Source organism: Botryllus schlosseri, chromosome 3 (genome assembly GCF_051294905.1).
Source record: "Botryllus schlosseri isolate E-star chromosome 3, Bs_hap1, whole genome shotgun sequence".
NCBI lineage: Eukaryota > Metazoa > Chordata > Ascidiacea > Stolidobranchia > Styelidae > Botryllus > Botryllus schlosseri.
In genome coordinates, this window is record NC_137238.1 from 26,416,098 (window position 1) to 26,480,368 (window position 64,271).

The 64,271-nt window shown below is 40.9% G+C and overlaps 3 protein-coding genes across 4 annotated transcripts; 2 read left to right on the forward strand and 1 right to left on the reverse strand.

Moving 5' to 3' along the window:
* The first annotated feature begins 2,560 nt into the window (after nucleotides 1-2,560).
* Nucleotides 2,561-13,881, forward strand: LOC145436248 (uncharacterized). The gene is made up of 2 exons (XM_080313611.1): nucleotides 2,561-3,450; nucleotides 13,406-13,881. Exons 1-2 carry the CDS (start codon nucleotides 3,086-3,088, stop codon nucleotides 13,602-13,604), a joined length of 564 nt encoding a protein of 187 aa, XP_080169737.1. The 5' UTR covers nucleotides 2,561-3,085; the 3' UTR covers nucleotides 13,605-13,881.
* On the forward strand, nucleotides 11,708-12,663 carry LOC145436251 (uncharacterized). Its single transcript, XM_080313615.1, has one exon. The coding sequence runs from the start codon at nucleotides 11,854-11,856 to the stop codon at nucleotides 12,229-12,231; it is 378 nt and encodes a 125-aa protein (XP_080169741.1). The 5' UTR covers nucleotides 11,708-11,853; the 3' UTR covers nucleotides 12,232-12,663.
* An 8,956-nt stretch (nucleotides 13,882-22,837) lies between the features above and the next one.
* On the reverse strand, nucleotides 22,838-44,623 carry LOC145436237 (alpha-(1,6)-fucosyltransferase-like). 2 transcript variants are annotated; one of them, XM_080313598.1, is made up of 9 exons: nucleotides 41,438-44,623; nucleotides 37,829-37,878; nucleotides 33,330-33,507; nucleotides 31,372-31,480; nucleotides 30,808-30,910; nucleotides 29,751-29,973; nucleotides 27,963-28,139; nucleotides 26,953-27,121; nucleotides 22,838-23,375 (listed from the first exon to the last, which is right to left on the reverse strand). In XM_080313598.1, the coding sequence occupies exons 1-9, from the start codon at nucleotides 41,569-41,571 to the stop codon at nucleotides 23,058-23,060; spliced, it is 1,461 nt and encodes a 486-aa protein (XP_080169724.1). In that variant the 5' UTR covers nucleotides 41,572-44,623; the 3' UTR covers nucleotides 22,838-23,057. The 2 variants fall into 2 exon arrangements, with proteins under 2 accessions (XP_080169724.1, XP_080169723.1); XM_080313597.1 differs by having other exon boundaries at nucleotides 30,808-31,048; nucleotides 41,438-44,622.
* Nucleotides 44,624-64,271: the final 19,648 nt, after the last annotated feature.

The window sequence follows — 64,271 nt, forward strand, 5'->3', positions numbered from 1 at the left end:
GATAATGATTTAGGATTAATTCAGAACCTATTGAGTGACGAAATACATGATGAACAAAGAACAGCTGCTTCAGAAAAACTTTAAATACATGACTTGATGGCTTATTGTGAAGGCAACCGTTGTAGCCTGTATGCCTTGTTTTCATCGAGGGAAAGCACAAAAACACGAGAAGAAATATTGCAAAGGCGCTTATGCAAGTGGCGAACGAACTTCTAGTTTCAGAGGGGATGTTCCATGATTGAATACAAATACAAAACTTGATATTGACAGTACTGTGTCTGATCTTATTTTGTCGTGGTAGCGTATATAATTGAAGTCTTAGAAGCTGTACGGGCTGGATGAATCAGCCATTTATGTTTAGCACTTGTCACATTCTTGCAGCATAATGAATCATACCCGCGAGTGCTGTCTAAGTCCTCAATGATGCCCCGGAAACAGGTCTAAAGGCAAGCATAGACTATGCTGGTAGGACCAGCAAAAAGACTGTTCGCTTGCATTATTTAGCATGTCCATAATGAATCTCAGATCATTACCGGCTGCATCACGACTAATTCTTGAATCAAACCAGACATGGACATTAAAAAGAATGTATTGAAGCGGAGCGGTGGTTACATTTCTTTAGAGTCCCAATGGAAGCTACCTGGTCGCCCACATAATATCTTCTAAGCATACAGGATTGTGTCCAGAATCCATCTCACATGGTGTGCTGCACCAGTTTGGCGATAACTAATATACTTTACCTGTACTGCACCCGGAAAAGCAGGACCACTTGGCGTAATCTCAATCATATCAGATAGATATTTATGGGATCTATATGTTCACAAGCATTCGCTGTTTCACCCCTGTCATGCCTGCAAGAGGGTATTGTTGTTCTGAACCTATCGTTATTCAATGACCAAGTGTCTCATTTTATTATTTAATCACCAACGTACAATGCGCTTACAGAATCATCATTGCCTAGCGTACTTCCTGAACTAGTAGAAGCACATAATCAGCAAGCCGCCGTGGTCGTGATCATTGAAGCATATCTGATTATCCAATCAAGAGACGTGATTTCGTGATTACTAGTCTTCTCGCCGTTCTATGGTCGCTAACACGCCCACTCTATGGCAGCTACTTTCAAACGCATTTAGACAAATGTTAACGACTTTCCTGTAAGCCTATTGCAGGTTCATTGACGTTTTTTTATCAGTAATCTACAGAATGAGACATGGATACGCATCTTTTTTGAGATTTTCCAAATTTTGGACAACTCTACTACCTATATGCTCAGCATATAACTTTCGACGGCATTACTACATTGAGTTACCAATACGTTACAATTTGCGGGTATGTAATGGCCAGTACGTATAAATTAATGTATATCAATACAGTGTTTTATATCATATAATCCAATATTGCTCAATCGACTCCATCCTCCGACACACCTGGGACCGAATACCATTCAACGGAATATGTGGTGATCTACCTAATACGAGATATCTCGCGTACGTTTGTTTTGTTTGTTTTATTTTGTGACGCCTTTCCTATGATTCAACACCTGTCACTGTGGTGGTTCAAAAACAGGCATTATGAATCTATCAACAATGCACTAAGTTGTTACGTTCCTCCCACCATGACTGAGTAGTTGCAGTAAATGACGTGTTGTCAAGTCAATCGATATTCGAATGTGACTCGAGTCAAGTCAAGTCATTCGAAATTGGAGGTGACTCCAGTCAAGTCGAGTCGACTCAAGTCAAGTCACGGGTCAAGTCACAATTCAAGTCAAATTGAATTTTCGAAGTAAGAGGCATGGTTACGTCATTGCATTTTGCTAGCTGTCCGAAATAGAGATTGAGTGGTCATTGATTTTGAACCGTCGAACGAATATATAGTCAAATGTACACGTAATAAGGCGCTGTATCGCTCACATATACGTAGAACTGCTCATCTATGTCAGTGTTTGCATAGCCTCAGTTTATAGTTACCAGCCAAAATAGAGAATAGAGAAAAGAATTGATGAGATGTAATACATTACCCATTTACAAATTGATATGATACCATTCGAGCCTGTGGTAGAGGACTATATAAGCTATATTCGAGTTGAATTTCAATAAAAAATAGGTTTGGTTAAGGTAAGAATACAGAAGGGAAATATACATTTTGCTATTAAATTACTATAGCCTATTATACTAGTTTACAACAACGTAAGCTGTAAGCTTCGATCACTTCGTTTGCGGTCAATTTATTTGTGCGAGAACAATGGAGGGGCAGTAAAACGCACGATCATTAAAATATTGTTCGCTCTCACGGGTAACATCAGCGTTTAGCGAACAATCCAAACAAATGCGCGATACACTGATTTTTATCGACACCGATTACTTGATGACTTGAAATTGACTCATGGATTTTGCTCCGAGTCACGAGTCAATCCAGATTTCTGATACGCCGAGTCAAGTCAAGTCAAGTCATTTTAGCAAAGTGACCCGAATCAAGTCAAGTTATACGAAAAAGGTGAGTCGAGTCCTCCCAACACTGGCTTAACCTCAGATTCGTGACGAGTACCTCCGAAGCCTCTTATGGCTGAACGCTTAGCCTACTGGTTACCTCCCGGTTCTGGTGACTAGCAGTAGTTATGGTTGGTTAAGGTAATAAAAAGTTAGTGTGAATAGCACTAATGGTTTCAAGCTGTGAACATGTCAGGGCGTAGCCAGCTAATAAAACAATTACTAGCTCAACCTATATGTTTCCGGGTGACTAGCTCTATTGGGTATGAGCTCATGGTCTGTGAACTACAGTAGGTGCAATTGAAGCTTGAACGAACCCACTCTATAGATGAATACTCACGTATCGGTTTTATTCATATAGTGAGCAACTGATCGGTGAGCACAGTACTTTCATTTCTCCATTCGCGATCGACACCTTAAATTTCGTCTCAGTAAACACGATCAGATCAGGCGTTTGCTGCTCTACGTGCTGAGAGGCGAGTATTAAATAAAGCTCCAGTTTTAACGCAATCAGTAGACGCTGCTGTCTGGTGATATACAGTTCACGAGAGAAGTGTTGCAAAATTTACCAAAATAGTTATATATCTAAAGTGACAAGCATGCAGAAAAGAATTATGCGACCTTCGGAGATACGATTTTGTCAAGACTCCATCTCTTCCACGTTCACCAAAGGGGACCATGTCAACTCGGTCGCAAACGAATTGTGTACGGGACATCTCGATGAGGATAACTTTACAACAATGGAATTGTTTCTGAATAACCGCGACGGACGGTATTACACACGTAACAACCGAATGCTATACGTTTTCCGGGTGGCTCAGTTCAGAGAAAGATTGGACAAAATTCACGTTAACGTGGATAACGAAAGGGAGAGCGACCGTGGGAAATTCACAACAAAGAATGATGGCATTACCGTGGACGTGCGAGGCGGAGCCAGAGTACTGGATCATTTCGATTTCGAAAGGTGGGATCATTAGATGGAAGACAATGCATCTGGAAATACACGATTTGACGCACACTTTTTTACCACGCTATATGTGGCTTTCATACTTGGATATTATCAGAAGCGACCATATAAAAGACAGTGTATTTTTACGTCAGTAATCTGTGGTGATTTGTGTACGTATTTATCAATTATATTATATAGGCTTGTAAAATATCGACATCTTAATGGATTCATTGTTATATCACCGGCTTGGTGACTATACTGCAAACATATTTCATGATACTTTTCATCTATTATTTTGAACAAATTCTATTATACAAACCAGTGGTTCTCAACCGCCGGTCCGCCAGGTATATATTACAATTTTATACCTTAAATTCAGGATGCAATGTAAAATGCTTGTCCATTGATCAAATAAACACTAGGGCTGGAAACATGTTCGATTTGACTTAAAGTTCAAGACGTGTCATTTGACGACATGCGAGCGACAAGTACAGAACAGGTACGAGCCGACTTATCGCTAAACAGCGCAGTTCGCGCGAACATTCGTCTTCGATTCATTCATTTTGTGCAGGACCATAACCGGGGCACCCAAAACCGCCCATTTGGAGAAGGGCTGAGCTTGAAAGGAACCCGAAATTATTTTGCAAATGAACATCAGGGTTATAACCAAGTCATAAGGTTCCGAGTCACAAGTCAATCTCACTTTTTTAGTTTTGACTCGAATCAAGTCGGGTGATTTTCAATTCACCACCGAGTCATAGTGTTTTGACTCGAGTCCGAGTCCAAGTCATTGTGTGGACTTTTCAGTTTCGAGTTAATGTCATGTGAAACCCACTTTTCACAACTCTACTCGATGATATCGAATGCTTCTCATTCATAATATCCTCATTTTCCTCACTTTTAACAGTTTCAGGTAGCATTTTCAAGTACCGGTATTGATAGACGAAATAATATCAGCGTGATAACTTTACTATTCTTCGAAATTGCAATGAAAGGCCTGTCTTGATAGACCAAGTCTCGAGTCATATTACTTGATTCTAGTCATGCGCAATGACTCGAGTACAAGTCAAGTCAATACACAAATTGACTCGAGTCATTACAACCATGATGAACATAAATCATAGCGTATTTTTTGAAACTTTTTCCAGCATTTTTCAATTTCTTTTCGCTCTTTGCGCGATTTAGTGTCACTAAATGTCTTGCATATTAGATACCCTTCTCCGACAAATACGCATGATTTATAGAAATAGGCATTAGGGCGTCAGCCATTACCGCGCCATGACGTACCAACGCATAATATTAAAGATTAGGCTAACATGGGACTCCGAAAGGCGTGCCAAAAATACGACAGCGAGAAAACCGATTCAGTCATTAATGATGGAAAATTTTCGCTATTGGTTCGATTAAGCTACTTAAACTCTTTGCTTACACTGAAAAGAATGAATGTGCTCACAGGTACAGGGGAAAACATCCGCCCAACTGTGGCTTTATCGACCTGTGGGGCCAAGATCAACGCTTTTGTGGGTGGGCTGAAGAAGTGCTTTTTCGGCACGGATTGCCGGTATGGTTTCTGTAAGGTGTTTTCCTGCGTCACACATTGTATTCGTAGTTGCCAGAGTAGCCTATGCGTCCGATGGCAGTGGGCAATGAGCAAGTAGCACGACACGGTTCTTGGTTCGACTCCGAAACGCTTCTTGTATCAATATTGTCAAAGAGAAAAATAATATTCGAGTTGGCGTGGTCGGATAAGCCCACGGCCTTCGGCACGAAACACTGTAAACGACTCTCGGCGGTAGCACGTCTGGATAAGGCAATTTTACATCGACTCAGCAGACTGACTACCATAAAATCACATGGATTCCATCGTGAAGATAATTAATTACGATCAAAACACTCTATATTTCACTCTCTAGCATCATATAATTGCAGAAAACGGCTGCATGCTTTACAGTTTGGCTTAATTTCAATTTTGAAAAGACACCGGTCCGCCAGTCAATTTTTTGAAATTTTACCGGTCCGCGGGGTGAAAAAGGTTGAGAACCACTAAACGCAAGGAAAAGGACTCTCTATACCAAACCTGGGCTAAGTGTGGTCCGCGGAGCTATTCTGTGCGGCCCGCGAGAGGATGCTTGGAATTCAAAACATGATACCTGTTTTTTGAATGTGTGTTAGTTTAGTTCAAGCCTTCTTTTTTGCCATTGTCAAATTACGCATTATATGATCTGTGTTTCAAATTGTTACGTGATACGTTTCCGATTACCTAGTTCGTAAAACAAGTCAATCAGTGCTCTTGATTACTATATGACTCATCATATCAATCACCCATAGGATGAACCGGCATGTTAAAAAAGGAAGCCGAAAGCTGAATTTCGAAGAATCAAAGAAGGTTTAGAGCACTAAATATTTGTATACTGGACTCAGAAGTAGACCTTTTAGGTTGTGTCGAACATGTCGCCGAGATTTAGGATTTTAATTAAAGTAGGTCTTATGACAAAAACACGAAGACTGAAACTCAGTCAAGGGAACGCGGATTTCAGTAAAACTGTAAGCTTCGCTCAGCATTATGGCTATTTAAGCTACACACTGCTCGAAAGACAGCGACCAAGACAATAAGCTTTCCCAAATACATTTCAATGCAGTGGTTCTCGAACCGACGTAAAAGCATCTGAAGGGGGCGCAAAACCGAGGTCAAGTGATTTTTACCCCGCAGCTCATAGTTATTGCTCTGTGTATTGTCCGACTTTGATATTTCAGAATTCTCTCATAAACAGCCATCACCTTCCCTGCCATCAAACTATCCGTTGGGATTGCTAGCATTCTGGTTGCTCTTTTTAATATTTTGTGACATCATGATGAGGGGGGCCCGAAATGTTTCACTATCATAAAGGGAGGCGTGCCTAAACAAGTTTGAGAGCCACTGCTGTAGTGTCTTAATACTGGAACGTGGGTACGGGTTTGAAAAGGGCTGAAGATGTATCATGTTTACGCGTCAGTTTTGCATTACCTAACATCAACACATTCACCGAGCAGCATTTATTAGCAATGTAATTTAGATATAAAATTAAACTACGCTGCAGAATATAGCTAAAGATTTTCACTCGGCCCGCGGAGAAAAATAATTGCCCACCCCTGCTCGATACCCATGTATAGGGCTGCATTCAAAACAAAAATCAATTTAAAACGAAAATCAATTTGAAACAAACATATTTAAAACAAGGCTCTAATTTGAAACATGTTTTTTTAAGACATGACGTCACGAATATTCAATTGTGACGGCATACTGGATTGACATTGACAATTGAAAATATATGGTAAATATAGCTCCTTTGACGAAATATATCTGTACTATTAATGTTGAACCGACTATTTTGAGGGTTCCAACCATCCCATATCGATATATGTCGGCTATATCGGGTGGTAATTGTCCGTAGGCTCATACAACATGTTTTTTCGAAAGTATTTACACCATTATGGTATAATTTTACAACTAAAAAAACACATTTTTTTTATATTGAAGGTCATGAGGCCTTCGTTTAAAATACTGTTTCAAACATGTTTTAAACAAAGTGTTTTAAAATACCGTTTGTTTTAGATGCAACCCTACCATGTAATTGAAAGCTTGCAACACACCACGACTACACGTATATATTCCTTGTGATATTCGCTTATGACAGTATCTGAAATGTGGAAACCATGACCTTCTATTTATAGTTACATTTGATTTTGAACCGACGTAGCGTGCGCTGAGACAAACATTGCACATAATTTGGTTTCTAACAACTCCGCAGGTGTCGATTGGCGTATTTTCGACTACACAAATGCAAATAAATAGGGCTATATTGTATAATAGATATGGAACAGAATGGGTTGAGAGGTTGACACTGATCCAGTCGTCAAACGTTATCAACCAACATTGTAGCCGCTGGAATCACATTTAAAGACCGAGTTCTATTGGATTAACATGGTGCATTGTTATGGGTTTCATAATATACTGCAAAATCTAGCTTTTGTAATGAATCCTATTTACGACTCTCACTGTGTAGTGTGTACACTCTAGCCCAGGGGTTGTCAGCCATTTCTTGGCCGTGGCCCATTTTCCGGTTAGTAAATGCGCTGTGGCCCATCTCTTATCCTAGAGTCATAATCCCGTTCAATGCGTGTTAATCGACGGCGCTGATATGCCTATTTCTTTAAAATATGCGCATTTTACTCTTAATATACCGATGATGATATATGTCAAGCCTGGGCAAAGTGCGGCCCGCGGGCCAAATGCGGCCCGCGAAGCCATTCTGTGCGGCCCGTGAAAGGTTGCTCAGAATTCAGAACAATAAACCTGCATTTTGAATGTTTATGCGTGGACTAAAACCATAGGATGTATCAACTGAATGGGAAATTCGTTTATTTTGAAGCATGTTCAATTGTTCATTAATATACCACGAGTACCCTGCCTATACGTAGGCCTACCTCGCATGCGTATCCAGATTCAAAATAAAGGCAATGTGGAAAACTATGAGTAGCAATCGAATTCACAAGAAATCACTATTCCATAAAGTTTCGGTCAAACCTTCTTTGTTGTTGATATTGTCACATTGCGCATTATATGGTAGGCTACGCATCCAAATTGTTACTCGAGGCGTTTCCAAATCCCTAATTCGAGAAAAAAGTCAATCAGTGCTCGCTACTACTATATGACTCATCATATCTATCACCCATAAAGGATGAACGAACATGTCAAAAAGAGAAAGCCGAAAGCTGAAATTCAAATATGGTTTAGAATAGCACTAAATAGTTGTATACTGGAGTTAGGGATAAGCCCGTCCTTTTTAGTTTTTGCCGAGTATAGTGCCGAGATTAAGGATTTAATTATGACAAAAACACGAAACACTTGGTCAAGGGAGGGTGAATTTCAGAAAAACTGCAAACTTCGCTCAACATCAAGGGTATTTGAGCTGCACTGCACACTGGTCGGAATGCAGCAACCAAGACAAGCATTGTGCTATCCCATATACATTTCAGTGCAGTGGTTCTCGAACTGGGGGGCGTGAATGAATCTCAAGGTAGGCGTGAAGTTGAAGTTGAATGAAATATTTTTGGCGCTCCGCGTGATTTAACCCAAGCTTATACTTTATTGCTCTGTGTATTGTCCGCCAAGGTATTTCCTAGTTCTCATTTGGCCCGCGAAGGAAAATAATTGCCCACCCCTGATATATGTACTTTGACATAGTACATTCTGCTGGGACGTCATAATGAGTGATACTAGAATAGTCGACTCGAGTCGAAGCGTAAGCCGTGATTCAGAATCGAATCACTCAGGTACTCAATGTTGCCCAGCCTACCCGCGAGTCTATTTTGTACGGCCCGCGTCGGCATTTTGGATTTTCAAGTATTCGAAATTATTTAACCGCCACATATATCTATATATAAGATTTGATAACTTGAAATTCAATCCAAAACTGTCCAAAACCATAAACTACTCGCCGAACTTCAATATTGCAACACTTTCAAAGGCTACTGTGCAGTGGCAGACCAGTTATTATGTTACATTACCTGTGCATGATTGATAAAAAAAATGACCCGTTGATGATTTGTGACTGAAGATTGTGATTTCGACGTATCCGCGATCTTCCGTAGAATAGCTTGTGCTCGGACTGACCATGGGGTATATAAGATGAAAACGACTTGAGTCGGTTCAACGTTAAAATTAGAGAAAGACTTGTGCCTTGGAACGCCGTGGGTTGGTAAAGACACGAAGTCAACGAACTATAAAACTGTCACGATGAATACTAATATATAGAAGGTCATAGCCGGCGTTGCGTAGCGAAGCGGATTTCGTTATCTAAGCAAGTCGGTATGGCAACAATAGGCAATATGTTACCTTGATATATAGTTAGTTTCATCTTTTTTCTTCATTTTGCATCATGGGAAGCGAGTGGCGCAGTTGATTAAGCACTGCAGTCACGACAGCAATGCACCGTTGGTTCGAATCCCAGTTCTGACCAACTTCTACGTGTCGGAGGTTTCTCTGGGCTCCTCATCGCCGACCTCACTACTGCGGTAGTGCATTGAAAAGCCCAGAATGAAAGTGATCCGTGCTACAAGTTGGCAGCAATGACCACGATGGGAGCGAGAGAGGATGAAGAATGACTGCAGGAGAAATTGAAGGCCGTTCCGAAGATTGCAAAAAAGCAAAGACCCCTAAACATTATGAAAATTCGTGTCGTGGAGCACAAGGCCTAAAAAGGCGATCAGCTCCACTGTGTTGTGCACATTAATACATACATACATACATCTAGGCTAGGGTTAACATATTTGTGTGGAGCAAATTCCGGACACTCTTTATCGCCCACTAGCGGATTTTAAAATGAGGTGTAACTCATTGACCGTCAATATGACGTCACACTAGCGAAGCATTGCCCATCGACTGTATACACTATACAGGAATGGACTGGAACATATAGGTCATGAATTGGGCCATCTGTAATGTGAGCTCTGGTGATTGCTACTTGCTAGGGTCTGCAATAGATTCCTCCACGGGCGGGATGAAATCACCTGGCGGGCCGTGTCTGGCTCTCAGGATTGTGTTTGACAGCCCTGCTATACTGATAGGTCGGTGGGCTATCTGTATATGTGTTTTAATCAGGTTCGAAACAAACTTTTTTCTCCCCCCTTCCGCCCAAAATGGCACTGATCTTGGGCCCACCCTAGGGTGGTCGATGTAACTTGTTGGGCACTTACTATAGGCATTTGGCTGTTAAATTTTATGCATGAATTCTGTCAATATTATCGACTCTTCCATATAATAGGCTATTATAAAATGCACCAGCGTCCAGCAGGTTGCACATCCGGTCATTTCCAACCTTTATGGTCGCGACCTCTTTTCCCACTTGAAAATGTTTCGTGGCAAAGGTCAAAACTTGATAAGCTGATTACCAAAAAAAATTCAGCTTGCCCAAACTAACTCACGGCCTAGGAAGCTGATTACGTCCAACATAATCGCGATCCCCAGAAAAAGGCGAACGACCCCAAGATTTGGAACCACTTCTGTGATTGAAGCATCCAATCGGCCTTTACCAACTCTAGGAATGTTCCGTTAGCTTATAATTGCGATTACAATCTGACTTATTTCAGTAAATGATGGTTATTTATATTACTTTTGATTGCATTTTTGAAGAGGGTGATGCCTGGTGTCCATACTAATATCATTATACGTTGCGTTAACTCGCGCGCGACGCGAAGAACAATTTTAAATAGCATAAATCTGCTTGAAAATAATATTGTTTGTGTTGATTTACGAGAACCTATTGAGCCTGCTTCAAGCCTTCAAAATTCCGGACATTTAAGCATATTTTTGAAATTCCGCCCGGACGCAGATTTTTCAGTGAAATTCCGGACATGTCCGGGAAAGTCCGGACGTATGGCAACCCTAATCTAGGCTACATCTTGGAACCGTAGCGATATTATTATCGTCAATTAAATTTGGCGATTAACAAAGTAGTACGTTCGACAGCTGTAACAACAGTGGATAGTTCGGCGATTGGACAATTCTTCACTATGATACAATAATTTCATGTTGTTAATTATCTACTATCCGCTATAGCTTCATAATTGTGACGCGACAGCTTTCGCGATGTCATGATGCATTTGTCCCCCTGCATTGTGTCTGTACATCAATATTTCGACAAGTTATGCCAAGTAAAACAACAATTTTATTCAAATATTTAAAAATGTGATTTTTTCGTGTTAGGCGTGAATATTACGATATAGTACATCACATTATCACGATATGTGTGGAATACCTGCATTCTACGAGGTCCCATAAGATAAGGAGGCATAATTGAAAATACATCGAATACTCCTGTTTTTGATGCTGCGGCCCTAGGCGTCATTAAAAACCAGGAAATTGGCCCGCGAGCTAATTTGAGTTTGTGACCGATGATTTATAGACCTTTCATATTCTACTTCCACTTGAATTAATTTTGGCATATTGTGAAATGTGCTATAATTCTATTTGACATTGAGTAGAAGTTCACGGTATTACTTCTGCCTTAAGGTGAGTAGCAACGCCGACTACTTCGATTGCCTCGTCGTAGCAATGACCGTCAGCAAAATCTATGTGGCGGAAATGTCGCTATTTCCCCGAGGGAGCATCACAAATATGTTACCGACAAAATACGATTATTTTCAGGCACCAGTATAGTCTGCGCGTCTTTCGTGAGTACCGCTTCGGTTATTCCCCGATTTAAATGAATGTATAAAGAGCTGCGCTTTTGCGAATACCATCATACCAAATGTGCGCTGATGCTGTAACTAACATTCACGGGAGTGAGAGCGTATTCTGTTCAAAAATCGACGTTTGATAGCGGAGTCGGTGCTTACGAATTTATCGGAAATTCCAACGAGAATATCGTACATAAAAACATGCAGAAAATGACTTTGCAACCGTCGGAGATACGATTTTCTCAAGACTCCATCTCTTCCACGTTCACCAAAGGCGACCATGTCAACACGGTCGCAAACGAAGTGTGTACGGGACATCTCGACGAGGATGACTTCGCAACAATGGAGGTGTTTATCAATGAAGACGACGGACATTATTACACACGTAACAACCGAATGCTGTATGTGTTCCGGGTGGCTGAGTACAGAGAATGTTTAGACAAAATCCACGTTAAGGTGGATCAAATGAGTAGGAGTGATCGTAGGAAATTCACAACAAAGAATGATGGCATCACCGTGGACGTGCGAGGCGGAGCCAAAGTGTTGGATCATTTCAATGTCGAAATGTGGGATCAATAGATGAATGACAAATCATCTGAACATTGACAATTTCATACACGCTTCTATAATAGACATTCCCCGTCGTTATAATAACATATATATATATAGGACTAAAATTCATAATAGTTGAAAACGTTTATTCATTCGTGCTATCGGCAACGTGATTTGAAATTAGTGCTGTGACATTCGACAGTACCATATACCCGGCGCTTTAAAAAGCTAATCAACTGAATAACAATAACACCTGATATGTTCGTGTTTGCTCAGATATCGATTGCGCAGTCGACCGAGAAAGGTGCGCCTGAGCGATAACACTGCGCTCCGCTGATCACTGTAGGAATAAAGCCGACACGTCACTTTCTATTAATAAAGTGCGACTATGCGACCTTTAATTGCACCAGATTCAGCTCACAAGATATCACGCTACCCGATTAAATGGCTAAACACTGATTGTCACATCTTTACTAACAGATAAGGTCAGTTACGAAGTACTTCTACTATTTCCAGGTACTTAAATAGGATTTGCTTACCCGCACTTATGTATTTAAGTTAAGATATGCTTTTAGAATAATTCTACTTCTAGCTAAGGGTTTGTCAATTAAAACCTCCTAGTTTTTGCCGCGCAATGCAGAGTGAAGGTATTGAGTTTAGAATAGTGATTTTAAAGCTTTATAAAACTGCGAAACACTTACACTAATCTAAAAGCCTTCGCGGAACACACACATTCGCTAAGTAATGAACCTAAAATCCACCACAATACACATCTAAAATATTACGACATTTGAACGGTGCATAAATGAACTCTCCATCATAACCATTGAAAAAGAACAAATCTATTCAAATATAATTTTAACACCACCTAAAAGCATTATAATAAAGATTAATTGAAAAACAGTGTGGCTTCTAGTGTTCCCTGTCAGATGCCTGTCAACAAATGCGAGGCTTCACCTTGGAAAGTGTCATCGTAGTGTTTCTATTTAGCTGCAACCTATCGTAGCCTAGGTGAGCGTAACATCACAAATCATAAATGTGCGAGTTGAGTGTGTGTCCTGACCTAAAGAGAACTCCCGAGACTGTTTCATGGAACACCGATTAAGAACTAGTGATTTAATTGAAGTTGCAGTCTTTCTGCATAGAGTTTCCGCTGTATAAGTCCTGCTATAAGAATCAAAACGTGTATATATATTTAAAGTTCAAGCATGAGGATAAAGAGTATGCGACCGTCGAAAATACGATTTTGTCAAGACTCCATCTCTTCCACGTTCACAGAAGACGACCATGTCTACTCGGTCGCAAACGAAGTGTGTATACTGGACATCTCGACAAAGAAGACTTCACAACAATGGAGGTGTTTCTCAATAAAGACGACGGACAAATTACTACGCAAGTAACAACCGAATACTGTATGTCATCCGGGTGGCCGAGTACAGAGAGTGTTTGGACGAAAGCTTCAAACAGTACACGATGACCAAAAATATACATTCCTTGTGATACATATATTCGCTAGTTACAGTATCTGAAACGAGGAGACCATGGACTTCTATTTAAAGTTTCATTTGATTTGTATCAAGGAAGCGTGGTGAGACAACAATGCAGATAATTAGGTTCATAGCAACATCGCAAGTGTCGATTAGCGTATTTTTGACAGTACAACTGCACATGAATGGAGTTATATTGTATATTAGATGTTGACTGGGAATGGTTCAGAGGTTGATACGCAGTCATTTGTTAAACGTTATCAAGCAACATTGCAGCCGCAGGTATCACATTTAAAGAGCGAGTGCTATTGAATTCGTATGGTGCATAAAAATCAGCGTTTTTATCAATTATTTTGTTGTGTTCTAAGCGCAATCAATAAAACCTCAATGCGTAGTTAGTATTCACGGAATCCGTGAATGGTTGAAAACCATCGCTCAACACCTTTCTTTTTCTTCTCCCGCTTGTAATAATTTTTTCGTTCTTGAAATTGTCTACTACTTTTTACTTAGTAGATGTTTACGGTATTACGGTTCGGTTGGGGGGGGGGCTGACGAAGTGCTGTAACGGCCCAGGGTATTGATAAATAATTTACGGATAGATGTGCAACAAGTGACTTACGATTGAATACGTCGAGATGCGTACTTCTTAGTCGGCAAAAAGCAGCATAATTAGTAGTCCTATAGCTCGCGATCCAAGCGTCCGAATAATTTGATATGTCGGCGTTAATCGAAAGCAAGTGTCGCACTGATTCCAAAAATACGAATTGAAATCTAGCCAGGGCATTAAAACTACTCCAAAATAGACAGAAAAGGTTGATTGTTCTGAACAACGGGAGTGCGGCAACACAATAGCCAATTGCGTCAAGTGAATGATCGGAACAATGACAATTTTCATATTTTGGTGACTATTTTGGGTTCCTTTCATTGCCTTGGTATTCGCGCGGCCCCGGCCGTACTCTGAAATTCTAAATTTGGCCCTGCCACCGAAAAAGGTTGGGAACCACTGCCTATGATCCTATTATTGTACATTGGTGCTCGATAATAAAGTATTCAATGAAAAACAAGGACACGATGTAACATTTGGTAATCAGTTGACTGATGCGGTCCGCGGGCGATTTGAAGGCTTGAATCCGGCCCTCGGCGCAATTTGTGTTTGACATACCTGGTTTGATAGTATGCAGCACTGCAGTGCCGGAGTAACAGTCAACGGGCGTTTCGGTGCCAGCCATCTAAGACAGAAGTCATCAATTTTAGGCTAACAGGCGACTCCGCGAGATGCATGAAGGATTGGCGGTGATAAAACATTGACCAATATTAACCGATGCGTATTCGAAGGAACCTTTCATATTGATATGTCCAGGCGCCGAAATTAAGCCTGGATTAGTATTCTCATTGCAATTTCAGCCTCGCGGCACAAACCCCAACGGAATGGGAAAATATTGCAATTCGTGAAAAAATACGAATTTGGAATCGCGACAATGTTTACCGAAGGTGACAATCTAACAACATGCTTAATCACAGTAATTCATAACAACCTATATTCATACTTTATGAAGTCTTAACCAGGTAGCATGGGTGCCTAAATAATCCAAGACACCTCTTCAATCAGCGCTAACAGTGAACCTCAGCAGTGAGCACGTATATATATTACAAACAACGGCCGATATTATTGACGAAATTCCTTCATTAGCTTTAATATATTTTCGCGCTTCGTGTGAGAAGTCTATAAACGCACAATGCGTTTTCAATGCTATATTATAAGTAGGACAACTTTTATTTTACCTAAAAAAAGCATTTTTTTCTCCATTTTTTGACCTTAGAAAACCTAATTTTGACCAGATTCTGACCTCATGTATGTAGATTAGGTGTTTTCCCACATGATGTTGGAATGTACTACTTATCTTCGTTTCTGGTTGGAACTGTCTGTCCTTACGAAGTAGTTTGGCCTAAAAGATTTTTTTTTTTGGCGTAAAAACTGACAAATATTTACGTGATTTTTTTTAGCGGACTCTGGACCTATCAAGAATTCCAGTAGTTACATCACGCATTATGGTAGAAATAATTAGAATTTGTTGTAGTACAACGAAAGATACTTTCCTAAATTATCGGGTTAAAAGTGTCTGTCCTTACTAGGTAGCTTGCCAGGAATGGAGAAAGCACGTTCAACAGCAGTAATTGTTGGTTGGCAACACTGAAGTTGTGCGTACACTGCTCGCGAGAAACCGTGTTGCTTCATTCTGACAATCTTGTCTACATCACGTTTTTTATCATGCGCTTCTTGATATAAGAATCAATGCCCACGCAGACTCGCTTCAGATAGGATATTGCAGTGCGTGGAGCATAACACCATGTCAACCTAATTGTTTCGTTTGGCCGTTTACGATTCACAATGTGCAGACAACGGGCCTAGTACAACGGCAGGCCTATAATGTAGGCTACAAGCGGTAAAATGTCGGATGATAAGTTCGCCGACAGTGCAAATATCTACGATACAAACGAAATGCAGGTTGTAAAGAAATGTTGATTTTGTAAACAATTTTGATGATTTTTTTACCTAACGCTACAATTTTGACAAGATTTTGACTTATTTATATATGTCAAAAACAGTGATTAGCGGAAAGTGCTTTTCGACACTCCGAATTTCTCCGACGACTTTAGTGTCTGAGGAAAACTCCCTCCGACTCCGAAGAGCTTAATCCCAGACTCCAAGATACTGCGATGAATCTCGACAAGTATCCGAAACAGTGGCAAGCATGGTACATGGTACACATGGTACATGTGATAATATGGTTGGCCTCATTGCATTGTTTACTCTCCAGTCCCCAATTGCAGTGCAGATGGCTGATTTTTATGCACTTGGCAATCATTTCTGCATGTTACCCGTCATATTACAACTTTTCAAGGTGTCAACTGTCTGTGTTTTGGTTTGTAATCATAATCAATAGTGTATTCTGGTCAGGGCTATCCAAAGACATCGGAGACAAAAGTTACAATACTCCGAAATTCTCCGAAAAAATATCTGTAGTGAACTCCGACTCCGCTCCGACTGTCACAAAATCGGCAAAACTCCGCTCCGAATCCACTCCGACTCCGCTTCGATGCTCATCACTGGTCAAAAATCGTTCTAATTATTAGCGATTTGGGTGTGTAGTAAGCCGATATAAACATATAAGTGTTGCGGGTACATACTGCTAGTAATTCTCCCAAACTCATGAAATATTTCATCCCTTCATTATTGCGACTAACCGACTTAGGATAGCCAGGGGTACGGCAGAAAATTATGAGTAGCCTGATCGTGAAGTTTAGAATAGAAAAAGGTTACCACTTTGGCCCGGCGCCCAGTCCTGATCAATACGGCCTTCTTGCCATCTGTTTACTAGTTGACGAACAAAATCAGCTTCGCCACGCTGAAATAGCCCGCGCAATCATTAGTGAGCCACATGATGCCATTTGGCCAAAAGGTTGTAGAAAAAAGTCCTGGACGCTTAAATGTATAGGAAGTCTGCTTATTTAGCATTTTGGCCTTTGCTTTCCTATGTTCTCGGGTAGCGTACTCTTGATTTGCATTTTACCCGTTCCTTCTTTCTAATAACAATTTATAACGATGTCTTCATGATCATGAATACAACGCAGAGTAGGTCTACATGTGCGTAATGAATCATTAGTACGCAATCAAATCATAATATTATCGAATTATCACGCTGGCTAGTAACTTTTCTTTAAAAAAGCATAACATATAGTACAATAAGACTGTAATCTCTCTATGCGAAAATATTCATACAAAACTACAACATAAGATACTTATCAACCGCCCATATCGGTTTAATACTTATCCGGGCAAGTTTTGCTGCACTAAAATTGTGAGAAAGTTACACTCAATTTTAACAAAGGTTGCAGTAAAAAGTGGCATTTGTAACTTTTCAGAATGATTAGGGTATGAGATACTCCATAGGTCCCGTCTCGCCTGGGCGTCCATCATATGGGAAATTACCACAATTTAAACGACAGTGAATCGATCATGCGATCTATTGAGATACAGTTCGGGCACTGTCGTACTTAGCTGGCGTTGTTAAACTTCTACGGTTGGGTCATAGATAACATAGAGATGCAGCTAATCCATATGATAGTTCTTTGTTGACCAAATCGAAGAGAGTATGCAAATGTGAGTTGTTTTCCTTTAAAAAAAGTTAAGTATAGAAGCTGAAGCAGTCTTAAAGCATATCCAGCACTTGAATAACTATAGTGGAAGTATAGGCTAACCGTATTTGAGCACTCGGCTAAAATAGAAGTACTGGAATAATGACCATCTCTGGCCTTGTACGAAACCGCTTTTATACATATAATTTACATACTTCAACTTTTCTATAGAATGTTGAAGCGAATCTCACATTCCTACTTGATTAGCATTAGTGACGTCACATTGCATTTTATTATAATGACTTCGTTTATAATCACTTTCATGTTAGCTGAATCAGTTCGTGAAATATTCGCAAACCCACTCTGTCGGTATTCGGCTGCGAAGATCCCAGGATTTATCCAGCTATAACTAGGAAACAGAATATTCATTAGCTCAATGTATGTATCGCTATTGAGCTTGAACTGATTTTAGTGCATTAGTTGTGAATCGGTTCATTCCCACAATGAGCAGCAGCGCACATTTTCAGATTGGTTCACCGTTCTCTATCGGCTGTGTAAATGTTGTCAGAGCATGCACGGTCACATCAAGCTTTAATGTTGCTCAATGTGTGATTGGCGTTTGAAGACCCAGCTTTAACGCATTCAGTTGAGATGATCTTTGCTGTTAGATAGTTCGCCTAATAAGTGCTGCCAAATTTTCCAAATTAGTTACATGGATCTATAGTGAAATGATGTACCCGTCGGAGATACGATTTGGTCAAGACTCCATCGTTTCCACGTTTACTGAAGGCGACCATGTCAACTCAGTAGCGAACGAATCGTGTACAGGACATCACGGCGAATGTGACTTTACAACAATTTAAGTGTTTCTGAGTAAGGATGACGGACATTTTTACACCCGTAACAACCGAATGTTGCATGTCTTCCGAGTGGCTGAGTACAGAGAGTGTTTAAAGAAAATGCACGTTTACGTCGGTAAAGAAAGGGAGAGCGACCGACCGTGGGAAATTCACAACAAACAAAGGTGGCATCACCGTGTACGTGAGAGGCTGGGCAAGAGTGCTGGATCATTTCGATTTCGAAAATTGGGATCAGTAGACGGAGGGCAATTCCAATGAATATTAACAATCTTACAAATAATTGTATATTGAACATTCCACCATTCATGTCGGTACAATATCGTGACAAAAGAAAAAAATTCGTAATTGGTCGAATCGTTTACAGTTATTTGTGCTATTCCAGTGGTTCTTAACCTTTACTAATCCATGGAACACTTACAGTAATCTTCGATCCTTCGCGGAAGTTTTTTGCAGTTTTATATGGACAAAACTCTACAGCAATCCGCATATAACTACATCTAACACACTATAACATAGTGCGCTGGAGCGCACAATGAATTGCGCGTAGGCAGAGTATTAGAATAACAAACCATTAAAATTTGATTACCACACAAAACGAAAACATAATTAATATTTACTGGAAATCTGCTGTTCTCTTTCAGCTACCAGTTCAGCAGGGTTATCACCTTGGCAAGTGTCAACGTATTGTTCGGTCGAAACGCAAGCGTGATACCAATTGCTTAATTACAAATGAGCGAGAGATTGATATTGGCTTTTCAGAAAGATTGGGCTCTGATTTTGAATCCCGACCTACTCTGCGTACACCATCGCACACGACGCACCATCACAACAGTCACAGTTCGACTATATCTGACTTGCAAAACAATGATGAAGTCGGGCGTATCGTGACAAATGTATGAGTCGTGTGTTTCCAACCATGGAATCCATGGTACTGGCTTAGGACACTCCTAGTGTTCTATAGAACGCCAGTTGAAAATCATTGCAATAAATATTGGAGATAGAATCGGTGTTTCAAAAAGACTGGATTGCGATATTTTCAACCCAAACCCCTGTGTCTGAAACTATGGCATTCACAATTTGGCTAATGATGCCGCCTAATTGTCGGCAACCAATCACGGTGTGTCATCAATCGGGCAAGGTTTTGTTGCAATAAAATCGTGAGAACGTTGAACTTAATTTTAACAAAAGTTGCAGTAAAAATTGCACTTATGCACTCGAACGGTTACGTTGTATAATCCAACAGTTTTCATACCACACTAGTTCTGCGCTCCTAAATGTTGACTGTTAAATTACAATTAGGCTGAAATTGAAAGTTCAAAATACTAGTTGGAGTGTGAATGATTAGCGGGCTGCAGGCTGGACAGTGGACATCCCTGTCAGACTTTCATCTTAAGAGATATCTAGGTCAACGTTTCTCACTTATACAATAACAGATACACTTTTATAACGATAGTTTAACTGAGTTTAACTGACTAAGCCAGTGGTTCCCAACCTTTTTCCTCTCGCGGACCCCTTGGCTGAAATTTGAGCCAAAATTACCCCTTAGGAGAAATCTGCCCGATGATTAAAAAAGGTCATTTTTAGCGCGGAAACAACTGTTGACTGAACACTAAGACGGGCGGTACCGATTGTTTGTTTCTAACAAGGCTGCATCAACACTTTGTAGACTTCCAAACAACACTATTTGCCGTTGGATAGTCATATATACGTCAATTCTTCTACTGGCCGTCATGCTGGGTAACATTAGCTCCTCCCAACAGAGATGACAACTTTAGTGACAAACAATATTAGTTGATTTTGTTAACTTTACTAGGCTGCTCGCTGATTCTTTTACCAGCAAGCTACTTCGCATGCTTAAATGAGCAATTATTCGCAGTTAATATTTGACATAACTTTTAGGATTTTGGAAACGCAGGGGTTTCCGATCTCCCTGTATACGTCTCTGTCTTGTCCATATAAGGCAAGGGTGGGCAATTATTTTTCTCCGCGGGCCAAATGAGAAACAGAAATTACGTTGGCGGGCCGAATCAAAAGGTTTAGCTATATTCTACAGCGCTGTAATTTTATTTCTAAATTGAAAGCTGTGATCTACATTGTTTATAAATGCTGTTCAGTGGATGCGTTCATATTAGATAATGAGAAAATGACGGTCAAGTAACAACAAACAATATTCTATTTATTTTCCGTCATAATTCGAAACAATGTTACACATGACATAGGCCTACATTTTGAATTCTTTTCAATCTACGTTTTTATATCACGACATTAAAAGGTATTTGGGATACCACAATGCTTATAGTCTTGATCACTGCCTTCCGCACAGTTGCGACTACGTGAAATAGACATATATATACATATATAGGTTAGGCCAACATGAGGCGGGTACTCTTGATCAAGTTTCCCCCGCCGCCGAGCTTTTTGGGGGCACACTTCACAGAGACGCATGTTCGCCAAAACGTCATTGTCAACGTATTGGTGTGTCGTGACGCGGTAACGGCCGACGCCGAAATGATAATCTTTATAAATTACGCGTTTGTTCTGGGAGAGGGTACCCATATTAATACCAATACATTCAGTCACGATAAATCGCGCGAAGCGCGAAGAAAATTTGACCAGAGTTTTAGAAATATCCGAAAGATACTCTATAATTTATGTTAATTTCCGAAATAATTTTGGGCCTACTTTGAGCTCGGGCCCACTCCAATTGGGGGGTTTGCAGTGCGGCAGTTACGGTCCTGTGTTTAGTGCTCCATGCCATCTTTGAATTTTAGCTTTCGGCTTTGACATGCCCGTTCATCCTTTATGGATCATGATGTCTCATAGTAAAAATTAGCACTGATGGATTTGTTTTACGAAATAAGTATTTGGAAACGCAGCCTATCACGAAAAAATTTGAAGCACAGACCGTGTAATGCGCAATATGACAATGGCAACAAAGAAGGTTTGAACTAGACTATATGGAAAGAGTGACTTTAATTGCTACGGCATACTTTGCCACGTTGGCATTATTTTGAATCTGGATTACGCATGCAACCCTGCGAAGGTCGTAGGCTGCGTAATCGCGGCGTATTAATGAACACTGAACACTGTGAACAGGCTTCAAAGTAAACAAGTTTCCGTTCCGGTTCGGTTTATACAGCCTATGGTTTTATTCCACGCAGCAATATCCAAAAGTAGGTTTATGTTAAATTCCAAGCAACGGACACGCGGGCCGCACAGAATATCTCCACGGGCCGCATTTGGCCCGCAGGCCGCACTTTGCCCAGGTCTGATATAAGGACTTGTTTCAGCGACCACAAGAATAATGATTACGGCCGCTATCGAAATTTACAAAGAAGTTGCAGCAATATTGATAACTATTATGCAGAGTAAGCAAAGAAAATTATACTTGATCGAAGATTCATATCATATCATCAGACGCTATAGTTTCCCTGCCCCTGTCGTATACCGTGCTAACAGAACAGCAACAACAGATGTGGTGAAATGACAAAGCCACAACACCAGATCGCCCGATGTATCAATTCCACTGCGACCACTGCCCCGAAAACTTCAATAACTTGTTTAGTTCGGTATCGAAAGTTCATAAGTACGACACACGGCGTCCACGTCGTTCAACTACCATATGGTAGACAAAAAAGATCATCGCTCTATCAAATATGCCGGACCTGATTTCTAGAACATTATCCCAACAGCTATCCGACGGTCATCGAGCATGTCCACATTCAGCCGAAATACGAACAATTTCCACTGAATGAATACTAGTTAGCTCTCTAGTTTACCGTACCACGACCTGGCATATCGATCTCGCCTTCCGACTCACACCACTTTTTGACACCTGTCCTTTATATTATCTTCTTGCTTTTCATTCGGTGTGTATGTCTCCTTTTTTGCATGGCATACGCCAGCTGGGTGTCTGATTTTGAAGACCACTCCAAGTAGTTTCGACACCGTCCTATTTTTTATTGTATCACAGGCTTGTGGCGTATTGACATGATCAAAAATTTAACCATAAATTGAATTGAATTGAATGTACAATTAATGTATGTATAATTATTAATATGCATAATTACCGGAAACAAATATACGGAATTCCATAATGATCTCAGTGCTAGGATGAACTACTTGGATGAGATTATATCATTTGGAAAATTTCCGATCAACCTAGTTTATTTGGCGACGACATTCATTGTTAGGTCTATAAAAATACAGATTTACTGTTTGTTACCGAAATATGACACATCGGAAAATGAACCGACATATTCATCTCTCAAAGTCATAAGATCAAACTTTTGATCGCAAAGTAGCAGCAAAACCATCGCTCAAACGCAACTTTTCACATGCCCGATGAACTGAAGGATTACATTTAGCGTTAGATATCCTCGAACACGAGAGATTCGAGAGGTTTCACGATGACCTTTGCTTTGTGTGGAGGGAAAAAACCTTTTTCGTCTGTTCGTTCATTGGTTGCGAAAAGACTTCCATCGAAGGCCTTGTATGTTATCCCACGTAGACCAGCTAACTCATCTCCCACCTCCATATCAATCTCTTCTTTGTTGCGTTTCTTGTGAGCCTGAATCACCACATATCGCGGATGACTAGAAAAGCGATAATAGTGATCGAGGCTCATCAATCTGTCGGATGCCATGACGTAGCGCGTCATCAATAGCTCGTATGTAGCACGGCAAATCTGAAACAGGTTAGTACAGTGATTCTTCAGCCTTTCAAAATACCTATGAAATATTTTTTGACTGAACAATCCGCCTAAAACCACGAAACTGCAGAATATCCATGGATCCGCGGATTATCTACGAAACACTCTAATAACTCTGTGTCTACTTGTTGGAATTGAGTGAAATTTGTTTTACATCGTCTTTGAAGACAACCCAGCAAATTATTGAGTGCACAATTAACATGGTAGTATTCATATCGAAATATCCTTCCTTTTCGCACGTACACTATACTGATGACAAGCACACACTCTTTCGCTACTAATGAACGGTAGTCAGACACGAAATGTAGGGAGTATCGTCAAATAGCATATGCCTCGATGCACTCAGTCGAGTATTCACGGACTAGGAATATACTTGCACTCATTTCTTAAAGATTGTTTCGACCCAGGCGGCCGAGCTACATACGCGAAATATTTTGGAAACCGAGTTTGGTTATATATGTGCAATAATTTTACAAGTACTGTTGTCACTTAGAAAACCAGACGATGTATTTATTCTTTTTAATTACTCATTATTTTATTTACTTATTTAATCTTTCACAATATCATGGTATAATTTAAAAGGTTGCTATTGTACTTGCTATTTACACCTATGTGTTGTGTAAAGTGGGGTTGGTCTGTATCACTTTAGTGAGTGAAATAACATAACCATACTAATTGAGCAAAACAGCTCCTGCAATACAGTTGAATACTTGTAAAGTGATCAGTAACTTCACGTTATCGCAAAGACAATTCATGCAATTTTTAAACCAGCCTACCTCTGATTCACGAGACTAGAAGTATATGAGAGCCAGACCCAATCTATACTGATCCAAACTACCTACATATCTTGGAAATCGCGGCTTGCATTCGAGAGGATTTATATGAAATTCTTTATACTTTTACTAGAATAGGGTACACCGGGGACAAATGTAACTAGGGGCAAATGTAACAATTGACCCCACCGAATCGCCCTGACATTTTAAGTGCGCATGCGGTAGTTATCTCTCCTACTATACCTGACGTTACGTTGAGCTACGACGCGAAACCCCGGAATAATTTGATAAAAACGAAATTTTGGACCCTTGAGTAAATAATTTCTGGTCTGGAATAATTTGTTTAGACGAATGGTACCTCAAGTGATTACAACGTAATATGTAGCTGGAACAATGTTACCATAGTCTACCATGATGATGGAAAAACTAGGACTTGCATTGCCGGGAAGGCACCATACTGAAACACGAATCATGGTCGAGCGTGTCAGGGGCAATTATAACACTCTGTTACTTTTGCCCCGTTACAATATGTTTTCAATGTTGGATATCTTTGTTTATATGTTGGTATAACCATTTATCTACTGCAAAATAATCTAGTAACAGTCAGAAGTTCAACACCAGAACAGATATGACCATTGCCATACTTCTAACATGATCATCTGTAGGAACGGCCATACAAAAGTGGTGATGTGAATCTTATGGTTCGGTTATTTCCGTGATTCAACCCCCCTTGCTCATGCTCATCGACTTTTGGTGTGTCGACCTTCAATGGTCACTGGTCAGTGGTGTCACTTGAACATGCCCCTGATTTTGATCATGGCCCACTTGTCATTTGGTGTGAACGAGTTATTTTAATTTAGTACAGAACAGATGAGTACCATTATAGCTTTGACGCCACACAATGCTGTGCCCTCGTTTTGCTACACTATCATCGACCCATTCAACCAAGATATGTCAGCCAAGTCGGTTTTGCACCTTCGCATATGACCGAATGACCAACCCGTTATGCAAGCTGAACAACAGAACCTTCATAGAAGAGGCCGAATATATGTAGGGAGATGATGGAAGGAATGTGTTTCTTGTACACTTTCAACCGTTGAAGAAGGCACGAAGGGTGATACTGTATTCAGATGCCAGAATTGCGATGGGACGTAGCCTGAAAGCGTTCAAACTTCTCTGTCTTTAGTTTAATGCAATATTACAATTTTTCTCCTGTTTTCGTTGTTCATTTGGTTTGTTTTTAGTTATAAATAACACTGTTATAATTGCCCCGCAATGGTGGTACAATTGCCCCCTGGGTACGGGGCGATTGTAACATCCGAGCAGCGATTTTTGCAACCCAAAATTTCCATGATTCATTACACTTTGATAAATCTATTACCCCTAAATATAGTGCTGCTGCTGTATTTTGATTTAAAATAGTCTTCTGTGTGTAAAAATAACAAGTAGATTGAATTTCCAAACTTTATAGTACGACTAAGTCGATTTTTTATCTAGTCATTACCGCGAAAATGGGAGATTTTGGTCAAAATAGCCCCATGTTATATCTCCACAACAAGAGCTAACTTGAAAAAACCAAGGTCATATTCGAAATCAGTGCCCTTCAGAACCCCCAAAACCACTCTTACTTTGTCTGCCTAAAAATATGTGTTGACCAGTGTTATTGATTGAGCTCCATTTTAGTTTTCATATCAACTATCGAATTGTTGGCTTCTTTATATAAAAATTTGGAAATGGAATTTCCATGAGAAATACACGTAATGTTGGAAAATACAAAAAGTGTTACAATTGTCCCCGGTCTCCCCCTACTTTAACCACTTATATTTGTAACCAGCATTATGCGCGCCTTGAAATGCTTGATGTCGAACTAAAATTGAAATTCAGCTCCCAATATTATAGTATACATGCGATGTCGGTAATGTCACCGAAGTTCCTACTATACCCAAGGAAGCTCAAACTACTTCCGCGGCTCAAACATTGGATTGCAAAGAGGTGGACAATAAGTCGCAGCTAGAAATAACTTTTACTCGACGCTACAGAAACAGAAACAGAAAAAAACAAAAAACAGCAACAACAGAAAACAACAGAAAAAAAGCAGGAGCATAGCATTCAATTGGAAATGTTTGTGTAGGTAGAGATATCTACAAAAATGCAGTGATCCAGATATGACGCCAGGTGAAATATTCTCGATATAAGATACTGTGGAGCAGATGTACAAATTCTCTGGTCCGACTCCTATCCTATTTTTCAATTCTCTGGCCCAGCTCCGATCCGGCTCGGGCTAAAATGAAAGAGTTTGCCCGGATATCCAATCCAGCGCTGGTCCATGCTCCGCCCTACACGGTACACGGAGCAGATCTACAAAGTCCCTGGTCTGACTCCTATCCTGTTTTTCAATTCTCTGGTCCGGCTCCGATCCGGCTCCGGCTAAAAATGAAACAGTCAGCCTGGATATCCATTCCAGCCCTGGTCCATTTTCCGCCCTACACGGTACAGTGGTTTCGTGAATTCATAAATATGGCTTGTTCATTTTAGCACTGACTTGGTGGTTACTTGCGTGTGTTGTTGGTTGGTGGATATTTGCTTTCTGCAAACTCAGCTAATGAGCTTTAGTATATCAAGTCACACTGACACATTCATTGTATAATACAATCGATAAGTAATTTGGTAGGTTGTGATGGAAACTGATTCCCGACGACGTCGAATTACTGCGAATCAACACCTTCCAACGCATCAGGTTGTAGGCTGTATCGCGAAAAAGAGGTCTTTATCAAACTTACGTTCGATGATAACGTGCAAACGACGTAGTCGCTCTTCGACAGGAAGTACATGTCAGTCAAGACTGACGGAAGAGCGAATTTTATTCCATCATATGGCACCCGTTCTGTCGCACTAATGTCTCGACTCTCATTCACATAACCGCTGCCGATGAAGGTATATTCCGGATACCTAAAATTCCAAAACTATCGGAAAAGTGCGCAGCGGGCATTGCTGAGATCAAGTCACTACTTTCGAGTGACAAGTCATCGCAATTCATTGCAGATTTTGCCTCGAGTCAAGTCAATCAATTTTCGAAGGTTACTCGAGTCAAGTCACTCGATTTTTGGAGGATAATCGAGTCAAGTCAAGTCAAGTCACGAGTTAAGTCAAGTTGAATCTTTAAAGTACAAGGAATAGTTCAAAGTATTTGCAGTTTGCTAGTTGTTTTAAATACAGATTGAGTCCCGGTTATTCTGAATCGAGGAACGAATATAGAGTTGAATATGTACGCAAGTAACGGAATAGCTATAATTATCAACCAAAATACAGGACAGAATGCGAAACCACAGAACGTTAATGAAAATTGATATGCTCAATGCACTACCAGCCTATACAACCATGATAAAGAATTTAAGCCTGTTACAATTGTGGATTTGTAATATGAACGATATTCATTTGATTTGAATCATACAAGAGGGTTGGTTTTAGCAGCACTGGGCGCTGTGAGAAGTTTATACAAGAGAGATATATTGCTATCAGATTACTTTACAACTAGTTTAGGACATTGCGTTTGCGGTCATTTTATTTGTGATATAACAATTGAGCCTCGATAAAGCGCAAAATCATTGAGCAATTGGTTGCGGCTCACAGTTCACCCTAGTATCGTTAGCAATCCAGACTTATAGAGAATCCAGCGACTTTGTCGACACTGTTTCCTTGACGACTTGAAATTGACTCGTAAATTTTGCTTTGAGTCACGAGTGTTTCGCAAGTTGAGAAGCGCTGAACTATATACATACATGGAGCATACCTGGTTCTCAGATCCTTCCATGCTTCCGAGCTTTCCGTTGCAATATAAACCACTCGTTTCGCCTTCACGCCGAGCGCTTCCCGCAATTGATAAAATATATTTGCAAAGTCCATGTATTCATTCACTTCGTGCTTTGTAGCGTCACGGCGTAACTTGTCACCCCATCGAATATGAATCCTGGAAATAATATTCCATGAATGGGAATTATTGCGACATCCTTAGGAACTAGTCCGTTACAGAAAGAAAAGGTAAAGCGTTACAACGTGATCGCCGGAATGAAAGCCGAAAAGTTTTCAAGACGCACATCTAGTTTCGCGACGCTTTAGTCAGGATTTTGTGGTAGCAGTCGACTTTCTAAATCAACAAAATCAACAAGGCTTCTCAGCATTCCCGCGGCCGTTGAATATAAAGCATTTCCTGGACAATACGCTGTAACTTTACATCGTTGTGAATTCACGGACGCGTAATGTGGAAGCGAGTGGCGTAGTAGGTTAAAAGCACCAGCGTCACGTCACTGATGACAGTGGTTCAAATCCCGGTTCGGACCTACTTCTGTGTGTCGAGGTTTATCTGGGCTCCTCATCACCAACCTCGCTGCAATTGCAGCGTGTGAAAAAGCACAGAGTAATGGTGAGCGGTGAGCCCAGCCAAAATGTCGGCAGCTGCCACTCAAGTTACGGCCGCACGAAAAACGAGAGAGACTGATGGTGGGAGAGCGCGTGAATGGCACTCGTCCGTTATACGACTGAAGAAAATTTCAAATAGAATGATGTTACTGAAGTCAATGTACGGGCGTGAGTGAGCTCATAGTGTGAACGCGCATATTTCGTGAATAAAACAAACAAACGTAAGCATAATTTCACGAAGTGCCTTTCATGGAATTAAGTGACATGTCTAAACGTTCCGTTATCGTAAACGTTTATTCGTGTGATAGTGATGGAATACGACGTGAATGGCACGAAAAGGCCATGTCCAGATATTGTTTCTTTTTTCGATATTATATACATTTGATTGCCGTCCATTGAGCTATTTTACATTCGATCGCTTTCAAAGATTATTGACGAGTCGCAATTTATTCTGTATCGAGGAACGTATATGGAGTTAAGCATGCAAAAAGGCGCCGTATTGCTCACTCATACGTAGAACTGCTCAAATTTCCGCCTTGAATGAAAAATGACGCGACTCGACTCGACTCCAGTCAATTTGTGTATTGGCTTGACTTATACTCGAGTCATTACGCATGAATCGGACCAAGTCATATGAATCGAGACTGGGTCTACCAAGACAGGCATTTTATTGTAATTTCGAAGAATAGTAAAGTTATAACATAATTATTATTTCCTCTATCAGTACTGCTACTTGAAAATGATAAGAGAAACTGATATAAGTGAGGAATATTAGTGTATTATGAATACGAAGCATTCGATATCACTGAGCAGTGTTGTAAAAATCGGGTTTCACGTGACATTAACTCGTAACTGAACAGTGAACACAATTACTTGGACTCGGACTCGAGTCAAAACACTATGACTCGGACTCGATACTCCATTCCATGACTTGGACTCTGACTTGACTCGGTGGTGAATTGAAAATGACTCGACTTGACTCGGGTCGAAACTATAAAAGTGAGATTGAGTTGTGACTCTGAATCTTGTGACTTGGTTACAACCCTCGGTTATAGTCACATGAAAAAGTTAACTCGGGTCTCCAACACTGATCGAGATAATGCAATCTGAAACTTCGGATACCTTTTTTCAGTATTTGCCAAGTGAGATACTCGTGACTCACCCTACTATGTTGTTAGTGAATCCGATACGGTCGCCGATGGATTCAACCTTCGCCTCGAACCAAGGTTGGAGCCGAAAGACGTAACTGACAAACTGTGCAATCCACCAAGCGAAAGGATCATCGTGGATTTTCTTGAGTGCATCCAATATGTTCTCGGGAACTGACCAATCGGTGTGATGTGTTTTGAAATTCGATCGGACGATTCTTTCGTTTTTTGTTTTTTCTAAACGAAAATAAATGAATGAGTTTTTTAGATTGGCGAACAATGAGGGTAATATTTCACTCTTTGATATATCGTTGACTTTTCGAACATATTGAACGGTGGAAAATATTGGGAGAAACCATTACATTTTAAGGGAAAATAATTCCCACGTCATATCCATAGCCGTGTTTGGAATGGCATAGAAATTTGAGCATATCTCACAGAAACCAATTGCAACCGAAATATCAAACCGCTTTTGATTGGTTCAAACCTTTGAACCGAAATATTGTCATGTTTTTGTCGAAGCAGAGTACTTTTTGAAGATTTAGTCAACTTGAATATTTTACTCGCCCTTCTTGCGAGTTGGTGTCCCTACATGTCGTGGTTTTAATTCTGAAACCCTCTCTAAAAATGAATGATATGCAGAAATGGAGAACCTAATCGTTTAATATACACCGTAGTTAGAGTTTGCTAGGGCCCACGGGGCAAAAGCCCACAAAAGTTTGACTATTTATGTTATTCTACGTTTGACTCATTTTATTGTATCATGTATTTCATTACGTAAGCATATTTATATGTTGAGTAAATAATCATCACATCGGTTCTCCTCTAATGCGCCTAGAGTTGTATAGGAGGACCAATGGAAAAAATATACTGATGTACTCGTTTCCAGATGTTGGCAACTTGACCATTGTGTGTAAATTCATTAGCTTGCAACCGCAGCCCATTTATCAGGAGTTGACTGCAAGTTATAGATCCGTTCAAATGACCGATCCACGAAAAACGCAAGATAACATATTTAATTCTCTTTACACTTGGCCCGTTTCCGTTGAACATCACAAAGGAAATTCATACCTGATAAAATCTGTAGGTTGTCCGGTATATTTTGGTATTCGCACTTCCCAAGCGGTCGTAAATAGTATTCCCAATCCTCCTCCTCATACTTCCAACCCTGGGACTTCAATACGAATGTTCGGTTCGAATATATGGAACGGAGAAAATCTCTCGTCAGTAGGTGCATCTTGCTACCGAAACCGGTCGCTAGATTTGTGACGTCGCACACCAGAAGCTTTGCTGCATTGCAGTCGGGCGGATTCTGGATAACATGAATGCAATAATCGTAAAAACAGCTGGTCATAGTAATCATTGTTGGTGCTCAGGTAGAAGTGACGTGCAGCGATAGTCTCGTGGTTGGAGAGATTAATCTCCGCCTCACATGATTATTTTTTCTCTTCGCTGTCATTACATGTAGCAAACCCGAATTTCACATTCCTCATCGATTTGAATTGGTTCTGGTGCTCTAGTATTATTGACATTTTGATTATCGGAATCGTTGCGACAGTGCCGATTATCGGAAACAATATTTGTTATGATGGAATTGTTTAAATGTTGTAGGGATATTACGGTGATGACATTTACCTGTATTTTGACTATTCGTTCGCGTATAGCTTTTGCTAGCTCATTCAACCGTGACCAACGTTGACCCTCGGTCCTGCGTAATATTGTTCGTACTTGGGTACTGAGGTCTCTGAAAACAGCCATAGCGTAAATTGGAGGAATATATCTATCCATAGTAAACTGGATGGTATTGGGCATACGGAAATGTGCAGTCGGTAAGATATCATCTATAGATATATAGGAGTTCCGGTTAATTTACTGAAGATAGCAGTTCTGATCAAGATCACGCCTCAAGCTTTCTGCACTTGTCTGTTTTTTTTCATTCTTTCCAACAGCACTAGCAGACATGGATGTTGTAAACGAGTGAGCGCTTGCATCATAAGCGTTTGACCACGCGCGAATAGCATATCCTGTAGGTCAGGAATCGGGAACCCATGGCTACCAGTCATATGGCCGATATGGGTCTTTTGATGATATAATATGGATCTTTGATAAATTCCTATTTACCTCTCAATTCGCAACTTATTTATCAATATTGAATTTATTTCGGACGGTAACCGCTTATTTACCAGTCCAACATAACAGATATTTTTTTTTCTATAATGGTGAAAACACCTTCACGCTTTTACGGGATATGCATCAGCCAAATCTATTCCGTCGAGCTCGATACAAAATTCGCATAGTTGCCGAAGCGAGGTTGATATGGCGCAGGTCTCCAGGCAATATCATGAATCGCTATAGGCAACATCGCACGACTTGAAATCTTGGATTTCACGATGCGCTGATTAATCAGTGAGAAAAGCGAAATTGTGTGTGTAGGGTTACCATACGTCCTCTTTTAGGAGAAATTGTCCTCTTTTTTCACAAAATTGAAAGTGTTCTCGGAGGACGCCTAAATATCTTTTTTTTTTGGAATATAGAATCGAGAAGCATTTTTCTCAAAAAAAACTGGCCCGGAAACTGTTCGGTAAGGCCTATAGTAAATCTGCGAAAAATTTATGCGGACGCGGGCGTGAGTTTCAAAGACCTACTCGCTCCTGAAATATGTCGGATGCATAATATCCTCATTGATTGTACTGGAACACTTGTATTCTTGACATGCGAATCAGATATACAAATTCGAACCCGACCTCAACATCTAAAATCAGCTTCATGATAAATCGGGCTCCGGTGGATCGGGTTTAAATTTTGTAATATGAGGTTGTCATCTGAGTTGAAACGCAATTCTTGACCATTTTTTATTTATTCTCTCTTGACATATGACAAAATGCCGTTTGCTGTTCCAGTATGTCCAAATCAATCTCAGGCATACTGACTCGGAAGCATCCATACAATGGGTAATAAATATCCAGGCTTAATGTAGTGTATATTATATTCAATACCTTATTGGCCAAAAAATTCTTACTATTTCGATCTCAGATAGCAGGAACGGAGTAGGCTATCATATATTAAGGTAACGTAAGAAATAATTACGCTGTCGCAAGAGGATGCGGCAGAGATTGGGCGTAACACGAGGGATACCATATGTCCTCTTTTGAGAGCATTTGTGCTATTTCTGCTAATACAACTAAAATGTCCTCCAAGGACAACTGCCGTCTCTTTGTGTTTTGAGTGCTAGGCAACTTCACAGAGTCGACGAAATAAGGTCAGTTCGCCACAAAATGACGGAACTGCGGAGAAGCTCGAGCCAACGGAGACTCCGTGGAAAGCCGGATTTAAGGTGCCGACGCGAGAAGTTATCCTTATTATGTTATTTAGTCAACCTATCAGTCGATTAGCATTGTCTGTATAAATTTTCCACATTTATTTCTCTTATAGTGAATATAAAAAAAGCTGTCCTATTTTTCGTATCTTGAAATATGGTAACCCGGCCGAACTGGAGAGGAAATGATAACAAGAAACTTATGGGAGAGATTGATCAACCGTGATGGCCAATCGGGAGATCTACAAATGCAAAGATGAATGCTGTATATACTCACATATATTCATCGTCCAAATATTTCCTCCTGGTCGTCACGCGTCCGTACAACCATTGACTTCTCATCTTCCGCAATATTGCGACAAGAGATGAAAATATATCATCACCAACGTCCAGGTTTTTTAGCTCTCTCTCGACAGTTTCAGATAAGTCGTTTTGTTGAAAATCCCTCCTCGAATCTGAGATTGATGGTGTATGTAGTTCAGTAACAGTTGTGCAAAATTTGGAAACTCCAAAATCTCTTCGTTTTTGTAAATGGTCATCTGCAGATTATGTATACAGATCTCCAAGTAAAACTAGGAAACTCACAGTAAAAGTTTTTTCCGAGCTAAGCGATTGAAAGGAACTCCTGAATAGTACGGGGCCCCGACCGTCGAATGGCGAATGACGAGCAAGCACGAAATCACGGCCCTTGATTGATTATTCAGCTATGCTTTAGTGATTACGTTTGTGACTGTGCCTGATTAGATGTTTTATTCGTTTGAAGGAATGTACTAACGGCGTTGATTCTTTGAATGTAAACGCACTGTAGCTTGGTGAATTATTAGCGAACTGTGAGGGGTAGTCTAGTTGTAGTTGTAGGGGTAGTTTATGACAGGTTTCGCACGAAAACCATACATCAGGCATGGCAGAGGCAAAACGGCGAGAGATTGTGCACTTGCTAAACGAAAGTAAAATCCGAGCAACACTTGGCGATACCTGACTGCCGGTAAAAATAATTGTCAGAATAGTCCTGGTGTAACGCGCCAGGCGAGATCTATTGGCACAACCCTACATGACCAGACGACGTTTCGTGGGCCAACAAGTCATGTTTGAATTCGTTACAAGATGCACAATTTCCAAATAAAGTTATGTGGAGTGGGCGTATATGATATCGAAGTGTGGAATTTTGAGTGAATATTACTGTCTGGCTACTCTACGTATGTCTGTGTTATTGTTGATTGTGTGTGGAGTGGCCTGCCCCGTCACTTATGTGATATCATCATTTCAAACTACATTAAGATCTAGATCAGTGGTTCTTAACCTTTTTTCTTCCAGCGCCCCCTTTCAAAAATTGTCGTGCCCCAGCGCCCCCCACTTCATATTGTAGGGACTGTAATAAAGACAATGGGTAAGAGGTAGAGCAGTAACAGCACTTCGTCAGCCCCCTAAAATTGTATTGCGCACCCATAGCGTGATAAACCAAACATCTGAGGACTTCGCCCCCAAGAACCCCGTCGCGTAATTTCGATGGTCAGCAAAGTTTGTGTGGCCTGGTCTACCAAGGCGCCAAAATATTCTACAGTGCACGAATGAATAGGTGGTAATTGCATATATATGCCGCTGTAAACTTTTTATCCCTCAGCCCATGTGATCAGATATACCAATAGCGCTGAGTGAGCTGTTGCATTGGAAAATGAAAGCCACGTAATTATTAATTAAACATATTCGGGCGTGCCCGTAGGTACAATTATTTCGTTACCAGGGCTGTAACAGAACTTCGTTAGTCCCCCCCCCCCCCCAAAAAAAAACGTGGGTCTTGGGCCCCAACCGGGTGATAAACCAAACTTCCGGGGGGATTCGTCCCCAGACCTCCCTTCGGCTATCCGCTATTTGCTGATACTAGTCATCTACATTCGGTGTCTATCTACTGAGGCAGCTATTCTCGCCTAGACGCGGTAAGCACGAAAAATTTCACTAATTAATGAACGAATTGGTCAATATGATCGGGAATTGCATATATATTGAGATCAATTTTTATCCTCTCTCTTACTCACGTAAACAGATTTACCGGTACAGCTGAGTGATGTGTGATTGAAAAGGTAGGGCCCCTCAATAATAATTATACATTTTTGGGCGTATACCCGTTGGCTGGAACGAAACGGCACTTCATCAGGCCCCCCGAAAAAACTCGGGTCTTGGGCTCCTATAGGGTGATAAACCGACCGCCCCCGATCACGTTGTTCGCTTTTGCCACGGAACCAGCTGTACTGTTTAGAGAGCCAGTGCGAACCGAGAAAACTTTCGATAATTCATGATACAATCGGTCAGTAAGATCGGGAAATGAATATATATTGCTATCAATTTCTTGCCCTCTCTGCTCACGTTACCAGATTTACCGGTAGAGATGACTGAGGTGCAAGTGCAATGTTTCCTCTAAGCTGCGCGCGTGCACAGTGCTGATACGGTCTCTGCGCACGGAACATCTACGTTGCGCATAACAAATCCGAGGTTATGACCCTTTTTTAGTCGTTACGCACTGTTGTCCAAGGGTCAGTGCAGTGAGTTGTTGAGAGTGTGCAGACTCATCAAAACTTAGAGCGAACATTGCGAGGTGTCTTGGAAACTGTAGGGCCCGTAACTAATAATTAAACATATTCGGAAGGGCGAACCCGTTGGTATGACTTCGTTGCATGATGTTATTTCGTGACCTCCTGTGTGCTATATTAAAAATATGGAATCACCCAACAGCGATATCGTCCGACAGAAATATCTAGTTTTACATGTCCCTGTTGCCCAATCGTACTAGACGGACACGATTTCAAATTGGTATTCCTTCACTGGCATATAATTTTGCCTGCCAGATGGAATTCGTCTTCTGGGGTTCAGATTGCCAAGACAGTAACATTCGGTGCCAGTCATTTAGGCGCCCATGGACAATTAAACCTATATGTCTTTTGTAGGCTATATATACCGAAGTTTTCGGTGTTAATTTGCTCTGAATACTAATTAAGGATATGTCCTACCACCGCATCATCTACTGCGAAGCCATTTTTCTCCAGCGTCCCCCATACCGCCCCCTGAGCCCAGCGTCCCCCCCCCCCATTTTGCCCCCTAAGCGTTTCTGCCCGGCCCTTCAAAATCGCCAGCGCCCCTTGGGGGGCGCTGGAGGCAAGGTTAAGAACCACTGGCCTAGGTTAAGGTGGGTGTCTGATTCCATAGACTACTCCTAGTCGCTTCGACACCTTCCTATCTTTCCTTTGCATCGCATTTTTGTGGTGTATTGAACTGATAAAATTGCTAATAAACCAATGATGATGATGAAATCCTGCTAAGAGAGCAGACTTTACTTCATTGTAATCCTTTTTATCATCGTCGCTCAATTGTCTATATACTGAAAATGCCGCGACAGCTTGTAGATAATATTTGTATTAGAAAATCATTACACGTAAAATCAGTACAACATACAGATCCGCTCGCTCTTCCCCTTTTCCCGCAACTCTCCCGCGGGAATAGGGCTTCTCGCAAGTCACTTTGCTCACACAACGCATGCAAACCACATCACTGAAGGTCAATCGACTGTAAAATCAGGATATCACATAGATTTGGTATATTCATTTATTCCCTCAATCAGGGGTCACCAACACGCGGCCCAAGAGGTCATATTTTGCGGCCCGCGACCAGATTTAAGATTTCAGAAGAACGCTTGAAATGCTGAAATTGAATTCGCAGTTCAAAATAAATAGTGTCGTTGTTCAAAATGGCTATTTTCCTGTGTCCAACAATACATTCCTCACTAGTTGATACGGCTACTGGAGGAAGGATTAACTGATATAAATGGACGTGTTTTCCTGACGTGCAAGCTTGACGGAAAGATAAATTTCCTGCAGATATCAGATAACCCAATAATAGCGATTGTTTCATCGCTGAAAAGTGTTGTAATGTATCGTGGGCAGTTTTTAATTCGAAAGAGAATAAAAGTGATGATCATGATATTTTTGTTGAATTTGTATTTCCTCAATAAAGTACTATGGACCTGTGCCCATCGCCCATGTTGGAGAGCACATCGTTGTACAGATGTGAAGTTTTATAAACGTGGTAGTTTAAGTATGGGGCCTGCTTTAAATCGTTGTTGAGTTCATACGGCACGTGGCCTCTACGAGATTTGAAAAGTGGACCGCGACCTATTTCGAGTAGGGAACTCCTGCCCTAAAGCTACATATGCTCGTGTGAGTAGCATAATTTCAAAGTTTCAGTGCCTTTTGTTGATTATACGTGCGCTTACCTTACACATATACTAGACCATTTGTATCCAACGTGCGGGATATCTCCCCCAGTGGGCGAAAATATCAAAGGGGCGATGGGGGACATTTTAATATCTTGTGATATATATTTATTAACCACGGCCAACAAACGCACGTGACGGCGGCTTATTCTGCATATGACGCGAAAGTTGACTAAAAATAGGTCAACCCAATGGAAAGTAGTCGTGATCTTTATCAGCCAATTCATGGGCGATTTCCAGTTTATATGTTCTTTTTTTCGGATCCGTAATTAGGGGGGCGGGGCAAAATTTTGCGTTGAGCTTCATAAAAGCGCGATAGGCCAATAAAGGTTAGAAACCACTGTATTAGACTCAACTAAAATGGAAAACCAGTTCGTTAGCCGCAAACCATTCAAAATTAGCAATTCTTCGCGGGACGGACGAGTCTTTTCTGCGGTCCATATATGACCCACAGGTCGCGTAGTGCTTCGATAAAATAGTTATTTGCCTTTCACCTCGAATGCTTTACCACTTACCTGCGTGAATCGAGATGCGACCGCCAGAGGAAACCGAATCCCGTTTAGGCCTGCGTGAAGTAAAATTGGGTTCGTTTGAATCAAGTAATACACAGTTACTAACTATTTCAATGTTAAAAAAGACACTTCTCTAGACCCTTTGCGTCTACTGAAGCTAAACGGGTAGTCCCAGAAAAGAGCCAAAATTAACCCTTCATAGAAGGTTTTGGTACGTGTTGTTATCATTATCCAATCCGACACTTGATGCTCCCAAACATTCGCAATTATTTTCCTGCTTATACTTGAACCCGAATCCGCCAAGACTTCAGAGACAACTCATTACATTTTCACGCCATATGTTACCTCCCGTCTTCGCTTTGCTAACGATGAATGTTTGCGTGTTTGAAAACTTTAACCGAAGTCGGTTTGGCTTTTTGGTCGTTGCCCTTTCCCGCTTATATTTGATGAAACGTGTTCTTAGTGCCGTGCAAATTTTCTGACTCACAGCAGAAACCAGAAACCGATTGCCTTTAGGCCTACATGACGTGTACACTGGGGATGTTAGACTGATGATATTGATCCTATCAAAACGCAAACCAAATATGATGATGATGATAATAATAATAATGCACCAGCTTTATCCGTATTGTTATCACCTGTAATAAATGCAGAACAGATTTCGTTTTCTGACGTTGAAAGGAGGTGTCGGGGGCAGCTGGTACTTTGTCCGTTATTCAGGGAACGGTAGCTCAAAAAAGTTTTGGAAACATTGGTTCAGGGCAGGGGCGGGCAACTTCTCCGGTCGGCGGGCCGGATTCATGAAAATTAAATACTTGGCGGGCCGGATGGCTAAAGTGATACATTATTCAGCCATTTATCCACATATACAAGGAATAAATTGGATTTATTGAATGTATTTAACGAAGGCAATGTAACTTTAAAGCCATTTCTCGCCAATAATGACGAAGACAAATTGAATTCGAGAACAGCATTGTCATACAGGCGCCGCTATGTCTGCTTCTCCCTGATCAATCAACCCACTGTGCAGTCCTTAATGAAGATTGCAAGGCGTTCGATAAGCCCGGTTCCCCAAATTGACCAAATATCAATTCATTAGGGTTTAGTAGGTGATGAGATAGCGTGGTTGTTCAACTGTGTGGCCTATTTCATCTCGATATTGAATTCATGCGGCCCGCAGCCTTGGAATTTGAAAGTGGCCAGCAACCCGTTTTGAGTTGACGACCCCTGGCATAAGCGGTGTCTTACAAAAGGCTAGAAGTGGGCCGTGCAAAAGGTATACGGTTACGGAATCAAAAATAAGAAATATCGGCGTGTTGTAAATGACCATTGTAGTCTACAAGCTCCATGATTTCCACAAATGACATTAGGGTTGAGTACATCGTAAATGCCGATAATGAAAGTCTTCTCGCTTCGACGAACTTAGGCGTAAGCTCCACCCTCGCTCGCTGCGCATGCATGTGTAATACACATTGTGTATATAACATACAATCACCAACATTCTCGGAAGACTTACATTATCATGTAAGACGGAAAACTGTCCGCGGTCCGGATCCGGCCCGCGGGCCGTATGTTGCCCACCCCTGGCTTAGGGGAATAGTAGTGTTTGCGGCATTCAACAAGAGAGTATTTACGTAGAGTGGTGTTGCTACAACAACTTAATCACAGTGCTCACTGAGATTGGGTTACGTCATTCTGTCCATTTGACCAAAGGCATTTAAAGGCAACATTTAGACCAGGGGTAACCGGAACGCGGCCCGCCAGGTCGTATTTTGCTGCCAGCGACCTGGTTTCAGATTCCGGAAAAACGCCTAGTAATGCATTTTGAAATGCTGTAATTGATTTCAATTTAAAAATATTGTTGTTGTTCAAACAAGGCTATTCTCCTGTGCCAAGTAGCCTATCTCTATTCATCACTTGCTGATACGGCTGCGGCGATGGTAATAGCATTCCACGGAGGTAGGATTAGCTGATATAAAGGAGCATATGGTCTTGCCGTGCAATGGCCCAGACACTGCCACAACGGGCGCTTAGAAAAATGACCAAGATGGTGTACTGCTATAATCCACAGATGCAACTCCAATGGGTCGCGGGTTCAAGTCCGACCGAGGTCGACTCCAGACTTCCTACCTAAGTATTGACGGTTTATCCAGGCTCCTCCTCGCCATCTATTCCGGATAGTCGGTGGCTGATAAAAGCCTAGAAGTGGACCATGCTACAACACGGCAGCTACTGAATAACAATGAAGAGAATTGATCTGATGTGAAGGAGCATAGTAGTCGACAAACACTATGAATACCTCAAAACAAACAAACAGCTGTAACCCTAATGCGTTGCGGGCTCTGATCCTCGGCTGATTCCAGAATTCCTACCTAAGCTACTCATCGCCATCTCATCGGTGTAAGCATTGTCTGATAAAAGCCTAGAAGTGGGCAGTGCTATCAGCGGGCATCTACGGAATAAAAATGAAGACAATTGGTCCGGTGCAAATGCCTTAGTCACCGACAAACAGCATGAATAATACCACAAATAACTACAAAAAACAACATCAACGCTTAAAATGAGTTGGGGCCTCCCAATAAGATCAAGCTTTACGACCGGATGGTTTTTCACCGATTGTCGTTTCTTGGTATCCGTAGTATCGCTCCTTTAATCGCTGGAAAGTGTTGTCAGGTATCGTGCCAATTTCATAGTCCAAAATAGAAGGAAATAATGATTTTAACTTGCGTTTTTATTTATTTGACAAATAAGATTTATTTTGCTGAAACTATATTCTGGTCGCCTATGTTAGAGACACGGCGTTGTACCGGCGTCAAATCGTGGTTGTTAAACTGTGTGGACCATTTTATCTCGATATTGAATTCTTGCGGCCATCGGCCTCTACGAAATTTGAAAAGTGGCCTTCGACCAGTGACGTGAATATAACCAATTTTCATGTTCATTGTTCAAAAACACAGCGCAAAAGGATAGGTGAGTCACCTCCCTCACCCGCGACAATGTATTTCATCATAAACATGTCAGAATTCGTAATATCTGCTGGTAGCAAACAAATGCTATTGTCGCGCCGATTGCGAAAATCTGAATATTACCAATTGTAGAGCGCTGGAACCCCCCAAATCGCCGAGAAATGTGAAATTCAGCTTTATAACGTACAATGGTATAGCAGAGAAATAATATCCAGGTAGAAAAGTGATTTGACGAGCAAAGGACAATGTAGAATACAAAACCAGCCATAAACGTCGCCGCACGCCCCTACCCGCGACCCGTTTTGAGCTGACGACTCCTGATTGAGACAGACTGGCGGCCTGCGGCCTCAACTAAATTAGTAAAGTAGCCCGTGACCAGTTTTCAGTTGACGACCCCGCGTTGTAAAGCAAAAGTATAAGCATGCACACGTACAGCAGCGGCCCTGCATCAATATGAATATAGCCTAATATTCAATAGGAAAGTCCATAAAAAGCAAGTCGCGTAGTAACTACAAGTAATAACTACACAATGCATCTTTTCTTCTCAGTAAATATAGCCTTACAAGCAAATAGCTAAACTAAATATCTACGTATTATGACAAAAGCCATACTCAGACGTCTTGAGTATATGGTAACGTTAACTTACCTTTCATAATTGGTTGCGAAGAGAATGCCGATCGTGATGAAGCAAACACTTGCCACTATGAGCGTTTTAGTGTGGCATTTCCGATACGCGATAAGGCCGAATGCGGTATTCCAGACCCGAGCTTTAAAATACATCAGGCAGAGCACGTTACTGAGGATCTAACAATTTAACCGAACAAACTAGTAGGCGAATTTTCTAGCATGTGCTTGGTAGTGGAAATAAGGAAAGCGCGTGTTACAAGATGTCAGAGATAAGCATGTAGGTTTAGATCGGATATTCGGTTACGATTAGGGTTGCATTAAAAAGTAATGGTTGTTTAAACCACTTTTTTTTTTAATTGCGTTTTTTTAAATTGTATTATTATGCCATAATTCTGTAAATACTTTTCAAAAAACATGTTGTATGAGTCTACGGACGATTACCTTCCGATATAGCTGACGTGCACCATATGGAATGGTTGGAACCCTTGAATTAGTCGGTTCAACAGCTAAAGTACGTATACATACACCATTGGTGGGGACTGAATGTTCTGATGATGATGACCGCCGACTGTAAAAATAATGCTGCATGAAGATGTAGTCTGGTTAAAGATATTTTTTGTACGTATATGACAGGTGTTGAAGCCTATTTCGTCAAAGGGGCTATATTTACTCAATATTTTCAATTGTAAGTGTAAATTCACTATGTCGTCATAATTGAATATGAGTGACGTCATGACTTAAAAAAATAAAAACGTTTTGAGCAAGGGCCTTGTTTCAACCATGCTTCTTTTGAATAGATATTTGTTTTAAATGCAACCCTACTTACGATTATCTTGAAGATGTGTTTAGAGTAGACTGTACTGTACTTGTAATTATGATAATTGTGAATTACCATACGGATTTGGCGAAACTAACACAATGGCGAAGGTGGATCGCTATTGGTTATACACTCCAACACTCTATATACTCTAGCATTCATTATTCCACAGTCCACACTACATCAAGGAAATCTAGCTTGTGGCCCACGGGTCAAATTATATAGAGAACCGGTGCTATGCTCATGTCCTAACATTGGGATGTAGGATCGAGATCTAACTGAAGTCGACACCAACAACTCCCAGCTTTCTCATGTTGTAAGATCTTCGCGACCAACGCAGAATGACTAATGTTTTGCCACGAATAAATTTCGAGCCCCTGTTATCGTCATACGCGTGTTTCGCAACTCGATGCCCATGACAAATTCTAAATCGTATACGTTGAGTGGTTTAGTTCACAGACTGCGCAGGATCAGGTGTCGTTGAAACAGGTATTCACGTAAACAAACCGGAAAGAAGGAGAATAGGAGGCACAATCGATACTTCTGAGGGTTGGCAGGACAATTTCACTCGGCCAAATCATGAAAAGGTATTAAAAGCTACATTTTACTTATCAAATTCCAGTAGAAGTGGACGTAGTCCATTTCAGTGCAAGTGCAATAGTGTAAGTGCAGTGCAGTAATTTGATACTGAACACCGGTAATCGCCTCTGACTACCAGCCATATAACTTGAGGTACCTACGTTCAACCAGCAAATTCAAACCACCGTGAAAGATGAATATTGGATTGTATTTGTATTCAGAAAATTTTCCATAGAATACGATACTGTGTATACCAGGGGTTCTCACACTTTTTAGACCGCGGCTCAAATCTGATTGTATTTCATCTCGCGACCCACGCCGCACGCATCGACAATCGACATGGATGCATTTTATTGTCATTATGCCACTATATACGGGCGTGTATGGAACAGAGAAGGTACAGGCAACCAGTACGTAGGCCTAATGCAGATCTATGAAACATGTGTAACGCACACAATTTCAAAACGAGGTGAATTATTTTCCTCTGGCGGCGACATGCGAACTGCCGGGCTCAGATCGCAAGGACGAGAGTATTCGGTCTTGATCATTTCGAAGACCGCGCATATCAATATAGACGGTTTGGGCCAACCAGCAGCGGTGATTTTGGGCTAATGTTTTATCGCATTTATCCTGTGTTTTTAGCACCGCATTTTTGCCGAAGCGACATGTAGGCTAAAACTTCAAGTCTTCAAGTGTCCCGGAGCGGGCGGAAAGGTCGGCCTCGAAATACCGTTGCACATCCCTACACTAATGCAGCCCAACGGTGTCCGGCGGCGTGAAGTGATACTAGGATTATTATGCTCTTTCACAATTGCGAATAAAGTTGATTCAATTTTGTAAATTGAGTACTACAAAATATCGGGTGCGGCAGTTACGGCCGCGCCATTTCCTTCCCTGTATCCTGCTCGAGTATTGCATGCTTAAGTGAGACATTTCCAGAGAAACCAATGTCAGGCGAATCTTATCATAGCATCAAACCAATTAGTGTAATACAAAGGTCGACGCATTGACATTATCACGCAATTGTAGTAACGACTTTTCCGCTAAGTAGGCCTACGCAACTCAGTGACCTTGTACAGGTATATACAAAGCATAGGAGATCGCGCCACGCGCGAAGAAATATCGTTGTTGCAAGAAATTTAGCAATGGCTGTGGGCGTTCGCGACCTGAATATATATACTTCGCGACTCATGCTTGCGTCGCGATCCATACTTTTAGAACTCCTGGCGTATACAAAACAATACGATAAAATACAAAACAATGAAATAAAGTACAATTCTTTCAATGCATTTGATCACCTCAACGTACATACGTCATTCAACTTTTCGATATATTCATCACCATAGCATCAGTGCTGTATTGAAATGTCGATTTAGTATACTGTTGCTGTTTTATACTGTCACTTTCTAACTGATGCTAAACTATAACGCGGGGGAATGTCTTTGTGATGGCATACTTGTGTAATCTGACTCCAGAAGGTTACTGTACAATTCGCTGCGTATATCTTCCGTTCGACGGACCGGCGTCCACGGTAGTGGAACGGCTTGTTGACTGGCGTACGACAGAGACTGTCTTGTACACCCGTAATTGTTTCTGCCTCCAATCCCTGTATATTTATTGAATCGTTCCAAAACGTAATATCGAATGAATACCATTGAACTAATTTACGGTGTATTACATGAAGATATAAATACGTATTATTTCCTCTCGATATTTCACATTATACACATATCGCATGTTTTGTCGGGCTGTCATTTCCTGTATAACGTTTCGAGATGCAACATAGACTCCAGTCTATGTTATATATATGTATATTGACTTTTCCGTTATATAAAATAAAAAGGGCAAAAGAAAACAAGAAACAAAAGAACACCGAGAAAATCAGCTTCGGGCTCGTGTTAAGCGTCTCCAGCGTAGGCGGTCGTGGGCGTCTTCAAGCGACAGCCCGCGTTGCGCTAGATCAGTCTCCGTTGTCGAGCGCCATGTCTTCCGATTCCAGTCACCTCTGCGCCATGGCTCCGTGGGAATGTGGTTAAGGATGGCGGCGGCTGGTTGCTCGTCTTGATGCCGCACTAGATGGCCGATTAGGGCGGAGGCGTCTATATTATAGGCTACTGATAACGGCGTTACCAATACATGATCAATACATTCATTTCCTGATTTACTTCTGGCAGCTTCCTAGATATTACTCAGCATCTATGTACTACGATGTTTTACGGTGTTTGGAGGGAGTATATAGTGCAACTTTTTGCAACTTCTCTCGATTTTTCATGCCATTTTTTACTCCAACTTATATATCACGCAAAATGTAAAAGAGTGATTCAAAAAACTTGCTATTACCTGTTTCCAGTATAGCCCGAATTACCTGCAACCCACGCGGACAGTATAGTGTCATCACAAATGATAGGTGTCAGTTGAATACATGTGTTGACCTCATAGACAGGGTCAATGAACGCTCGATGTTCCATATAGTACCGGCTAAGAACCACTTTTCTCATGAGTCAAGTCCTGTAATGGCCTGTAGCCAGGGCGTATTATTTTGGGCATTTCGGGAACCAAGTGCAAAAACTGACAAAACTAAAATTGTAAAATCCCAAAAATAAGGTATTTTTGGCATATACCAAAACATCGATTTTTATGAACGTTTTAGATAGAAATGTCAACGAGTATTGAAATGAGTCTGAATGAAACGACAAAGCAAGTGTGTATAGCTAAATCCCAAAATTGAGGTCCGTGAACCCTTCGGAAGACCGCGGTCTACCGTCCAATGGATCTATGTAATGAGAATGGAAATCTTAGCGTCAAGGCAAAATAGTCGAGTACTGAAATTTCGATTTACGATACACTGTTTATTGATCAACCCGGGTAGTAAATGAGGTGCAGCAATTAGAGGGATGTAGCTCAATGCCAAGGAATTTTCCTATTGTCACCTCTCTTGCATTTCAGTTACATCACGAAGCCGACTCGCGCGACCCATGCTGCATTTAAGGCGACGCGTATCATATAGTTCTATCTACTTGCAACTTGCTATTTAAAATATCGTGCACTCTCGTTTGACAATAGCAGGGTTACCATACACCCTCCTTTAGGAGGATTTGTCCTCCTTTTTGAAGAAATGTACCCCTTCGCCTAAATGTTTTTAGCCAATGCGGTATCGTTAAAAAGTGGGCGATTGGGCAGTCGAGTCAAAGTGACGACCTTTTGTTTAGTCAACACAACAAGATTCCCAGTAAGTGTAAACATTTCAAAATCAGTTGTTTTCAATTTCGGTAATCTAACTTATACCCGATTCTAAAATATGGTAAATATGATGATATATAATTCCATTTGCTTTCAACTTATCATTGAAAATGCCAGCATATGGGGCAGTCACTGACAGAATGTGTCCCGTTGGACAATAGGGATATAGTTTCATCAATGAGCAATTTAACATACCCATCTACGCAGTGCAAAATACATCACTCGCCAAGAAATAACCCCACCAATGCGTACCATACACAGGCCTGCAATAATTCAGTATTTATTGTTTTATTGTTTGTCCGTTGGATATTTTTTCATATTGTATTGAATATTAAAGCCACTCCTGATTTTCAACCATTGGTTAGCGAGTGAAGGGCTGTGATTCAAACGTATCAGCAACGATTTTGAATTGTCATCATCAGTGGTTTTTTGATCTGTGTGAATGCAGGTAGTTATGCATTCATATCGAATCGCTATTCGCATTAGATATTGCGGAAGCAATCGCACGGTTTTGTATAGGGTGAATAGACTTTCAAACACCGTTGTCAATTCGTTTTTTCTACCGATGTTTGATGACATAAAGTGGATACTGCGCGTTTTGCGACATTCGTTTAATATGATAGATTGCACTATACAGTGTTTTACATCGCTGATTCGAGTATACAAATATAGATGCCGGGAATGCCAAAACTGCCAAAAATAAAATCTGAAAACTGCCAAAAATAAGTTATTTTGACTTAAATATACCAAGAATAACACGGCCTGCCTATAGCTTTTGGTACCGAATGACGTAGCCTTCACACTGTAGAATACATCACCTGAGTAATATTGAATGGTGTGAGACGTGATATGAACCCGCGAGTTCATATGTCTTGATGTAGACGTATATCACATGTATATGCATAATCTTATGCATAAAGATAAACTTGGAAATGTGGCGGAATGATGAATACAGCGATTTATTGTGATCACAGCAATGACCCTCTAATAACTAAAATTGGATCAATTTTTGACGTTTCAAGGAGGTCTAAGCTGTCCCTTAAACATAATATGTTGAAAAATTGCCATCTTCACTTCGGTTATTATTGATTTAACCTCAATCGCGTCGAATTTAAAAAATAAACGGAGAAAGATACCAAATTTAATATCCCAGCTGCTGAATATCTTCATTTAGGATCGGCTAGCATTTTTAAAATAATGCTATGTCCCCACGTATACCATAGGTTTGCACTGCATATCGAGATCAGAAAAGATCAGAGATTCCCAACGTTAGCGATATCGTCCCAAGTGGGTGATTTTGAGCAACAAGGGGGCGAAAATACCAAATGGGGCGATATCGCGCGAAAATGTTCGAACGTCTAGTGAGATGTATTACATTACCATTGTAAAAAAGTTCAATTGGAGACAGCTTATTCTGGTCATGACGAGACGGTCTACCAAACGGAAAGTAGACGTGGAAACCGGTTTTCAGAGCACCTATACCGCGAGAGATAAAAATTTCAGTCGTGACCGTACCAGAGCGACCCTTTCAAAATATTAATAAGTCTTAACGACAATATGGCTTGATCATGAAAGTGTACAGACTTTCGTATTACACAAATTGGTTTGATGTTACGATATGATTTGACCGACATTTGTTTTCGCTGGAAAGCAACTTGCTCTGATAAGTGATTATACTCCAGCAGAGTAGAGGGAGGTAAAGATCAGGGTCGTAATTGCCACACTCATATTTTTTGATTACGCAATTTCCAGAAATGAATCTAACTGCATTCGCAACTGTGAGAGAACGGTACATTCCTAGTATCGCCTAGCGCCTTCGGAGAACTCTAAGGTGCGTTTGTCTAGGGGTGCGCTACTACACACAGGTATTTCGGGACCAGCCCATTCCGCGCCAGGACTCATGACGTCTTGGCCAGCATGCGGCCGTGCAAAGTGCTTTGCCAAAATGATTTTTTTATTCGTACCCCTTCCCTCAATAAAAATGCACGATTTTTAGAAATTGGCATTTTGTTGTCGGCCAGTATCACGCCTCTATACACCAAGGCATATGCAGTTTCGGCCATATCGGTGAAGTGTGCTACCACAGAAAGACCTTAGCCGAATTGCCGAAACCATCATTTACACCACGGCGATATTTTTAATCATGATTCCGTATATCTTCCGAATTGTATACCAGTGTTGGGATGACCCGAGTCATGACTTGACTCGAGTCAGACTCGAGTCACCTTTTTCGAATGACTTGACTTGACTCGAGTCACTTTGCTAAAATGACTTGACTTGACTTGACTCGGCGTATCAGAAATATGGATTGACTCGTGACTCGGAGCAAAATTCACGAGTCAATTTCAAGTCATCAAGTAATCGATGTCGATAAAAATCACTGAATCTTGCATATGTTCGGATTGTTCGAGAAACGCTCGATTAGAGATAAAAAAAACAACATTGGCATGAATGGCTCTTATCACAACTAAAGGCTTTTTGCGCCACGGACAGGAACAACTTAAACGGTACAGAATGTTCATAATATATAAGGGAGATATAGGTACACATGTGCACATAAAAAGGTTTTACAATATTCCTCACGTCGATCTAACACATTCAACAACATATCGCAGTACTTGTGAAACTGTCAGTAGTGTCCGCATGTCGAAATTTACCTTCTTCGACTCTGCATGGCGACGTAAGCATTCTCTTTGATAGCGGTATTTTCTACAATTCATGAGATAATGCTCTACGGTTTCATTAATACCACATGCTTCGCACAGTTGCGAGTCGATGCATCCAATCTTGTTGAGATGGTAATTAGTCTGCAATGCGTCGTTCTTAACCGCAGCATAATCGAGTTTCCGAACCTTGTGTCCACTTCAGATAGTCTGTCATGTACTGAGGGTCGCAGATCTTTGTACGCTCTCCCAGTATCTGTGGATTGCTAGATTCGGTCCCACTCATCTTTGCAGCTCTTTAGCAAGTATGACCGTACGTCGGCGAGTGGTATGACATGTTTTCGGCGTCTGAGTGTAGGCCTATTAGAGGTTCCCACCCTTGCTAATTGATCTGCAGATTCATTACCGGGTATTCCGGAGTGTCCAGGCAGCCTTACAAACGATATGATGATTTCTGCTGTCCGTAACTGATGATTCAGCTCAATAATGTCATTCACCAGTGCCGTGTGATATAGTCCAGAATGTTTGATCGCGTCCAATGCACTCAAGGAATCGCTGAATATTGCAACTTTCGCGAAACGCTGATGTAACCGTGAGAGCGACCAATCACTTAATAATCGTGCGTTTTACTGAGCCTCCATTGCTCCCTCACAAATAAATTGATCGCAAACGAAGTGATCGAAGCTTACAGCTTACGTTGTCGTAAACTAGTATAGTGAAGTAATTAATCTTTGTTTTACCTTAACCAAACTTCTTGTTTTATTGGAATTGAATTCGAATATACTTTATATTGTCCTCAACCATTGGCGCAGACTCGAATTGTATCATATCGATTTGCAAATGGGTAATGTATTGCTTCCTATCTATTCGTATCTATTCTCTAATTTGACTGGTAACTATAAACTGCGGTGTAGCAGTATTTCGTATATGTGAGCGATACAGCGCTATCTTACGTGTATATTTAACTCTATATTGGTTCATCGGTTCAAAATCAATGACCACCCAATCTGTATTTCAGACAGCTAGCAAAATGCACTGACGTTATCATGCCCCATACTTCGAAAAGGCAACTTGACTTGAATTGTGACTTGACTCGTGACTTGACTTGACTTGACTCGACTTGACTCGAGTCACCTTCAAAAATCGAGTGACTTGACTTGACTCGAGTCACCTTTGAAAATCGATTGACTTGACTTGACTCGAGTCAAAATGTGCAATGACTCGAAATGACTCGTGACTCGAAGGTAGTGACTTGATCCCAACACTGTTGTATACACGGTACACTTATAGGCTTTTCGTAAGTCATTGCTTACGCGGATCAGATGGTGGCGAGATAGCGCAGTGGTATAATCCGCGGCTGCAACACCAATGGGTGCGGGTTCGAGTCCGACCGAGGTCGACTTCCGAATTCCGATACCTAAGTGTTGGAGGTTTACCTAGGCTCCTCCTCGCCACCTCATCCGCGTCAGCGGTGTCTTACAAAAGCCTAGAGGTGGGCCGTGCTATAAGTCGGCAGTTACGGAAAATATGAAGAATATCGGCCTGGTGTAAATGACCATAGCAGTCGACAAGCACCATGAATACCCCAAAAAACAAACAAACAAACGCGGATCAGATGGCAAGGAGGAGGAAAAACAAACCTTGCGCACGGGGAAATGATTGCGGTGTCGACCTCGGTCGGAGTGGCACCCACAACCTAGTAATGTTGCAGCTGCTGACCATACCACTACGCTATCTTGTCACTCGTGGTCTTGGTCATCTGTGTTTCCGTTTTGAATTATGTGTTGATTGTTGATGCTGACCCGGAATTCAAGGTCATGACAGAGATCAGAACATTTTTTGTTTTCAAATCCTTCTACGGCTTCGCAATTGAGATTTGTCGTAAACATGAAACGATACGCGCAAGCAGTTCGTTACTTCACCTTCACTGTTGTATTCCGATACTCTTACATACCAATCATCAACACCAACACTACTCAGGTTTATTACAATTGCATAACTGGTTTAACGTATAGAGGAGGATATATTTACTCGAGAAAACGGAATGAGATATACAGAACAGCAGAAACATTTTACATCGAAATCGATTGCCTGAACCAATATATTTGAACAAGTTTAACTTTTAGTAACAAACCTATAGGCCACACCAGGAGCGCGCTGCAGTATAGGTACATAAAGGCGACATGCCACTGTGGCTCAGTGATTACACTGCTGACTTAGCTCAGGTCACGAGATCACTTCCCTTTAATTGTTGCCGAGAACCTTCCAACTTGCCCGAAAAACCGGTGCCTACCCCAAGCTCACATATAAATGGAAAAAGTTGCGACATGACGGGCACCCGTCTCAGCCCAATCACGACGCGGATCAATATAGGCATTTGTTTGATGCGGCAGTAATCCACACACGTGAGAAGCAGAAAGCTGGAATCCGAATTAAATTTTCGTAACACCGAGGCGAAAGAGCTCGTTTATAGCGGTAACAGAATATAAGTTCCACACTGTACCTATATACAGTGTCATTGGTCATTTTGCGTTAGTTACGAAGATAAATCTTGCAATATCGACTATGGCCACCTACGATTATAACTGCCAATAGTATATACGACCTCTCGACTAAACATACTTTTTGAATCTGCAAGCCTCAGCGATGCTTGCCGGATTTTCATTTCTACTTCTATGTGACATAATTCTGATATATCTTTAAAATCGCTATATTTGTACATCTACTTGGAATTGAGGAGTTATTTACGGTGGTATATTTCTGCTTCTACCGCAATAAAACCGCTGACAGCCACTTGTTCAGTGTTGGCCGTGTTTGAGTTCACGCACTTTTCGTTGATAAATTTGGTGAATTCGGTGCATACGTGGGTATATGAATACGCTGAGAACTGCCCCATAAGTAGCACTGACCTATATGGATGCTTGGAGCATTGTCGTAACTTATGAAGAGCGTATGACAGCGGGACAATTTGCATTAAAGTCAACGCTACGAAGATCATCAAAAATACAATGATGGTCCCTTCCTCTTTTACGTTACAGGCAAAAGCATCTGGTGGTGAATATGCGTCTTCGCTGACGAACCTTATTCCATTCTGCACTTCGCAACGGAATGATCCTTTGATCGAGCACAAATATACGATTTGAAAACCCGAAGGGCAGATGCTTAGTATGACCAACCCAAGCAATAACGAACATCGGTTTTTGTACTTCGAGTACACTGCCGAATCATTCATATCGCGTAATTTGTTCCAGCATTTCATCTCGTATTTATCATCGATATTCGGCGGGATACTTTCGTTGAATTCGCGACGTGAACATTGTTTCAGAAATTCATCTCGACACTCGGAAAATATCCTGAGGTCCGTGGCAACGGATTTACGGTAAAGCCAGTACGAAGCTTGAATGAGAATTGCAAAAAGAACTCCCAGCATTAGCGCGCCGGTAAATGCGTAAAAATATAGAATCGTATGATTAGCACACATTTCATTCACGAACGCCGTTTCAGATGTACTGAGACCCCTGTTAGTAATGTCCAATTGATGTATTCCAGATGTTGTCGAATTTTCCGGTACGCACTGCAATGTCAGCCCACCGAGCGACATATAATTTGGAAACAGGGCTGATATGAAAGTTGCTGTGAATAAATAGCTGCGCCACTTTTCCCAAGTTGGTTTCAAATTCAAGTCGTCCAGCAAATCTTCGAAACGAAAGGTGCCTGTACCAGTGACAGGAGCCAGCATATTGCAACTATGTAACTACATAGACCTACAACAAGAAATTGGACTCGAATGAAATGTAAAGATGACATTTGATAGAGCCATCGATCCTATACCAATCCATATCAACTCATGTCAGACTTTACTTTTGTCAATGTACGTTGTTGTCCAGTTGTTTTGGCTCGCGAGTTTCGAACAGGTGCATGCAGTAGACTAAGTATACAAGTAGGGGAAATGTGGTACCGATGGATCAAAAATTGGAAAATGGTCGCTGGCCCCGAAATGTTCAGTCGAAAACAGCAGATCTTTTGCTGGCTCAGCACTTTGATACAAGCTCTACCTATCGCGCACATATACATGAATACCCGTCTTTTTAAAAAATATTCATGGACGTTCAAAATTTGTTGCTCGAACGTGTCATCGGTCCCCACCCGGTGGATCCAATGACACACGACCCGGGGACCTATGACACATATACCCTAAAAAACTCAAATGTGACTACTTTTCTTGCTCAGTATTATAATCTAAGCTGCTGCAAGCCAAAGAAGAATGTTTGGTTGCAACTGTCAAAAAATAGAATAAAAATTAACTCAAATGTTGTCATAAAATCACGTTTCGATTTAGGCTTGAACTTATAAATTTGTGGGTACATACACATTGCCCGAAAATCGACAGTGTGACTTCCAAATACCTCGTTATAGCGATAAAACATCATATGCAATTATTACATAAAGATTTTCTGTACGTAGGCATGCTTCACTTGTTTCATGATTAGTATGCTTGATTATTTTGCTTGATTTGGCTATTGTATCATCGGTCCCCACCCTACGAATTTTATACATGAATCGAAAAAAAGTCCACTCAAGGAAAGTACTGAAAAAAATAATAGGTGCCATTATATAGCCTGATACAAGCCCTACACTTCACAATAAAAATTATTGCTGGTTTGTTCGTGTTGAAGGTTACAAAGAAAAATGTATATGTCGATCTAAATTTAGTTTAGACCCCCCAAAACAAAAATCATCTGTGAGAGACCCCATAGCTCGCCCACGTCGAATTCTTTTGTATGTGAGGAAAGATTTTGCCAGCATGCAATCGTAGACAAGTTCACGAAGCGTAATCATGGAATTATCATAGAGAATTTTCAAAGTATTTTCGATCCCAATGATCAATCGGTACCACATCTCCCCTACATCATCGTTAGTTACCAGAGCACTCAGTCCTAGAATAGAACGTTATAAATTGCTGAATCTACCATGTCGTATCAATGCGGATATGACTCCCGTGACCAAAAGGTTTTTAATGCTGTTGTTGTTATTCCTATTGTTATTGTTGCTGTTGTTACTATTATTGTTGTTGTTATTGTTGTTGCTGCTGTTGTTGTTGTTGTTGTTGTAGTGGCATTCATGACGTATTTCGACTGCAATGAGCGTGTACACCAGGTTCATTTTGATTTCGGCTCTGTCGACTTGTATCACGGTCCACTGCTAGGCTTTTACAACACACCGCAATTCATTGGAAAAACTAATGTCACTTTTGGATTCCACGACATAAAAATACTCTAAAACCGTTGAAACTGTCGTGGCACCAAAATGCGTGTTGACTAGTGTTATTGATTGAATGATTTATTTATTTATTTATGTTGTCACATCAGTAATATCCGATTAGGGCAGGGGTCCCCAAACTTCTTTGGTTGCGACCCCACCTCTCAATTTGGCGTGTTGGTTACTAATATAAAATGGTAAGCACCTTCGCCCAAACCGATTAACGGCCTTTGCGTGAAGCTATAGTGATTATAGTGTACGCAATGGAAATCATTAACTCGTCAACCGCCGTCCTTAGATTAGGAAAATAAATAAAAACTTTAACCACGTATATAGAGGTTTTTTGGAACGATTTCTCTACATGTCCACGTAAGGATACCGAAGAACTTTCAAAACTACGCTGTAAACACAAGGCGTATTACTTAGATATTTGGTCCAGGGGGCGTATACTTTTAGCAGTTGACTGGAGGCAGCTAATTTGAAATCGCTAGGTGCATGTTCGCGATTGACGTAATATGATTGATGACGTCACAAGTAAGTGCAATTACAGACATTGATTTCAGCTCCCGTGGTATCTGGGCTATTTTGGTCAGTTGGCGTGACAATTTCACTTTTAAAGATGATGGGAACATTCGCCCAAACCACTTTCTTCTTTGCAAAATCCCAATTGTATAATGTAAGTATTTATGGCTGTTACACTATCAAGTAGAAGTGGAAGTGGTTTTCAATCATGGTCACTAGAGTAAGTAATGTAACTATTCGAAACATGGTTGATTACGCCATCAAGTAATAGTAGGTGGAGTTGGGGCAGAATGGTTCATCGTGAATATTTAATAGACCCGACAGGAAGAATATACATCGCTTCGATGATTCAGTAGTGTCATTCTAGCCGTAATTCTGATGCGGTTTTATTTCATCAGGGTCGCTGTCTTTAAGAGAAACTGCCGATTTACTGAATTTTGCTAACCTGCATAAATTTACATAGCTATCATTCGATCGTGTTTTAGATAGGTATATAGCGCTCATCATGCTTGAAATTAGTACACAGCTTAGTCAGTGCAGTTTGTATTCGCCCTGTATGCTATTTTAGGTGCAGGATTGCGATTTTAAAGGTGAGAAGTGGGTGGACAACTGAGACAATATCGTTGGTTGCACAATGTTCCGTTAATATATAATGACAGATTTTTAAAAAATTTATAAAAATCGACAGAACGTGAGCAGAAGCAACATCGTTACCAACAATCAATTAAATAAACATATATTGAAGTGTCAAACAATAATTGGTGAAAATTAGGGTTGTTATGCAACCCCTTCCCATGCGAATCGAAGAGCAGGCAGCGATCTTCATGCAAGCTTCATTACGATTCCAAACTTCGGGATATAAACAAAATCTGGTCTTGGATATCTACTGATCCATCCTTTTGTTCAACAGTTCTCAGTTTCTTGTTAAGTGAGGATGATTTTTTAATACTGTCCTATTTTACTCCATCACCAGTCAGCCACGCCGGGCACATGAGGAAAAAGGTACGTTTTTCAAGTGGCTGTGATTTCGTTAGTCTTAGTTTTTTTCAAATATTTTTTTTTTTTTTGGAAATGTGCATTTCATATTGATCTATCGTTTTGCTCAAGCTCGTTGGTATTACTGGATTCGGATTAAATTTTCGACTAAAAATGGTTTTGGCCCATTGTGCCCCACTTTCCCCTACTTTATTACGGATACCGCCTATGAGCTACTCGCGTTCCCTTGATGGCTTGTCAAGCTCCTCAAATTGACACCAATGTCTATACAATCGCAAGAACGAACAAAAGGAACAGATGGTTGAATGAGAATGAATTTTGCAAAACAGTCTCCGCCCCGTCGGAAGTATAGTAAGATATACGGATTACCATTTCGTTGAAATATGTCTTGATATTCGAATAGCAAGGCATGTTTCAGAACCTCGCCTATCTGTCTACTATCGCAATAACACTAATATTACGTCCCGCTGCACACGCGTGACTCGCCGACTGTTTACATCTGCTCACCGGAGGTACAGCTCTTAAAGAGAAAGAACTCTTGATAAATATTACATACATGATGCATTAGCGATACGCTGAATTGTTGATATGTACATACTAGAAGTAATATATAGAAAATGACTGAACAGCCTTTTTTTCTTCTCGCACATGACTCGTACAATCAGAGCACGGCACAATCTTACTTGTGTCGACTCAAAAGCATTTCGATTTGTATATCATTGTGAGTTTAGATACAGTTTGCAATTGTTGCCTTCGCTGTGCATAAGTACCGTAATCTGGATAGGAAAAGCCAACAAATGCATGGGACTCCAGAATTGCTATTGTTTAAACTAAACATTGGGAAAGTATTACCGTGTGGTCATATACATGGCGTTGACGACGTCGATTACGGCGTATATTATCGCTTGCGACGTACTAAACTAGCATCTAATGAGATATTTTGGGTTGTTTTCAAAACAAAAATCAATTTAAAGCAAACATGATTAAAACATGGCCTTTGTTTAAAACATGCTTTTTATTGCTTGTTCGTTTTTTTTTCTAACCCGTGACGTCACGCATATTCAATTGTGACGTCATAATGAATTAATATTCACGATTGAAAATATAGGGTAAATATAGCTGCTTTGACTAAATAGGCTTACAACCACCGTCATATACGGACAGAAATATCTTTAACCAGGAATACATCGTCCTGTAGCAATTTTACGGTCGGCGGTCATCATCATCAGAACATTCATTCCGTACCAATGATCTATTGAACCGACTATTCCGAGGGCTCCAACCATGCCATAACGTATGCATCGGCTATATCGGGGGTAATCGTCGTCCATAGGCTCGTACTACATGCTTTTGGAAAGTATTTACAAAATTATGGCATAATTATATATTAATATATAATTCTTTTTAAATGACGTTTGTTTGAAAGCCTGTTTAAAACATGTTTTAAACAACCATTTGTTTTAAATGCAACTCTAGCCCTATCCCTCTTTAGGTAAGCGATTATATTACATAATGCTATGCTGATATATATGTGTAAAATCAGTGAGAGTGGATTGGTTTCGATCTAGATGTGAATCGTTCCTAATGTCATCTCAATACACCGACCAATGCGAATAGGGACGTTAGCTCAAAGCATTCATTGTTTTCTCACTATGTATGTACACTTGCACAGTGGATAGTTGGGCGTGATCGCTGTCAGATCGACTAACGTAGTTCGCGAGCCACATGCGGCCCCCGAGGTCATATTTTGCGGCCAGCGACTTGATGAGATAGTTCGAAAGAATTCTAACAAAAGCATTTTGAAATGCTGAAATTGATTACTGTTTCAACATATTGTTGTTGTTGTTTCAAAATAAACTATACTCCTGTGCCCAACATCAATATTCCTCGCTAACTAAAACGGCTTTGGCGATAGCAACAGCATTCTATTGAGGGAGAATCAGCTGATATGAATAGGCAATGGGCATGGGCATATTTACTTGTCGTGCAATGACCCAAACACTACCAAGGCCGATAGACGATTAGAAAACGGCTCTGGGCTTCGCCATAAAAACAACCGTAACGTGGATACGGTCTTTCAGCTATAGTTACGTCTCTCGCTAGCCCCATTATCGACCTCCTAGTCGCTGAACAGCGTTGCCAGGTATCGTGCACAGATCATAGTGCGGTATAAAATGAAATTGATGATCATTATTTTTGTTGTATTTGTGTTCCTCTGAGAAAATATTACTGCTTTTGTGGAAAGTATGGCCATAGCTTATGTTAGGTAGCACAGCGTGGTACTGATATGACGCTTTAAAACGTTGTTGCTAAGCTATGCGGCCTATTTTACATCGATATTGAATTCATGCGGTCCGCGTGCGCTACGAAATTTGAAAAGTGTCTCGCGACCCGTTTTGAGTTGGCGACCCCTGGTCTAACGCCTTGAATATTTCGAATCTGCTTAGCGTTGGCATGTCATTTGCAATGAGCATGATGAAATGATGCTGACATCAACTTCGAAACATGCCACCATGACTTCATATCACATATCTCGCAAAATTTCAATATTACTTAGGTGGTGTATTTTATCGCAACTATGCTACTTCATTTAATACTTTTCGCTACAGCCCAAGACAATACTTGACTCATTATTATCACCAAATTAGACCTTGATCTGTTTATCGAGAGCTACGAGAACGTATACTGCATCGATGGCATTATCCTGCGATATATGTTACGTGAATCCGCTCATAGACTCTTCTAGCACGACGGATGTATCTTATGACCGTGGTATGGGCTCGATGACAATCTTTAAAATAGTATCGATATTTATTATGATCTCTTCGGGAGGCTCATATTCCACCAATATCAGGCGTTTGTCGTCACATTTCTTGATTTCCTCAATGGGAGTTAACAGTAAAGTGATACTTGCTATAATCCCGCCTGTTGCACACATTTGTGATTATAGCTAGAATAGCATAAATACACCCCATCAACACGCCGCTGCCACGGTTAATATTTACTGCGAATATGCATAAGTGAACTACTATGTTATACCAGTATGTGAGTTTGACAAATTTAAATGTTGAATTACGAGTTAATAATGAATCTAGACTTCCTGATCACAGCCCCAATTAGATCGTTTCAGAAGCTCTGCAGTGTGAACGCCCAAATCGTCCATTAAAATTAAATGTCAATTTAGATATAATAATGTGAAATATTCAAATCTACGTTTAGGATCGCCTATTTTTTGAATGATGTCTCTGTGCGTATACTATTGGTCTGAATAGGTATATAGTGAAGATTATTCTGAGAAATTGGTAAGCATACCTAACATAAACTCAAGTTGTTTTAGAATTTAAATGAAGCACTAACATCGAGTTCGAGTTCGTCGATCTTGCGTGGATTTCTCTTCGGTCAAAGATCAATACAAATATGTGTCATTGATGACTCAATACTGCTTTGAGAGTTCTCCTGCGATATGGTAGAGAAGTTTTTGCTGAATGTGAAAATTTCGAAATATTATGCCGCAGCGATACTTTGGTGAAAATAATTTCGAAATTAGGACATAGTACGGAATACGCTAAGGTGTGCAAATTTTTGTGGAGCTGGCGAGATTTCGATAACCCTGGGAGGCAGCAAACTGCATTTGCGGGTTTCTAGATGCAATGCCAATTTAAACATAGGAACAAGTGGACGGCGGAATATAGCCGGATCTTGCAATACTAAACAGCCGATCCAGGGGAACCGCGGATCAAGACAAAAAACCGCAAATCCCAACTGCATGCGTACCGCCTAGCAGGCGGAACTTGCAATCATGAGTTTGCTCTCGGACTTCAACAGTTGTTGAAGTTTGTATTCCATTTCTCAAATTTTGTAAAGAATTGTTTTTATGAAATCAAAGAAACATTCTAGCAGTCCTGGTTGTCCCCGTAGTCCGTAAAATAACAGAACAATGTTGATTGGAGCGCCACAAAAAACAATTCAAGTATTTAAATAGATCAAGAAATGGCTATTTTGACTATTTAAGATTGACGGCCTACAAGTCAGCGAACTTCAGACGGCAGCGACCATTGTTGCGTAATCAATATAACATGCTGAAGACCTTGAATTCGTCGCTAAAACGTGGGGCGAGTCGTGCCGGAATGACGTCACTAATATTCAATTATAACGCCGCAGGTGATTGGCATTGTTCTATGGCTGCTTGTCAATTGCAATTTAAAATATATGGTCGATATGACTCCCACGAAAAATTTCCCGTAAAAATGTTTCAAGTATGTGAGACGGGTTGTTTAACTGAAATGTACCGCGACTACCAATTTCCCAGACGCCCACGTATATGTACCGCAGTTGTATTCATCGATAAACCTACAAGTATACCCTATAGGGCTTTGGAGCAGTCGAAAATTTGAACTGCTCCAGCTCCAGCTCCTGAGCTCTCTTTTATCATAAATTAGCTCCGTCTACAGCTCCGGAGATAATTGATAAGCACTGATCAGGCTCCGGCTCCAGCAACTATATGATTCGGTTATAGCCTTCGCAAGGAATCGTCATTTTGTTGGGGTATGCAAAGTCCTGTGACGTGAAAATCACTTCGTGACGTCTGTCGATAACGTCATATCGGAATGAGAACGCACTTTACTCCATGCCATTGAACGGAGGTCTCAAACTCAAATTGGTTCGCGGGCCAATTTCCTAATTTTGATGTCGCCGCGGGCCGCGGGCCGCAGCCCTATTATAATAGGAGTATTCAATGCATAATATCCAAGTGGGCCTTATTTGACGCCAGGCTTCCACAAATATCATGAAAAATGTGATTTACTATGATACTATTCACGTTTGGCACAAATTTATTTCAAATATTTGAATAAAATATATTTCCCGTGCCCCCTGTATGATTTCAACACAATTTCTGATGGAAACTATATAAAAATCAGAAAGCCCATTCACATGAAATCGCGAGAAGCGCGAAGAATATTTTCCAGTTGAATAAATTGGCTCAGAAAACATTCTACAGCATATAGGCCTATTTCCACAATGCATCTCGTACCCCCTGATGTGGTCCTTCGTACCACGAAGGGGCTACGGACCCCTAGTTAAGAATCCCTGGGATAGAAATGACCAATCGCCGAAGAATCCATTGGTGGTACAGCTGTGGAACGTACCACTACCTTATTCGCCCCCGATAATAACATGGATAAAGAGAACAAACAACACCAAGGGTGTAACCAAATATACGTCACGGGGGCCACAGAATGCTAATGTTTTCCATACAGACCTGATTAGATATCTATATATATACCTTGGGCAACGCAAGCTACGGGCTTTTGAAATATTACTATTCCCCATGGCAGTGTTATAGATTGTTGCGTCCGTTGGATTACCAAGTCACTATTCCGAGACGTAAGTCCATCTCTGATGTTAACTTTTGACCCGACTCAACTCGAGTAATTTTCAGTTTATCACCCAGTTAATCCAAAATCGAAAGGTCGCACCAAACAAAATCACGATTTTCAGTCGCGAATCATCGACGGGTCATGTTTTATCATCATGTACCTGAAGTGTGACGAAATAGCGATCTTCCACCGCATGGTAGATTGTAGAAGTGATATGATGGCGAAGTAATTGTTTAGATTTCCGGTTTTTGTAGTAGTTTCAGAGTGAACTCTAAGTTCTTAAATCTAAAAAAGATATATGATACTTGAATATATTGTCAAATACTTGAAATTCCAAAATGCCTTCGCGGGCCGCGTGTTTGAGACCTCCGCCATTGAATGCGCACATTGTACAATGTACAACGTTAAAACAGTTCTCTGACGTTTTAATACCGGTACTGCGCTCGTTAATATCGACCCATACAGTGCAATTTAATCTTTAAATGCTGCGATTTGTTCATCTGTAACACCGTGGGTTAGTTATCTGTAGATAGCTACGCAACACCCGTCGTCACGCTTGCTTGCTCGTTTAGCAATCTCAACGCAACATAATTGCCAATCCTACAGCTGACGACCCGAGCACTCAAATTAAATAAAGTTGATTTGTACTGTCGTACTGATCCTAAAGTGTAACATCTGATCTGGGCAATGGAACCCCTTCAAAATACACCTCAAAGTCTGGCAGTTTGCGTTGCGTAATTTGCTGCGTAAAACTTCCTTTCGACGGAAAGGACTACCACACAACTGTCAGTCCTGTACACATAATCACTACAATAACGACGACGTTTGTTGCTATCGCTCCTACGGTAAAACTCTCTTTATTCATCCAATATAAATCCTAATGGGAAATAATGTAGTCGTTTTAGAGCAGCAACGCATGTAAATGTTCGCGCGGATATGGGAGTGGTATAAAGGAGTGGCAGTTTTTATCAATTTGCTTCTTCGAAATTGGGTAATATCTTGACATAATGCGTCACGATTGGTCTACGCTTACAATCCTTTAGTCAAGTGGTTCCAATACGGTGGGGAATTCCCCACTGGTGGAGAATTCAATGGTTTCTGGTGGGGAGTAGAAGCATTTGTTCAGAATTATATAGAGGACAGTCTACATATTCACGGAGACACATGCGCAATTACCGCTACCAGTTGAATGTTCTGGAATGTATGTATCGAAAATTATATTGAGTGTTGTTCACAAAACCTCATTTTTAACTCTGGATGGCCAATGATGGCGTCACAAACGCATCAAGAACGACTAGTTTCACGTGAGATAACGCTATCGCGAAATTCTAGGCGTTACTGGTATCGTTCACAATACGTTTTATGATGCAGTTATAGGCGATTGTCTTGCGTACTGGTATGGTTGTGTGTCTTGTGTAGTCAAACCTGCAAATAGCTGCTCTGTGATGATAAAGTGTTGGGTAGTGGGGAACAGGACCGTAACTGCCGCACCTCAGCCCCCCGCGATTTAGTATTGCCGAATATCTGATTATTGGGTACCCTACCCCCACGAAAATACGTAGAATTTATAGAAATAGAGACTTTGGCGTCGGCCATTACTGCGCCACGACGCACCAAGGCATATGAAGTTATAGGCCATGTAACACTCAACTCCGAGAAGTGTGCCAGAACGATCAGCAGCGAGAAGACCTTGGCCGAGAAGGAATGCCCTTATGGTGACCCAAAACTTCGATGTATATGCAATATACATACATGTTTAATTGGCTAAATGGCTGGCGCCGAATGTTCCTGTTCCGGCGATCTGAACCCCACAGGACAAATGCCATCCCGCAGGGAAAAATTATTTGCCAGTAAAGCAATACCAATTTGAAATCGTGTGTGTATTTTTTAGTTTTGGTGATTTCCATATCTTTTGGCATAGCAGATAGGAGATCACGAAATAGCATAATGTAACGAAGTCAATATACCAACTGGTCCGCCCGAAGATGTTAAATTCTTATTTAGTGGTCCTACCTCTTCCAGCACACCTCACTCATCTCTACCAGCAAATCTGATTACGTGAGCAGAGAGGGGATAAAAAATTGATAGCAAAATATGTGCAATTCCCGATCATATTGGCCGATTCAAACACTAACACAGTATATAGACCCAATGTAACTGATAAGTTGCAAGGAAAATGCGTACAGACTCAGTGGGGCTGAGGGCGTTCTGGGGGCCCAAGACCAACGTTTTATTGGCGGGGCTGACAAAGTGCTGTTACGGTCCTGGTGAGGAATGAAGGCTCGGAATAAATCTGAAGTGGGGAATGAAGACAAAAGGTTCGGAACCACTGTCCGACCACTGTCCGACTAAAGTTTAGTCGGATACTGTGCTACTAATTCCAATCATGGTGTAATCAACATATCCCATTAAAACGATGTCGGGAAACTAGCTCGATATCTTTAATTTATTTCCGTGACAGCCATATTATCAATTTAGAAAATAAAGGCAAAACAACAATTGTAGATAGCAGTATAATGGTGAATCTATACTGTCTGTTCTCCAGTAACACTATTTTTACATTTAGGCGACTTTACAAGGACTCTGTGGCGTGGGTTAGTCATATATGTCAATTATCTACTGGCAGTCATGCTGGATAAAATTAGCTCCACCTAATAGGGATGATAACTTTAGTGACAAAGATTATCAGTTGATTTTGTTAACTTTACTAGGCTACTCGCTGATGTTGTGCCAGCAAGCTACTTCGCAATCGAGAATGTGTATGGCTAATGGCTATGCTTGAAATGTAAATTTATAACTGGGTATGTCACTTGAAAAGGGATTTATTTCTCGCCGATAATCAGGGAACAATGTGGATTTGGAAGCTGCATTGCCATATCACCATCGCCGTGTCTGGTTTCTCTCTGACCAATCAAAGTATCATGCAATAAATGATTTCGTTCTCATCGTGCGATGTCGCACACAGTGAATTCGCGAGTGATTTTACTTGCCGGCGCGTGGCAACATGTTTTTACAATTATATAAACATCGTAACCAACTCTGCGAGTAAAATTTGACCTTTGTAGAACCCTAAATAACTTGAAGTTGCTGTATTTCCTTTATCATAGAAAACAAGTATGATATTGGAATGATAAATGACTATTTATCTCCGGTACATTTTGACATGTATTTTAGGATTTTTGAAACGAGGGGGGTTCCGATATCCCTGCAGCCGCTGCCCCAAAAAAAGCAAGTACGACACTCGCGCGTCCACGTCGTCCAAGTATCACATGGTTGATAAAAAAGAACATCGCTCTATCAAATATGCCGGACCTGATTTATGGAACGGTATCTCGCCGGTTATCCGACAGTCACCGCGCATTTACATAATCAAGTCTAAATACAAACAATTTCCACTGA

Bases quoted from the DNA above. Each gene is read 5' to 3' on its own strand.
- LOC145436251 (XM_080313615.1), top strand. From the start codon at position 11,854: ATGCAGAAAATGACTTTGCAACCGTCGGAGATACGATTTTCTCAAGAC.
- LOC145436237 (XM_080313597.1), bottom strand. From the start codon at position 41,571: ATGTATTTTAAAGCTCGGGTCTGGAATACCGCATTCGGCCTTATCGCG. The intron at 37,879-41,437 runs GTAAGTTAACGT...TACTTCACGCAG, and splicing joins TTCGCAACCAATTATGAAAG to GCCTAAACGGGATTCGGTTT. The intron at 28,140-29,750 runs GTGAGTCACGAG...TATTATTTCCAG, and splicing joins TTCACTAACAACATAGTAGG to GATTCATATTCGATGGGGTG.
- LOC145436248 (XM_080313611.1), top strand. From the start codon at position 3,086: ATGCAGAAAAGAATTATGCGACCTTCGGAGATACGATTTTGTCAAGAC. The intron at 3,451-13,405 runs GTGGGATCATTA...ATATATTTAAAG, and splicing joins GATCATTTCGATTTCGAAAG to TTCAAGCATGAGGATAAAGA.